We start from the raw sequence: 72,089 nt of genomic DNA, 5'->3' as shown, positions 1-72,089 counted from the left end.
AAAGACACCCCTCAGAATGGGAGAAAATATTTGCAAATGAAGCAATTGACAAAGGATTAATCTCCAAAATTTACAAGCAGCTCATGTCAGAAAAACAAACAAACCCAATTCCAAAAATGGGCAGAAGACCTAAATAGACATTTCTCCAAAGAAGATATACACATTGCCAGCAAACACATGAAAGGACGCTCAACATCACTAATCATTAGAGAAATGCAAATCAAAACTACAATGAGGTATCACCTCACACCAGTCAGAATGGCCATCATCAAAAAAATCTACAAATAAATGCTGGAGACGGTGTGGAGAAAAGGGAACCCTCTTGCACTGTTGGTGGGAATGTAAATTGATATAGCCACTATGGAGAACAGTATGGAGGTTCCTTAAAAAACTAAAAATAGAACTACCATATGACCCAGCAATCCCAGTACTGGGCATATATCCTGAGAAAACCATAATTCAAAAAGAGTCATGTACCACAATGTTCATTGCCACTCTGTTTACAGCAGCCAGCACATGGAAGCAACCTAAGTGTCCATCAACAGATTGAATGGATAAAGAAGATGTGGCACATACATACAGTGAATATTACTCAGCCATAAAAGGAACACAGTATACTTGTTGCGAGGTGGATGGACCTAGAGTCAGTCCTACAGAGTGAAGTAAGTCAGAAAGAGAAAAACAATACTGTATGCGAACACATACATATGGAATCTAAAAAAAAAATGGTTCTGAAGAACCTAGGGGCAGGACAGGAGTAAAGACGCAGACGTAGAGAATGGACTTGAGGACACGGGGAGGGGGAAGGGTTAAGCTGGGACGAAGTGAGAAAGTGGCGTGCACATATATACACTACCAAATGTATAATAGACAGCTAGTGGGAAGCAGCCGCATTAGCACAGGGAGATCAGCTCCATGCTTTGTGACCACCTAGAGGGGTGGGGTAGGGAGGGTAGGAGGGAGACGCAAGAGGGAGGAGATATGGGGATATATGTATAAGTATAGCTGATTCACTTTGTTATAAAGCAGAAAACTAACACACCATTGTAAAGCAATTATACTCCAATAAAGATGTTAAAAAATAAAATAGGACTTCCCTGGTGGCTCAGTGGTTGAGAGTCCGACCTGCCGATGCAGGGGACACGGGTTTGTGCCCCGGTCCGGGAAGATCCCACATGCCGCGGAGCGGCTAGGCCCCGTGAGCCATGGCCGCTGAGCCTGCGCGTCCGGAGCCTGTGCTCCGCGACGGGAAAGGCCACAACAGTGAGAGGCCCGCATACTGCAAAAAAAAAAAAAAAAAAAAAAAAAATTAAAGTAAAAAAATTAAAAATAAAAACTTCCAGCCTGCAGAGAATGGTTATTTGTATGTATAAAGTGTATGGGATGGGATAGCTGATGGCTGGGACCTCACAGACTATGGGAGTAGTTTCTATATTTCACTACCGGAGGACTTCTGTCCTAGGACGGTGTATTTTTTTTCCTTAGGGAGGTTAGAAATATTAGCAGGTGTGACTCCAGACAGGTGTCTTCAACTCCTCATTTTATCTTTTTTCCTTTTTTGAGAAACCTGCTTCCCTACAATATGCTCAATAACTTCTTATCCCTCTACCCTTTATGACACAGATCAGAACCTACTATGGAAAAGATCTTATAATTTTAGTGAGCTCGTTGTGCCTTACACGTCATTCTTAATTGTGGAATGAATTACTCTTTCAAAGGCATTTCAGTCCTTCACCTCGAAGAAAGGAAAATGCTCTTTAATGGAAATTTAGAAATCACAGCATGTAGGCCACTAGCCCTGCAGCTTGGGTGTTCCACTTTGCTCTATAGGGTTTTCCCCTCTAATTTGCTGAGAAGGCTCAGGGTTTTAGCACAGTACTTCACTACCATCAAGCTAGTTATTTTAGACTAACATTTCCATTGATAATTTTTATATGGAGGACTCCATTTGTCTCTAGCATGCCTGAAGCATCATGATATAGTTTGTTGTCAGCTCTCTGGTGTACTAGTCTTAGAGGATGGGATTAACAAGGAGTTCATGAGGAATATTAAACCTGGTGATATAGATCACCACAAAAAATTTACAATACAGTTGGAAAGATAAAACGAACACATGTGAAAACAACAAATCCATGAACCATTACATAAAAAAAAGTATGCTTTAACTCCACAGGAAGGGAAGTCATTATGAGCTGCGATAGAGAAAGAGATAGAGATAGATTTTTCAGTGAAAAGACTGGTTGTCTATGAAGAGAGCCTGAATGGCTGCTGGATTTAGATTGGAGGGAGTGAGGTGGGACATCCCAGATAAGGGGGACAAAGGCATTATGGCAAGAAGGGTACAGAGGAAGCAAATAGATGTAATATTGTGTAGACAGGAATGGGGCAGATTATTGCTGTGTTAGAAACACAAGAATTTAGATTTGATGTGAGAAGGCACAGGGAACCCTAGTAAATTTCATGGTAGAGTGAAAGGATAATGAAATAAAATGGCAAAGGCATATCTTTGTTTGAGCTCGTACTGTGGTGACTTTACTAAGTTACAAGGCTATTTACATCTTCAGTTTCTTCATGTGCAAAATGAAGACATAGGATTATGTGAAGATTTGAGGATCAGTGAGAAATATAGGAAATACTACTACACCACCACCACCACCTACAGTAATAAGGAATGATGTCTGTTTTTAGTATTTTATGGTTGTTGATTTAAGCAAATTGAGATCCCTATAGTTTCTATGACCCCCTCTCTTTCCTTCAAGAGGTGGAAACTACTTCCTCTCTCCTTGAATCTGGGCAGGTTCTGTGATTGCTTTGATCAATAGAATATTGTAGAAATTATGGTGTGCCAAATTACAGATCTAGGCCATCTTCCACTTGTTTCTTGGAGTATATCTTCTTAGTATACTTCTTCTTCACTATGATTTGAAAAGCTTGACCCATGTGGAGAGGCCACCTGTAGATACTGCAGTTCATAGTATCAGCCATACTCCCAACTGACAGCTACCAATAACTGTCAGTCATGTTGAGTGAGCCAGCAAGCCTTCTTGAAGCTTCAGTGTATTTCAGTCCCAGCCCCTGTCCAGCAGTTGGCTCCAGCTGAGGACCAATGAACTCACAGACCATTGATGAAAAATAATACATTTGGTTTAAGATCGGTGTTTAAATGAGTGTTGAGATGGTGTGTTATACAGCAATTGATAACTGGAACATTGATTTCATTTTAAAATCATGATTAATATAAGGGGTATTTGTTTGTTGTGAGTGTTATATATGAAGAACAGGATTCCAGTTATGGCGGAGATGAAGGCCTTGATTAGGGAATCAATGTTGCAAATGAAGTGTATTTCTTTCATTAATCATTCATCCATTCACTCAATAAATATTTATTGAGCAACAGCATCCAGTACACAAGGTTTGTGAAGGCTATTTATTATTTGGCTATGGAATTACAAAAAATAATGATACTGTATTGTAAACTTTAAAACTTCATATTTTTCCTGCTGCCTCAACATCCCCACAATCATGCTGTGAGCACCCTGCTCAGGTGACCAAGTGCACCAGTGTGATAAGTCTGGTCCCTGCCACAAGTTCCCTTTCTTGCTGTCCCCTGCCTGTGACCACCGATGAAAACTCAACAATGAAATCCCTTCCGACCTTTTGCTTGTGTACTCCACGCTGACTTTCAGTAAAGGCACTTGTCTACTGGTTCTCACTCTCCCTTGGCTTTTCCCCTGCTTGCTTGAACCTGTCCCTTGGAGCTCCTCCCATCTGGCACCCTGTGTTGTGTGCTATGCCATTCTCTAGGACCTGAGTATAATAAATCTTATAATTTTATATGCCTCTCCAAATGTAATTTCTGCAGTCATGTTGGAGTGATCCTTAAGGACCCCACAAGGGGACTTATTCCCCCATTTACAACACAGATAACTGTGTTCAAAACATTAAAATCTTTCAGTATTGGCCAGGACGCTAGCTAAAACCAGACTGTTTACCAGACATACAAGAGAGATTGGAAATTCAACACCGTTGTATGTTTACCAGACATACAAGAGAGATTGGAAATTCAACACCCCTAGACGTCCACATCTCCTACAAAAGAAAAAAAAGCAAGCAAGAAGTAAAACACATATACACACATACATGATGGAGTCAGGAGCAAGTGACGTGATAATTTAAATGCATTATTGACTCAGAGTGTCTAAGTTCAATCCAGGTAGCATCAATAGCCAAGTGCAATCTCAAGTAAGTCACTCTTATATAAAATGGAGATAATAAAGCAAATTATAATGTATCGTGTTAATAAGTATTAATATAAGTATTAATGAAGTAAATCTATATAAATAATTGTCACCCCCCCCTTCTTGCATTGGTTGAGTAATTTCCTATCAATTTTATTTTATTTATTTATTTTTTTTAAACATCTTTATTGGGGTATAATTGCTTTACAATGGTGTGTTAGTTTCTGCTTTATAACAAAGTGAATCAGCTATACATATACATATGTTCCCATATGTCTTCCCTCTTGCGTCTCCCTCCCTCCCACTCTCCCCATCCCTACCCCTCCAGGCTGTCACAAAGCACCGAGTTAATATTCCTGTGCCTTGCGGCTGCTTCCCCCCAGCTATCTTACCTTACTACGTTTGTTAGTGTGTATATGTCCATGACTCTCTCTCGCCCTGTCAAAACTCACCCTTCCCCTCCCCATATCCTCAAGTCCGTTCTCCAGTAGGTCTGCGTCTTTATTCCTGTCTTACCCCTAGGTTCTTCATGACATTTTTTTCCCTTAAATTCCATATATATGTGTTAGCATATGGTATTTGTCTTTTTCTTTCTGACTTACTTCACTCTGTATGACAGACTCTAGGTCTATCCATCTCATTACAAATAGCTCAACTTCATTTCTTTTTAAGGCTGAGTAATATTCATTGTGTATATGTGCCACATCTTCTTTATCCATTCATCCGATGATGGGCGCTTAGGTTGTTTCCATGTCCTGGCTATTGTAAATAGAGCTGCAATGAACATTTTTGGTACATGACTCTTTTTGAATTTTGGTTTTCTCAGGGTATATGCCCAGTAGTGGGATTGCTGGGTCATATGGTAATTCTATTTGTAGTTTTTTTAAGGAACCTCCATACTGTTCTCCATAGTGGCTGAACCAATTCACATTCCCACCAGCAGTGCAAGAGTGTCCCCTTTTCTCCACACCCTCTCCAGCATTTATTGTTTCTAGATTTTTTGATGATGGCCATTCTGACTGGTGTGAGATGATATCTCATTGTAGTTTTGATTTGCATTTCTCTAATGATTAATGATGTTGAGCATTCTTTCATGTGTTTGTTGGCATTCTGTATATCTTCTTTGGAGAAATGTCTATTTAGGTCTTCTGCCCATTTTTGGATGGGGTTGTTTGTTTTTTTGTTATTGAGCTGCATGAGCTGCTTGTAAATTTTGGAGATTAATCCTTTGTCAGTTGCTTCATTTGCAAATGTTTTCTCCCATTCTGAGGTTGTCTTTTGGTCTTGGTTATGGTTTCCTTTGCTGTGCAAAAGCTTTGAAGTTTCATTAGGTCCCATTTGTTTATTTTTGTTTTTATTTCCATTACTCTAGGAGGTGGGTCAGAAAGGATCTTGCTGTGATTTATGTCATAGAGTGTTCTTCCTATGTTTTCTTCTAAGAGTTTGATAGTTTCTGGCCTTACATTTAGGTCTTTAATCCATTTTGAGCTTATTTTTGTGTATGGTGTTAGGGAGTGATCTAATCTCATACTTTTACATGTACCTGTCCAGTTTTCCCAGCACCATTTATTGAAGAGGCTGTCCTTTCTCCACTGTACATTCCTGCCTCCTTTATCAAAGATAAGGTGTCCATATGTGCGTGGGTTTATCTCTGGGCTTTCTATCCTGTTCCACTGATCTATCTTTCTGTTTTTGTGCCAGTACCATACTGTCTTGATTACTGTTGCTTTGTAATATAGTCTGAAGTCAGGGAGCCTGATTCCTCCAGCTCCATTTTTCGTTCTCAAGATTGCTTTGGCTATTCGGGGTCTTTTGTGTTTCCATACAAATTGCGAAATTTTTTGTTCTAGTTCTGTGAAAAATGCCAGTGGTAGTTTGATAGGGATTGCATTGAATCTGTAGATTGCTTTGGGTAGTAGAGTCATTTTCACAATGTTGATTCTTCCCATCCAAGAACATGGTATATCTCTCCATCTATTTGTATCATCTTTAATTCTTTCATCAGTGTCTTATAATTTTCTGCATACAGGTCTTTCGTCTCCTTAGGTAGGTTTATTCCTAGATATTTTATTCTTTTTGTTGCAATGGTAAATGGGAGTGTTTTCTTGATTTCACTTTCAGATTTTTCATCATTAGTATATAGGAATGCCAGAGATTTCTGTGCATTAATTTTGTATCCTGCTACTTTACCAAATTCATTGATTAGCTCTAGTAGTTTTCTGGTAGCATCTTTAGGATTCTCTATGTATAGTATCATGTCATCTGCAAAGAGTGACAGCTTTACTTCTTCTTTTCCGATTTGGATTCCTTTTATTTCCTTTTCTTCTCTGATTGCTGTGGCTAAAACTTCCAAAACTATGTTGAATAAGAGTGGTGAGAGTGGGCAACCTTGTCTTGTTCCTGATCTTAGTGGAAATGCTTTCAGTTTTTTCACCATTGAGGATGATGTTTGCTCTGGGCTTGTCATATATGGCCTTTATTATGTTGAGGAGAGTTCCCTCTATGCCTACTTTCTGGAGGGTTTTTATCATAAATGCGTGTTGAATTTTGTCGAAAGCTTTCTCTGCATCTATTGAGATGATCATATGGTTTTTTCTCCTTCAATTTGTTAATATGGTTTATCACATTGATAGATTTGCGTATATTGAAGAATCCTTGCATTCCTGGAATAAACCCCACTTGATCATGGTGTATGATCCTTTTAATGTGCTGTTGGATTCTGTTTGCTAGTATTTTGTTGAGGATTTTTGCATCTATGTTCATCAGTGATATTGGCCTGTAGTTTTCTTTCTTTGTGACATCCTTGTCTGGTTTTGGTATCAAGGTGATGGTGGCCTCGTAGAAGGAATTTGGGAGTGTTCCTCCCTCTGCTATATTTTGGAAGAGTTCGAGAAGGATAGGTGTTTCCTATCAATTTTAAAATGCTATGTTTCAACCCTCAGATTTCCAAGAATGTATCTCATGTTTCAGCATAATGCATTCCGTGACTTTTCTGTTTGGTTGTTGCAATGTTTCCTCTATTGTTTTCATTCTCATAAGGGAACATTTTATAGGAAAACATATTTCTATTAGTAGAGATGTTAATGTAACTGCTTTTGTCCTTTTCTTAGATTTTATTTCTCTTGGCCATGACACTTTTTTTCTTCTTATTTAAGTTTCAGATGTAAAGTATTATAATTCAATATCTGTATACACTACAAAGTGATCACTACCACAAGCCTAGTTACCATCCATCACTGTACAGTTGGCCCCCTTTATTCATTTTGCCAACCCTCCAACTCCCTTCCCCTCTAGTAACCACTGATCTGTTCTCTATATCCATGAGTTTGTTTTTGTTTTATTTTGTTTGTATTTTTTTATATTCCACATATGAAATCATATGGTATTTAGCTTTCTCCATCTGATTTATTTCACTTTGCATAATACCTTCTATGTAGTTGCAAAAGGCAGGATTTCATTTTTTTATGGCTGATTAGTATTCCATTATATACATATATACATCAAATCTTGTTTGTCCATTCATTCATCAATGGAGATTTAGGTTATTTCTGTATCTTGGCTATTGTAAATAGTACTGCGAGGAACATAGGGGTGCATATATCTTTCTGATTTGATGTCTTCATGTTCTTCAAATAAATACCCAGAAGTGGAATAACTGGGTCATATGGTAGCTCTGTTCTTAAGTTTTTGAGGAATCTCCATACTGTTTTTTATAGTGGCTGCCTCATTTTATAGTCCTACTAACAGTGCACAAGGGTTTCCTTTTCTCCACATCCTCATCAACATTTGTTATTTCTTGTCTTTTTGATAATAGCCATTCTCACAAGTGCAAAGTAATATTTAATTGTGTTTCTTTTTTTTTTTTTTTTTTTGCGGTACGCGGGCCTCTCACTGTTGTGGCCTCTTCTGTTGTGGAGCACAGGCTCCGGACGCACAGGCTCAGCGGCCACGGCTCACGGGCCCAGCTGCTCCGCGGCATGTGGGATCTTCCTGGACCGGTGCACGAACCCATGTCCCCTGCATCGGCAGGCGGGACTCTCAACCACTGCGCCACCAGAGAAGCCCCTTCGTTGTGGTTTTTGACTTGCATTTCCCTAATAATTAGTGATGTTAAGCATCTTTTCATGTGCCCGTTGATGATCTCTATGTCTTCTTTGGAAAAATGTCTGTTCAGGGCCTTTGTTCATTTTTTATTATTTTTTAATTGAAGTATAGTTGACTTACAATATTATATTAGTTTCAGGTGTACAACATAGTAATTCAATATTTTTATAGATTACATTCCATACAAAGTTATAAAATATTGACTATTTTCCCTGTGCTGTATATTACATCCTTGTAACTTACTTATTTTGTTCCTAGTAGTTTGTAACTCTTAATCTCCTTCACCTATGTTGCTCCTCCCCCCACTCCCTCCCCTCTGATAACTACAGTAAGTCCCCTACTTACAAACCTTCAAGTTGCGACGTTTCAAAGATTCAAACGTGTTCTTCAGCAACTTAGTGACCCTCAGCAAGAAGCTGGAGCTAGATCTGCAAGAGGACGACTTCATAGAACTCCTTGCTGTGCAACACGAGGAACTTACTAATGAAGACCTGATAGAATTGGAGGCCCAGAGAAAGGACGAAGAGAGACAAGAGGAAGAAGTAACTGAAGAACTGAAGAGATTCATGACTCAGGAAATGGCAAGGGGATTTTCTTTATTTGAGGAGGCAATGTTAGTTTTTGAGGCACAGGACCGAAACGTAGAATGGTACATGAAGGTTGCAGCAGCCGTTCAGAATGCAATCCAGTGCTACTGTGTCATCATCTATGGCAAGAAAAGAAGAGCTGCTACCCAGACATCACTGGATCATTTTTTCAAGAGGGTAGATAGAATTGAATCCAGCAAGGAACCAGAACGTGTGCATCACTGTTAGGCACGAGTGAAACTGCAGCTTGCCCTCTGTCTCCTATTGCTGACGATCCCTCAGCTCCACCATCTCCCACATCCTCTCCCTTCTCCAGTCAGTAACTCTTCTTGCCTGTTCACTTGATGCCAGCCCTTGTATGCCAGCTGTTGTACTGTACTACTGTACTTTTCAAGGCACTGTATTGTAAGATTAAAAAGGTTTTCTTTATTTTCTGTTTGTTTTTTATGTATTATTTGTGTGAAAAGTATTATAAACCTATTATAATACAGTACTATATAGCTGATTGTGGGTACCTAGGCTAACTTTGTTGGACTTACGAACAAATTGGACTTATGAACATGCTGGCAGAATGAAATTTGTTTATATGTGGGAGACTTACCGTACTAGTTTGCTTTCTATATCTGTGAGTCTGTTTCTGTTTTGTTGTGTTTGTTCATTTGTTTTATTTTTTAGATCTCACATATCATGAAAACATACAGTATTTGTCTTTCTCTGTCTGACTTATTTTGCTAAGCATAATACCCTCCAGTTACATCCATGTTGTTGCAAATGGCAAGATTTTATTCTTTTTAATGGGTGAGTAATATTCCATTGTGTGTATATGTGTTCTTTATCCATTCATCTGTTATTTGTTTTGTTTTTGAGTTGTATGATTTCTTTATATATTTTGGATATTAACATCTTACTGTATGTATTATTTGCAAATATCTTCTCCCATTTAGTAGGCTGCCTTTTTGTTTTGGTTATGGTTTTCTTCATTGTACAGAAACTTTTTAGTTTGATGTAGTCCCATTTGTTTATTTTCTCTTTTGTTTCCCTTGCCTTTGATGTCAGATACACAAAAACATCATTAAGACCAATGACAGGTTACCATCTGTTTTCTTTTAAGAATTTTATGGTTTCAGGTTTTAGAGTCAAGTATTTACTCCATTTTGAATTAATTTTTTTGTATGGTATAAGGTAGTGGTCTAGTTTCATCCTTTTGCATGTGGCTGTCCAGTACTCCTAACACCATTTATTGAAGGGACTTCTCCTTTCTCCATTGTATGTTCTTTGCTCCTTTGTCATAAATTAATTGTCCATACATGTGTGGGTTTATTTCTGGGCTCTCAATTCTGTTCCATTGATCTGTGTGTCTGTTTTTGTGCCAGTACCAGCCTGGTTTCATTACTGTCTCCTTGTAGTATAGTTTGAAGTCAGGGAGTATGATACCTCCAGTTTTGTTCTTCTTTCTGAAGATTTTTTTGGTGCTTTGGGATCTTTTGTGGATCCAAACATATTTTAGAATAATTTGTTCTAGTTCTGTGAAATATGCATTTGAAAATTTGGTCAGGATTGCGTTGAATCTAATTTTGGTCATGATTGGATTGAATCTATAGATTCTTGGCCATGACTCTTGGACCTTTTATTAGCTACTATGATTCTTATCACAGTCTTACCACCTTAGTTTTTTCCTCTTTTGTTCTATCACATCTCTTTCTTCTATGTCCAGTTTCCTCATATTTTCCAAAGAGGAAATCCTTGCTTTTAGGTAAAATCTCTCTTTCACAAATAGCTGATTAGACTGGTTTAATATTTAATAGTCATACTTATATTCACTTTTCACTTCTAAAAGAGGTAATAGTAGGAAGTGTTTACATTTTAAAAATATAAACACATGGATGACTTTTAGGAGATTTAATTGATACCCACGAAAGTACTTGAAAATCTTAATGTGTTGTCAGTCCTATACATATCAATTTCCAGCTTTTGGGGGGGATAATTTAGAATATTTTCTTTATTATCTTTTGTTCTGTATTATCAAAGTGCTAAACAGATGGTACTCCTAGAGTCATACCCAACACACTGCCAAATACTTCTCTCTGAAATATTGAGCACCCCTCAATTTAGTTTAATCTGAACCAATATAAAAAATTCAAGAAAACACAGAATTGTGATAGCATAGAGAAAACTCTACTCCAAAAGAAAGCAAATGTAGTACAATAATTAGCTGATTTAAAGCTCATTGTGAGAGCACTGCTATTCAGAACTACAACACTAGGTGGCATGATAAGTACAGATTAATAGAAAATAATAAGGCTGGGAGATTCAAATTGTTTCTTAATGCTTCAGGCAAGATAGGCATTATTAAAACAATAGAATATTGCAGTACTCCATTTTCAAATACCAGTAGTCTATGAACACTTACTTCTCTTTGTCATTATTGCATAAAGAGTATGAGAAGGCAGGATCCAAAGGGTATATACATTTACCTAATAGTCAAAGTTCCAAGATGCTTTTCACTAACCATCAGACCAGAAACAATTATAGTAATAGACCTCACACCTAATACAAGCCCACAAAACGTTATGCTTTGCATTAAAAAGTTCTCATATATGATTTTATCTGATGCTCACAAAAAAATCCATATTACAGAAGAGGGAGGTAACAGAGATATTAAGTGGCTTGCTCATTATCACATAGACAGTAAGGTGATATAAAAATTAAAAGCAAAGTCTTCTGCCTAATGGAGAAATGGCTCACAAAATAAAATGTTCTGTATTCACCATAGGGAAAAGTAATAATGGATCTAGATTTAAATTAAAAAACATGTCAGCGTCAACCCTTTGCTAAGGAGAGTAAATTGAGCCCAAAGCTCTGAATAAAAAAGCTGTAAAAAATAAAGTTTCTTACCTCTTTAAAATATTTTCCCAACCGATTTGTGGCTCTGTCAAGGCAAGGTCATGGATAGTGGTGGAGGGAAACATAGACCTGGAGACTAGACTAACTTGGAAACAAAATTAACAGAAGGTAGTAAAGAGGAGAGAGTCCTGAAGCATTAGGGGAACATTAGCAACAAGTATCAATAGTTAGAAATGGGTGTGGCATCATCAGCGAGATTAGTCTTCAGGAGCAGAGATCCAGTAATCAGTGATCAGGCCCTGAGAGATGATGTAAAAGTAAGAGAAGGAGAAGACCCAACTCTCCAGGGTACCCAGGCAAGAGAAACCAGGTAAATAGTACTTAGAAATAAAGCAATAAAATAGAGGCTCAGCTACTGTAATGGAGTAAAAGCAAGTGCTTGGCTACAGAAATGAGGCAATTACTGACTGCTACAACTGGGAATAATACCTGAAAACTTTTATCAGCAAGGCTGGCTGCAGGCTGAATCCTAGAAGCAGGCCTAGAATTTGTAATACTGTGTTCCACATACCACATGGTGCCTTCTGATATATGAGATGATAATGAGCCCACAGGTAAAACATGAGAGGTTAATTTATCATCCAAATTAGGTCAGCTTTGATAATTAATGGGAAATTGGTTTTATTATACTAATGGACCTATACAATCATTCTATACAAATTGATTTTAAAAAGATAAATTGTAATAAACATTAGATAATCATGTACATTAAAAATAGCATAAGCAGAATAGTTATTATTGGTAATATTTACATACTTCATCTCTAATATTTTTTCATTGGTATTTGAAGAATATTTTTGTTCAATATGATATTGTTAATTTAAAAATCTTCATAAAGTTGCAGTTGAATTTATTTCAATCTTTGGAGTTGAATTTATTTTATGGCTAATAAATTCAATTTTTTATGCCTTCATTGAGTCTCCTCTGTTAAACATACTATTTTTTATGGAGGGGTGAAATATATGGTAAGTTCAGAGCAAATTCTACAAAATAGGAGATAGTATCAATTCTATTTTTAATTAAAACATATAAATACATCAGCTCAAATATTTATTTTACAGTTACTTTTACAAATAAGCTTGTCAAATAATTCTTCTCTATTTATAAATCTTTGGAATGTTTCACCAAGTTTAGATGCCTAAAAACCTTAGGTCTTCTCAATTTCACTCCATTCAACACAAAATATAAATTTCTCCAATTAAAAATAGATACTCCATCAAAAGATCCTTCTAAGTCAAGATATTTGAAAGAACAGTTATAGAATTTAAAAATTAAATCTTCTACACTCTTGAGTTCTCATCATTTAATATTTTCTAATCCTTCACTCACTTCTCCAGGGTTGAATTTTAATGTTTTCTGTGTCTTAAATCTCCATCCCTATGATTGCTACTCAATAAAATCTTGAAAGGATGATAATTTAGGAGGCTACTTTAAAAAACTTCTTTATTAACAATCTTCAACTAAATATGAAGAAAATGAAACCAAAATATAAGAGGGATTGTTTATTTAAATAAAATTGCAGGATACAGAATAATTTACAGAATAGTTCTTCACAAGGTCAAACATTTCTAAAATTCACTTGAAGACAGGCAGCAAAGAGAAAAGGCATGTACAGCCAGATTAAAGATTGTTTTCGGTAATCACCATTGGCTTCATCCCAGCTTTTAGTCTGGTTACTATAGATGTAAATTTCAACAGCTACAGCTTTTATTTTGATTAGTCAAACATGAATTATGTGAGCCTCAATTTTAAGAATGTATTCCATAGATTTCTTAATTGAAACCCAACATTGTTTTTTTACTATAGCACTGTGCTCCATTAAGTCTGTACTCCCCCAAAGAATTCTCTTTTCAATATTAAACTTTAAAATTGAATTTTTAAGAGCATTCATAACAATGTCGGATGTATCATCTCTGACAGACTGAACTTCTAAAGGTTTTACTTTCATTTTATAAATTGGATGACAAAATTGAACCATTATTGGCTTTAACTTTATGTAATTTTTTTGAAGCACCTGAAGATGACCATATAAAACTGGCATCTTTAACTATATGTGAATTTATTTTGCTAATGAAACCAACACTAACAGTGACTTTTTGTATATGTACAAGAAACGTTAAAATTGAAAATTAGTGAAATTAATTTAGATCAGAAATTATTTAATCTAAATAAAACATTATTTTGTGTCTTGTTATTTTCATGTGCTCAGTGATATCATCTGTATGGATACTGAGCGTTGACAAACATTTTGTGCTACTTACCTATACACAAAATCAACTCTCTTTAAAAATGGAAATTCAATAGAAAAACTTGCAATAACTTTTTCTTTTCTTTCCTTTTCTTTTTAGTCACATTACTGTCTAAAGGGCTTATTGCAAAAAAAAATTACCAAATATAAATGAATAGTTGTACATTTATTCCATACAATAAATGACAAAAACCATTATAGTAAAAGCATTCAGACTACTTTTATATGCTCTATAGTAAAATTGCTAAATCTCTAGTTTCTACACATAATTCACATATATTTAACCTATAATTTTCCAAGTTTTCCACTGAAATGTCAAATGACTCCCTGGTAGTCAAGCCATAGCATAAGCCAAAGAATCCAAATGGCAGGCAGGGCAGCAGTGCTAAACAGTCCTCCCACCGCAATTGTAGATGGGAAACAGTTACCTGTTACTACTCAGTATAGTCTGAGTTCTCTTCAGGTTGTCAGCAGGAGCCCTGTGTGCTATCCTTAAATGGGAGGTGTTCATTATGCTGAAACTAAGAAGAGTCAGGGAAAGAGTTTTTATTTTTGGCCATGCAGCGTGACTTGCAGGATCTTAGTTCCCTGACCAGGGATTGAACATGCACCCTCTGCAGTGAGAGCACAGAGTCCTAACCACTGGACTACCAGGGAATTCCCTGAGAATTATGTTCTTGACAGTCTTTTTTTCAGATTTAACCACATGTGGATGTGAGGACTATTTGAACTACACATGTATGTCACATAATACTAGATGAAACTGTGGCAGAAGCCAAAAAAAAAAAAAAAAACAGTAAGAAGTGCTCAAAGAATGTTGGGAACTTTTAAAAAACAACACAAAAGCCAGCCTGAAGGAATTCCTTATGGGGCAAATCAGGGACAGTTTGAGGATCAAAATAAATACAAGAGTAATAAATGATAAGTAGGGCAAATAAAAAACTAGAAGGAATTCTTGTGCAACAGAAGAACACCAGGACCATCCAGGTACGCTGGGATATATGGTCACCTGAATAATGGGTGAAACGACAAACAGTACTGGAAAATTTGGAGAGTGGATAGAGGATAGTTCAAGCAGTCCCTTGTAGGCCATATTGAAAAAAATGGGTTTTTTTCCAAAGTGAAATGGAAAACAAATCATTTTAAGCAGTTGTTTGATTCTTTTTCTAAGATTATTCTAGATGAACAGAGTGAAAGAATTTGGTAAGGTGAGAATAGGGATTCCAGGAGGCAATGACAATAGCCAAGGCAGTAAAAGAAAGTGTTCCCTAAAGGTTAACAAAGAGGGAAAATACCCAGGAAATGTCATCCTTCCCATCTTTACCTAAAATCTGTGTATTCATTTTTCAACACAATCCCAAAACGGTTTCTTGCTAACAAAAATCTTTCTCAAATAGCAGGTTGCCACGTTGTGATGCTGCCTCAATCCCAGAAAATTAGGGAGGAAATTAGAAAATGTAAGCCCTCTAGTCATCCTATTTTGTTGCTTAACTTTTATGTTCGTGGCAAGATGATAAATTCACTGAAGATATATAATAAAAAATGAAATGGTATGCAATGCCAGCATTTCTTTTATTTCCTGAAGGAAATATCATATTAAAAAATGAGCAGTACCATCCAAATCATTCTGCATAAGTGGAATCATATTTTAGTGGGTTAGATATTTATCAGGGCGTATTTTGTATTTTAGCATCAACAGCCATTAAAGGAAGAAAAATTGAATGTCCTGTATAGGAGAAGATGCATATCTTCGAAATCACTTTGACTCTCCACTGGAGACTTCAAAGTTCATATTCATAACAACATTATAAGTGCAAAATAATATGGCTTGGCACTAGGGTAAAAAACTGTTTCCCTCAGCTATACTGATGATGATGCATGTTATCTTTCTTATTTATAGAAAATAATATGAACTTGGCATTATGAGTCACCTTCACACTTCTTTGCTATTCTTTCCTCCTCACATCAGCCCACATCAATAAGATATTGCCTGCAGAATAACATGCCAGTGTGATTTCCAGTTATTTCAGTATTGAACCTCTCTTATTTATGGGAAAGGAGAGATCAGGTAAAATAAGCGTGCATCTACTCAAATGGGGCTGTGTTCCCAAGCTTATTTAGTCTCAATAATCCAATAGTAAATGAAAAATCACTCATTCCTTATGCCCCATTTGAGCTAAACCCAGTGACACATTGCATACTTTTATTCCTATAGAATTTTTCTGCCTCATTTGCCCAGAGGAATCTAACCTATAAATTCCAACAAATAGATAACATATAAATTATATATTCCACAATATTTTATATGCTGATCATTATATTCAATACTGTTAAAGAGTCTGAGAAATACCTGTGTGCTGAGGCTGAGAGAGAGGTAATCCTTTAAAACTGTTATTAACCTGACTAACATTTTCCAAAGTACCATGCCATTGCTTACTATACTATGTTATCATTCTCTATGTGATACCAAAAACAGTGGGGTTGGTGTTTTGAGTGTCTAGGAAGAAGAGCTCAATCTCTCTATGTTAGAATGTCTAACGGTATTAAGATAGTGCAGATCGAAATTGAGCATGATATTGGTCATTGATCAAAACAACAGCAAAACCCATTAAAATTTCAATTTTAGAATTTGAGAAGTGTTATACTGAATTTTCAGGGATGATTTAAATGAGTAAGAAGTAAACTCCTGGGCTTCCCTGGTGGCGCAGTGGTTGAGAGTCTGCCTGCCGATGCAGAGGACGCGGGTTCATGCCCCGGTCCGGGAAGATCCCACATGCTGCGGAGTGGCTGGGCCCGTGAGCCATGGCCACTGAGCCTGCGCGTCCCGAGCCTGTGCTCCGCAACGGGAGAGGCCACAACAGTGAGAGGCCCGCGTACTGCAAAAAATAAATAAACTCATACTGTGTCAGAACCATTAAACATTTTGGATCTTCTTGTTCATAAATTAACCCACCTAACTTATACACTATAGGATCAGTTCTGGAGGAAAGTTATTGATACTTCTGCTATCCAGCTGACTGCTGAATGACCAACTGGGGAATTCATTCTCATGGAGTACTAAGGCTCAAAACAGCTAGTAGGGATGAGTATCTAAGATATGCCTGTATTGTGGTATTCATAGGTTTATAATATTCTGAGGTCTGAAGAAGTATAACCATATGGTAGGTAAAGAAACTCTATGGTAGGAAGCTAACTGTATGGTAGGTAAAGTTCTATGGGAATCCCAAGCTCTTCCCTTGCCTTTTCTTTACTCTCTCCCTAAATCATGCAAGAAATTGTATGGTGGGTTAGGTTTAAAGATACTTATCTGCCACCACTAGTGCATGGTGTTTTCTTTCTCCCTGATTTTGCGGGGAGGGTTTCAAAATTGTGACCCCTTTGGATCACTTTCTTTCCTGTACTCTGTGTTTCCTAGAGCCAGAGGTATCAGCACAAGAGCCACTTCATGAGCTTATTCCATTACATAAACCCTTTTCAGGGTAAATAAAACATGGTTGGAGGCATCATCCTGCTCAGTGGAAAAAAGCTCTCTAAACTTCACAAAGATCACCAAAAGAAAAAAAAAAGGCCAATATTATTTTCAGTATGTTTGGGGAAACCTTAAGGGGGGAAAACTCGCAAATCAAACATTACAATAAATTAAAAAAATGGAAACATGAACCAAAAAGATTTATTTAAAAATGTTAGGATGGTTTAATGTTCTATAAGCACTGAACATAATTCATCACATTAATAGGTCAGTGAAGAAATATGATGTGTTGGCTTTTTATTTACTGAACTTGCGTGGTAACGAACATTTGGTGGGGCAATTAGTCACCTAATGGTGAGACAGGACTCGCTGCTGACCCTGCATAGATTTCTCTGTGTTTGAAAAATTTGTCTGTTGTCATTAGTGTACAAAACAGTCTAGGGACCTCTAGGGTTTGAGATCAAAGGAACCAACAGAATTAGAGCCAGGAGTGAGGAGAGTGGTCAAATGGAGACCACAGGACAAAGCATGAGCATTTGGGCAATTAGCATCCTAAAGAGCATGGTCAGGGGCAGGGGGTCTGGGACTCTGACATAAATACCTTCCGCATAGCACAGGGAGATCAGCTGGTGCTTTGTGACCACCTAGAGGGGTGGGATAGGGAGGGTGGGAGGGAGAGAGACACAAGAGGGAAGAGATATGGGAACATATGTATATGTATAACTGATTCACTTTGTTATAAAGCGGAAACTAACACACCATTGTAAAACAATTATACTCCAATAAAGATGTAAAAAAAAAAAAAGAAAAGAAAAGAAACTGAAATAATTAGCAAAATCCAAGCAGGGATTTAGGCATCAGGAAAAATATAGGTGTAAAGAGCCAGAAAGTATAAAAGATAAGACTTTGATTTAAAGATAAATCAAGAGTCCAAAAAGAGAAGGATACGAGCAGTATAAGATTAATATCATGTATTATCTGGTAAATTGAGCCATTTAATGACTAGCCTAGGATTTTTTGAGTCTAATACTACCATAAATAAGAATAGGAAGGGGATTAAGTGGTATTGAGGTTGGGGTGTTTAATGTTGGATATTAAAGAAAGGTGTCAGATGAAAATCAGGCAAACCGAGACAGGGGGGATAATGCAGAATGAGACTGTATCTACAGTACAAGGGAAAAGGGGAAGCTTGAAGGCACTGTGTGCCTGGGCCCAGTTGTCCTATGTATCAATATATAAAACTGAGTTCTTCTGTTCTTGATTCTTGAAATAATTACTTTTAATGAATGATATTAAATTCAATATGATCCTGTAGGTATAACCAAGCACAAGGCATAGCACTGAGTATTTATTCAGTAAATATTAATCCTGTGGAAATATAAATTGGTACAGCCACTTTGGAAGATAGTTTGGCAGTTTCTTACAAAACTAAACATTGTCTTACCATACAGTCCAGCAATCACACTCCTTGGTATTTATTCAAAGTAGTTCAAAACTTATGTCCACACAAAAACCTGCACATGGATGATTATGGCAGCTTTATTTGTAATTGCCAAAACATGGAAGGAACTAAGATGTCCTTCAGTAGGTAAAAGAATAAATAAACTGTGGTAGATCCAGACAATGAAATATTATTTAGCACTAAAAAGAAGAGCTATCATGCCATGAAAAGATATGGGGGAAACTTGAATGAGTGTTACTAAGTGAAAGAAGTCCATCTGAAAAGGCTACATACTGTATGATTCCAGCTATATGGCATTCTGGAGAAGGTAAAACTATGGAGACAGTAAAAAGATCAGTGGTTGCCAGGGTTTAAGGAAAGGGAGGGATGAATAGGCAGAGCACAGGCTTTATAGGGCAGTTAAACTATTCTGTATGATACTATAATAGTGGGTACATGTCATTATACATTTGTCCAAATTCTTAGAATGTACACCGAGTGAAGCCTAATGTAACCTGTGGACTTTGGATAGTTTTGATGTGTCAAGGTAGGTTCATCAATTGTAGTAAATGTACTACTCTGCTAGTGTGTGTGCAAAGAGGGAACCTACCTCAACATAATAAAGATTAGGTGACCATAGGTGTGTGGGTTTATCTCTGGGATTTCTATCTTGTTCCACTGATGTATATTTCTGTTTTTGTGCCAGTAGCATACTGTCTTGATTACTGTAGCTTTGTAGTATAGTCTGAAGTCAGGGAGCCTGATTTCTTTAGCTCCCTTTTTCTTTCTCAAGATTGCTTTGGCTATTCAGGGTCTTTCATGTTTCCATACAAATTGTGAAATTTTTTGTTCTAGATCCGTGAAAAATGCCATTGATAGTTTGATAGGGATTGCATTGAATCTGTAGATTGCTTTGGGTAATATAGTCATTTTCACAATGTTGATTCTTCCAATCCAAGAACATGGTCTATCTCTCCATCTGTTTGTATCATCTTTAATTTATTTCATCACTATCTTACAGTTTTATGCATACAGGTCTTTTGTCTCTTTAGGTAAGTTTATTCCTAGGTATTTGGAGTCACCATTTTTAAAAATTTGTGTTTAGAAGTATGGTTTCTCTTCATTTTCTAAGCTGTTCATTCATGTCTAAATAGTGAAGCTCTTTTTGCTTAAAAATATTTGCTGAATTTTAAAATTTAAAGAAGATTTTTTTGTTTGGTTTCCAAATTATATGCTGCAACTTAATCTCCTTTACATAGTTATCCATGCCTTCCTGCTGTCTTGGTTGTCCTATTTGGTTTTCCTCTCTTGGGCTTCAGGGTCTCATTTGGGTTTTGTTATTTGCCTTTTTTTCTCTTGGCTCTGTTCGCCTTGGGGGTTATGTCTGATGTCCAGGTACTTTAAGCAGAGACACTCTCTAGAATGGTGAGGAGTTAGCAGTGTCTGTCTGTCTGGGCTGTCAATACCCTAGGTCGCAAGTTGTCAGTTCCCTGTAGAAGCACTGGAAGAATGCCTCTCTGCTGCTTATTCAGTTACAAAGACTGAGACTCTCTAAATTCAGTAACAGTGAGTACTCATACCACTTTCTCCAGTCCTCTGAGACACTTTCCAGTGTTCGTGAAGACCAGTAGCTTCATCAGAAACCCTCACAGAAGCCAGCATCACCATTTCACTTGTATATCTATTGATTCTGATGGCAGCCAAGCGACTGTGGTATCCTGAGTTTCCTCCTAAGGCTTTCTGCTGTCGTTCTCAGATCTTGGTCCCACCCAGACAGGAAAAAGTTCTTTGCCAGCTCTTTCTTAAATCAGACCCCAGCAGAACACGAGGCCAATTCTTCACGTGCTGGTTTCCACCTGTCTGTGGGCTCCAGCAACTATTCTGTACATAAATAATGGTTTGGAGTTGGATTGAAATCAGAAGAAAGGGCCACACAGATGTTTAGGCTTTCATCTTCCCCAGAAAGTCATACAATCCTTTGCATTTTCATTTTTTTACTTCCCTCTCATGAAGCACTTATCAAAATGAACTGCTAATACATGATTACATTTCTAATTGTAAGATAACCAGGGCTTCATCAGGGCAGGGAGTGTGAACATTTAATTCACTATTTGATCCACAGTGTATGACACAGTATATACCAACACATATTAGGTGCTAAATAAAAATTTGAAGAGTGAATGAAGTTATGAATGCATGATAAAGAATTGAAAGAAGGTTAACCAAAATCCATAGAAAATTAGAAATTAGGCAACCTCTCAGAACTTGAGCAGCAAGAAAGTAACTGTCAGGAGACCATGAAAATAAGCTGGGGCCGGAACGGAAAATGTCCTCACAATCAGTCATTGTTCACTGAAGAAATGTGCAGTAAAAGAGTTTGGGAGCATGGTGTCAACAGAAAAAAACTTGTCGGTTTTACATATGAGCTACAGTCTTAATATTGTTAGATGCTGAGTATTTTGTTAATTAAATTGCCTAATATAATTCTGTGCCAACAGTGCTTCAAAATATGGTGCACAGGGAGAAAACTGCATTGTCTTGTTCAGTGTAATTGGTGTTCTCATGTGTAAGGCATACTGTACCAAGAGGGATTCTTATAAAAGGCATAATTATATCCCTAATTATTCATTTATTTTCTTGAAAATATTTTTTCTTATAAGTATATTAGGTTCCATTTTAGACCCTGAAGATTGAATGCTGAACAAATCAGAAATCGTATAAACTCCATGGAGTTAATAGGCCAGTGGGAGTATAGATAAATAAAGAGCATACAATATGTCATGATGGGTTCTGTGTTCTGTGTTTGTTAGGGTAACACTAGCTGTTATAGAAGATAAACCCTCAAATCTCAGTAGCTGAACATGACAGAAGTTTCTTTCCTGCCTGTATACGCCCAAGGGGCAGTGGGCTTAGAGAGGGATTGCTTTGCTCCAGGCAGTGATTTGGGGACCTAGATTGATGAAGCCTCTGATGTATTTAACATGTTCCTTCCAAGGCTGCCTTGAGTGTCTATGTCCAATCAGTGGCTGGGAGAAGATCACTCCTGGATGCCATGTATCTTTCTTTTGTGTATGTTCTGAACTCAATGGCATGGCAATATTCAGCTTAGGAGGTCAGGGAAAGCTTCCATTGAAAAAGTGATTTCAGACCAAAAATCTGAATGATAAGTGATAGCTAGACAAAGAGTGGAGGAAAGAGTTTACTAGGCAGAGAGAAGAGCTAGGGGAAAGGCAAAAGAGAATATGCCATTTTCTAAAATATTGAAGTATTTTATTATGGCAGTGATATGACTATACTACGTAGAACTTAAAATAATGACAGAAATATCTTTCCTTAATGCCATGAGGTATTACAAATATTTTAAATATTTGAAAGTTTGTTATGCAATTTGATTGAAGCAAAAACTTGTGAGTACAGATATTGTCATTATTTTGAATAACGTGTTCTAAGTAAGTGGTTCTTACTACATTTTGTTGAATTTAATCCCTACTATCTTAGAAATGAAGGAACGGGGCAAAGAGAATTTACATGAATTACTCAAAGGCAACTGTCTAATTAGTTAAAAAAAAATTAGAGGGACTTCCCTGGTGATCCAGTGGTTAAGACTCGGCACTTCCATTGCAGGGGGCGCGGGTTCAATCCCTGGTCAGGGAACTAAGATCCCACATGCCCTGCTGTGCAGCCAAAAAAAAAAATCCAGATTATGTGCACTAATATTAAGAAGAATATTTTAGTTGTTTTCAGTGAGTCAGTAGAGAGCCATCAACTGATGTCTCCATCCCTCTAACTAAAAATCTGAAATGATTTTGAACCCAGACTTCATTTTCATTGAAAAAAATTGAATTTATATACACACACACATTTCCATAGTGTATATATACAGTATGATAGATATAGTATGTATAATATTATATGTAATATATAATAACAATATGTATAATATATAATATATATAATTCCATATTATGGTACTGTGTGTGTGCATGTGTATATATGTATATATCCACACACACACCTGAAAGTATTATATATATGTGTATTACTTTATATAACATATATACAATAATATACTATTGTAGTATGTGTACAATAATAACATAAATGTGTATTGCTTTCAGGTATATGCAGGTATATGCATGTATATGCATGTGTATCTGCATATGTATACAAATATATGAAATTATATCTCTATATAACATCTACTATATTATAGATACATTTTATATCTATATGTATATATTCAACTTGTGTGTGTACTCAGATATTACTTTTCTAGTTTTGCCTCTTGAAAGAATGATGGAAACCTCTGACTAGTGCAACTAAAGCAATATTATCTTTTTTTAGGCCAGACTGAAATTTTTTTCTTCTTTGTCCTGTTTCTCTTCTACATCTGTCTCCTCTGCATCATTTCTTTCTTATTTCAGGGGTTTTATTTACAGAGATATTTTAGTCTTTCCCTATACACTTGCTCAAGTTTTTCTTTGATTGTGTTCTTCATCTGTGAAGTTACTAAGGAAGCTTTATGTCCTGCTAACAATTTGCTCCAAACTGCTTCCTGCCTGCTTTTCCTACCAACCCTGTAATGCTTGAATTCTATGCAGCTTGGCCACTCCCTCTGCAAGCACTTCATAACTTTGTCTTATGTTCTGCTCTGGGTTGAGAGGGTCATTTTAATGTCCTGTTCTCAGAAATTATAGTCTCTTCCTGATTTGGGTCCAAGCTGAAACCAGATTCAAGCTGAACCCTTTGAGTAGAAGCAAGGAAACTAAGAAATATCCTTCATGACACCATTAAATATCTTCCCTCTTCAGCCTTTCCCTGGTAGATAGGGATTTTTCAATTTAACTTTTTTATCCCACTACCATATGGGCTATACATGTAGAAAGGTTGGCCCAATTCTATTGAAATCAGTGCAGAATTCAGAGAGACAATTTTTTGATTGTCTGCTAAAATAACCCAAAATCATTGATGTGTCACATTATATAAAGTCTTAATTAAACTACAAAACAGCTATTTAAATTGAGCCCTGATGACCTTTGAATTTCTTCTGGAGTAGGATTTTTAGAGCATATAAATTTATACCATTAATTGTGATCACAGGTCACTGATCAGGCTTTTTAACTGATAAAATAGTCTATCATTCTCTTATCACTACTAACAAATAGGTTCAGTAGTGGTTTGACTATAAAAGAACAGAAAGAAGGCTGAATGGAAGCTTCAGTCTAGATAAAACAAAGTTAGCGCTGAAGAAGAAAATTCCTTTAGGGTGAGAGGTGCATCAGTCATACTTCACATCATGGATTTCATCAATGTAAGGGAATTAGGACCTGGTAAAAATCTTAAAAGTGGGCTTGGAGCCAAAAGGTCATTACACTTTCTGGGGAATTTTGTATTTTCCTATTATGTATCTCATTTTTTGAAAAGGTATGGAGTACATTAAGAGAGAGCTAACAGTGAACAAGAACTGTGGACTGGCTGAAGCCTAGGCTTCTGAATTGGGAAATGACTATTTTATTTCATCAACTTAGAGACAAAAATGTGACATATTCAGAGAGAAAGTTACAAAGTATAATCAAAGCTGTGGGTAGTTGGGGTTATTATTATTTTCTTTGAACACATTCTCCTCTTTCTCCTTTCATTATAAATGTTCACACACACACACACACACACACACACACACACACACACACACACACACACAGAGCCTTATTTCGAAGATACAGATGTACCATGGAGCTAAATACAACAGTTCTGTTAAGGGGATTGAAACATTTTGACAACTTGACACTTTGGGAAAGCCTATTCTTTTCAGATAATGCTCTGATATGAGACAGATGGATAGTGCCAAATTTGACAAAAATATAATAGTCACATCACTCACGCAAGCTGGGATGGCATTTGAAACTTCTCCCAGAGTGCACATTGCTCTGCATCTTCCAGCAGTCTCATAGACTGAATTTGAACTTTTTGTTCTGACCTTCATAGTTATATTCTACTTGGTTGCTGATCCCAACAAATATTTTACCCCTTCAAATTCAGTGACAGAATTTCTTTGACTCTAATAGAAAAAAAAAACTGTGTTTGGAAAACAACAGTGAGTCCAATTACAATCTTATTTTCACTGTTAGCTATTTTGAAGTATTATAATAATAATAATGGTTATGATATATTTAATAATGTTGAGGTACTATAACATGTATACAAATTTTTAGATTATTTAATCCTCAAGTAATAAATCTCTGAAGCAAATATGAATGTCAAATTTTGCATATGAGGTAACTGGGGTATGGAAATTTTAATTGACTTTTGTAAGTCCCCAAACTAGGAAATGAAAAAGTTATGCTTAAAACTCCAAAGCCTGTATGATATTCCTGTCATTCTAAGCTGTCAGGACTCTTTAAAGAGTAGAAACATGTCCAGGACAGAAAGAGTAAAAACCATATCAGACTGAAAAAAAAAAGTTCTGTAGTAAATTAGCCTAGGAGGATAGATGCAGGCAAAGCCAGGTGCAAAGTTCATAGGAATCATGGTTTCTCCCAAGATCACACAGTAGCTGTAAAATGTAGCAGCTCCCTCTTTGAGTGATTCCTTATCCATGATGGCCCAGATTCACTTTGCTATTCCCATCTATTACTGGGAATGCCCCATTGCTCAGGTGTTGCTCCTTTAGGACAGCATCACATCCCTAGTTAATTCCCCCTTCTTCTAGTCCTGCATCCGAAACAGTATCCAGTCCAGAACTGATCCCTTCATAATCCTTTAGCAGGAAGCCAACCCTTAAAAATGTTGCTTCCATCCTCTGGAAGGACATTCCTCTGGATTGTCCTTCCTCACTAAATGAGTCAATAAATCTGATTTTGTCTGACTACAGTCTTATTCCTGTTCTTTGGCTGATCAACTTTTTAATTTAAATGCTAGTGTCAGATATTTGTAGGGTTATTCCTTGAAGTAATAGAAAATCATGCATATAATTTGACTGCATAGCCATTGCTGAAAGGACTTGAGAAGGTGAATTGTTTTTTAAGATGCTGCTCAAAAGTTTGTGTTGATAATATGGATGTTTTAAAGTATTATGTGGCAATGTGGGCCATTTGGGAGTCAAAAATAATGTTTATTAGTTTACGAATTAAGCTTGCACTGACTTTCCACTTTATGTCACATAGTGTGCTAGGGGTTGGGAATACAAAACTCAATATTTACAGAAGAGTCTAGTAAATTCTTTGATGGAGATATACAAAATGTGTTCTGGAAGATTAGAGAGAGAGAATAATCATAGAGGGAACCAGAGTGGGATCTGGGAGAGGGCATCAAAGCAGGATTCCTAGATAAAATATCTTTTGACTAGAAATATGAAGGGTGAATAGGATTTAGATAAGAAAAAGTAAGAAATTTGAAGAAGGAATTTCCCTCCAGACGTAATAGTACCTTTAAAGACATAAAAGGATGAGATGAGAATTTCTGTTAAAGGAAGTGAAGGGACATGATACAAGTGAGGTAAACTAAGCCCGCATCCTGCCATGCATTGTGTACTAATATAAGGAGTTGGGGCATTATCCTGAAAACTACTTGGGACTATTATAAATATTTCCAGGTACCCTACATTAGTTCTATTCCAATATACACTGTACTCACAGTGTGTAAGGATGTGTTTCACACAGCTAGTCTCGTTAACAGAGTTTGGTATCAATTTTTGGATTTTGCCAATCTGTTCAGGCAAAAAATGGTATTATCAGTATTGTTTTCATTTGTACTTGTCAGTTGTCTTTTGGCTTTGCCTACAGTGTTTGTATCATGTTTATTTTTTAAAATAATTTTTGCTTCAATTATCAATCTTTCCTTTAAAACAGATAACATTCCTTTAAAGCATTTCCTTTAAAGAATGGTCATAGTTAGGAAAGCCTTCCCTATTCCAAGGCTCTACAGAGATGCTCCAGTGTTTATTATAGTACTATTATAGCTTTATTATTTATATTTAGGCTTTTGATCCATTTGAAAATAATTCTTATACATGATATGAAATATGAACTTTCTTTTCATGTATGGATCTAGTTGCATAGTCTCCATTTACTTAATAGTCAATAATTTTCTCAGTGATCAAAAATTCAAACTTGGGCTTCCCTGGTGGCGCAGTGGTTGAGAGTCCGCCTGCCAGTGCAGGGGACGCGGGTTCGTGCCCCGGTCCGGGAGGATCCCGCATGCCGCGGAGTGGCTGGGCCCTTGAGCCATGGCCGCTGAGCCTGCACGTCCAGATCCTGTGCTCCGCGGTGGGGGAGGCCACGGCAGTGAGAGGCCCACGTACCGCAAAAAAAAAAAAAAAAAAAATTCAAACTTTATCATATATTAAATGAAATTATCTGGGCCTGTACCACACCACTGTCATTATTTAGTTGTTTTAATTTATCTCCTCATTGCCTTTATTTTTCATCTTTTCCTGGCTATGTAAAAATGTATTTTAATGAATTAACTTAGAGATCAAGTTTTCAACAAAAACATTTTAATATGTTTAATTTGGATAGTGGGAAAGTTTTAACTTACCTAGAGAAAAATTGATACATTTTTATGTATATTTTTCTTATCTAAGAACACAGGATTTCTTTTGTTCAGGGCTTATTTTGTCCTTCAGTAGTGTTTTATATTTCTCTTTATGTCTTACATTGTACTTAAATTTAGTTTTGATTTTTGTTGTCATTGTATGTGGGGTTTATTCTTCCACTGTATCTCCTGTTTATTGTCAGTGTATGGAAAATCTGTTGGTGTCTTCCTGTAAATATATTATTCACCCACATTAATGAATTCATTTTTTTTTTTGCAGTATTTTTGAGTTGATTGTTTTGTATATTCTAAATACACAATCATACCATCTGCATGCAGTAATGATTTCATATGAGGGAAATATCAAAGAATTCCATGAAGACAGTAGCAGTAGCAAAAAGATGTTAGATATAGAGAAAAGAGACAAAGATGACTCCAGTTTCATTTAGCTGAGTAGCTATTGATGCTATTCGCTAAGATAATTAAGACAAACAGAAGTGAGAGAGTGGCATAGACATATATACACTACCAAATGTAAAATAGATAGCTAGTGGGAAGCAGCCGCATAGCACAGGGAGATCAGCTCCGTGCTTTGTGACCACCTAGAGGGGTGGGATAGGGAGGGTGGGAGGGAGGGAGACGCAAGAGGGAGGAGATATGGGGTTATATGTATATGTATAGCTGATTCACTTTTTTATAAAGCAGAAGCTAACACACCATTGTAAAGCAATTATACTCCAATAAAGATGTTTTAAAAATTACAGAGAAGGCTTGCGGGAGGAGAAAAAGTCAAAAATGATGGATTTGTTTGTGGATACATTTGGTCTGAAGTATCCATGGGATTTCCAATAGGCAATTGACTTTTTAGTGTGATGTTGGCTGTAAAAAGTGAAGGTCAAAACAAAGTCTTAGGGAACAGGAGACAGCTGAAGAAGTGGACACTCTGGTAAACGATCTTTAAAGTGGCTCCTATCATCCCTGTCTCCTGGTATTCATGTCCTTGTGTGTCCATGTCCATACTCTCCTCTTGAGTATGGGCGGGCAGGACCTGTGGCTGGCTTCTGACCAAAAGTGACTGAATTTATGTGATTACATTACATGAGATTGTTACGTAGAATGGGAATGCCTCATTAGCTAAGAGACTCTCTCCCTGCCTGGTTTTGAAGGAGTGTTTGTGTTAGGGAGGACCATGTGGCCAAAAGTTGAGGGCAGCCTCCAGCCAGCAAAAAATAGGCCATCGATTCCTCACACTGTAAGGAACTGAATTCTGCCAACAACAACATGAGCTTGGAGCAAATTTTTCTCAGTCAAGTCTCAGATGAGACAACAGACCCAGAACCCCCTTGATTCCAGCATTTTGATACCCTGAAGCAGAGGACCCAGCTAAGCTGTTCTCAGACTCATGACCCACAGACACAGTGAGATAATAACTGTGTGTTATTTTAACTCGCTAAGTTTGTGATAATATTATTATGCAGCAATAGATAACTCATAGAGCAACAATAAAGAAGAATGAAAAGGAGTGGTCTAAGGTAGAAGGAAAATAAGTGTGTTATTCAGATGTCAAGAGAGGGGAGGATTTCAAGGATGGGAAAACTACTGCACAGTTTCAAAAATCACAGACTGAGTTCAAGCATCATAAGCCTATATACTATGAAGAAGGGATAAGAAGTACCAATAAGAAATATGAACATTAGCAAGAAAAAATATCATTAGTGTGCTTTGGGACCAAGACTCATGAGAGTATGCTGGAAGTCAAAAAGTATAAATAGGTATAAAGACCAAGTCAAATGATGATTTTTATAAAGCTTCTTTCAGCACGTGGACTTATTTACAGCTAAAATTGCTGGTGATTAATTTCAGTCTGATTGCATTCAAATAATGTAGTTCCAGCTAATTTTAGGTCATTATTCAAAACCATTTCAAAAGTTATATTTTTATTACATCCAAATATTATACAGTTTTAAAGGATTATTCATGTGAGATAAATGAGGTAATAGTGATAATTACAGCAAAATATTATCAAATTGATCATGTATCAAAATAAAATCTCTAGTTGTGTTTACATATATCTAAAGCAACTAGATAAAAGTGAACATATCAGCACAACTAATTATACAGCATCATGTAAGAAGAGAGATAAGTCATTTTATTGAATTAAACAAATGATATTGACCACATCAATTAGTTGAGAGTTGCATTATACAAAGAACGTTTCTGTGCTAGGAGCACCATGTGAATCACAATTCCAGCTGCTTATCTAACTAGTTTGATTATTTCATTGCAATCAATGGTATGATTCACTTAAATAACTTTGGAGTCAGAAAAATGTAATTGTATAGGGTATAATGAGATAAAATCATAAAATCACAAAATTTCCAATGTATATTGGTTCAGAATTGATAGAGTCTCAATGGGACTAAATGTAATATAGTACGTTTATGAGGTAGTAACATGAACAACTGGTTGTGAGAGAAGTCTAAAAATTATTTGCCATTTGAAAGGTATTAATGATTTTGATTAAATGTATATCAGATATTTGGACATCTGTATTTCATAATAGCACACTTATGTTTTCAGTGAGGTATTGGTTAACAGTTGAAGGTATCTGGACTTATTATAAACGTTAGTTGTTCTATTTATATTATCAAAAGCAAGAAAAACAAGAAAGAAAAACCTTGGTATTTCAATGGTTCTTTCTGAATATATTTGACTTATTTCATCTAGAAAACTATCCCTTTATACTAAAATTCATTGCAGACACAAAAAGATTTAAGATTAATGAATCCAGAGAGATGGAGAGAAATAAGAATTTTCAAACAAGCATCTTCTAAAAAGTTGAATGACCTTTTGACATGGTATTTGCCAGCAATTTTTCCACTGTAATATGGGAAGCTGAGAAATAGCAGTAGCTTTTGAAAACTTTCATCCTGCTTTTTAAAGCCTGCTCTGATGTTCAAGCAAATTAAATTTCTCTTTGGTGGTTTCACTGCTGTCATTTTTCTTCATTGATAAAATATGTAAGAACTGTGCACTGGACATTAAACGGCATCCATTTATACAGTGATGTTCCCATTATTCTTTGAGATTTGGGGGCATGCATTAAGGGGAGGGGGCTTTTTATTTCTTGCACTAAAACTAGACTGTTACTTTTGTATACTTCCATCTGGTGTTATATAGTAACTTGTCTGATGCCTCTGACAGGTAGTATGTTAAGCTAGACCTGTATCTCAGCCAGTTATACCATCACAGAATATGGGATTTCAAGGAGAAATATGTATCATGTGATTGCTTTGAAGGTCAGACCACAATAAGAAGAAAAACAGATAAGGGTGGAAACAACTATATGGTATAAAGACAATTTCCTACAAATTGAGCTGGGGTAAACAAGAATCACCTATATAGTTTGCTCCACAGTGCCTGGTTAGGTGGGCCTGATTGAAAGGCACCAAGTATGATGGTCAGTCCCTTGAGGTCTCCAGGTTAGAGTCAAGACTGGCTTGGTGCAAGAATCTTGTTTGGATAGCCACAGACAAGGCCAGGATTAACTGGAGTTGTTTTGAAGTTGTTTATGCTTCAGAGTAATACATGTAAGTGGAGCTAGTGGCTTCCTCACATGGTATCCAAATTGATAGTCCAAGGGAGGAGACTAATCAGAATTGGTAGAAGTTATCTAGGTTTATACATGTCTATGAACTTCAAGGGCTGTAGGTAACAGGCCTATTTACTTCTCAGTTTCTGAAGCATGTAGTTAAGATGAAAGACCAAGTAGCATGCAGGTGAGCGTCACTTGCTAAATTCCAGATACCATCTGAAGGCCCTGGGCGTCATGAATCTTAAAGCTTAAGATCCACCACCATTAACATTTTTTTAATATTAGGGTTGGTTTCTTCTTAGATCACGCCATGTACTTCATTAAAATACCAACCAGGAATATGACCAACTTACCAAAGTCACTAAGGCCGGGGCTTTTAGGTTTTTGTTTGCATGGAGGTAAGGCACATTTGGGAGACATAGATACTTGTATGAGTTTTATAAGTAGTACCTTGATTCTGGGAGCCAGCCCAATAACTTATTTAAAATCGTGAATTTGAAATTAGAAGCTTTTCAAGCCTTTCGTCTTTGCCCCTTTTATGGAAACAGCAGAGATTAATAGTTAAGAAAAGTAAGGATGGTGTTCCCCATTTGGTCAAAATCAATGATATACAGAGTTTACCTAGGATTGGCTTGAATAATTGGAAGAAGTACTACTTCTTAATATATACTAATTTAATCCAAACAGTAGGAAAGTTTGGCTGTAATGTTCTTCCTCACTTCGTGTTCTCTTTCCATCACACATGCCTGGAATCATTCGTGGAAACATGCTCTCTCTCTCTCTCTCTCTCTCACACACACACACACACACACACACACACACACACACATCCTAGAATTATTCTCAATTTAGTATATAACCTACTCTGTGTAAAATCCACTCAACTTTACAAATACTTTAAGGTTTGTATGGTGTTCCGTTTGCTTAAAGAACTGGAAAGAATATCAGTGTTTCAGATTGAAAAAAGCTGAATTTAGTGAATATTTTCAGTGAGTTATGTCATCTCCATCCTAGTATGAAAAAAGCGAAGAAGAATGAAATATAGAAAATCAAAAGTTGTTGGCATACTTTAAAAACTTCATGGACCATACAATAAAGGGAAGGAAAATATGTGTACTTATATGACCAGGATCTTAAAACTGCACAAAAAACCTGCAAAGAATCTTAAGCAGCTATATAAATAGCTTTGATTTCTATCTTCTGATTAAAAACAAAACAAAACAAAACCCAAAAATACTTTTATCCCCACAGGAAAGTTGATTTCAAAAGTTTTTTTCTGGCATTTGGCTGCTATTTTGATATTTAGTGCAGATACATATATAAATGATGGAAATGATAGTCATGTAATCATCATTACATATTACCCACTGTGCTCCCTGTGATTGGCAGGCTTCTCTGTGGTCCCTACTCTATGCTACATAACTTGGACAGAGATGTATAATCAGAATAATTAGTCATAGGTAATTGAACAGGCCTAATGAGTACTGTGGATATTTATATAAGGCCGAGAATATTGGATGCAAATGAAAAAAAAAAGGATGAAAAAATAAAACAATGAAATAAAAGAATGAATGAAGGAAAGAAAAAAGGCAGAAAGAAAGAAAGAAAGAAAGGAAGGAAGGAAGAAAGAAAAGAAAGAAAGAAAGGAAGGAGGGAGGAAAAGAGGAAGGAAGAAAGAAGGGCAGTAGAAGAAGAAGCCAAATTGAATATAAATTCAATCCAACAGAAAGGAATGTGAAGACCAGAGAAAATAAGGAGGAGAAGAAAAAATAGATTCAGAACCATATTTTTGAAGCCCAGGATATTAAGAGCTTTATTGGCTGTTTACGAGTAGGAAAAGCTCAATGGAATAAGATAAATTCACTTCATAAAAAGAAACTCAGAAAGTCATTTGGAAGGCAGAAGATGCTTTAAGAAAGAATTTGGACAAACGTGTGCAAAGGATATAGCACACCATTGCTTAGAATAAGAGAAGATGTGTCTAAACAACACAGTAGTCCGCTGTAGTCATCGTTGATATTTGGTGCCAGAAAGATAAGGTGTCATGATTGTTGTCTTGATTTTATGCTAGTATTTTGGTATTCAGTGGAGACAGCTAATGCCCAAACTTCAAGAAGTACCATGGAAGGTCTTCCCTGGTGGTGCAGTGGTTGAGAGTCCGCCTGCCGATGCAGGGGACGCGGGTTCATGCCCTGGTCTGGGAGGATCCCACATGCCGGGGAGCTATGGCCGCTGGGCCTGCGTGTCCGGAGGCTGTGCTCCAGAGAGGCCCGCGTACAGCCAAAAAAAAGAAGAAGAAGTACCATGAAGATAGTTATATTTACCATTGTCTTAGTTTGGGTTCCCCCAATGTGGAATCTTTGGTAAGGATTTCTGTGCATGTGGTTTATTTGGGATGTGATCTCAGGAAACAGAGTGATGGAATAGGAAAGTAAAACCAAAAGGGGAGGAAGGGCTCTAAAGGATACATTCATGAGGAGGTTACAGCTGTGGGAGAATAAACCTTGGAATTTTTCTACTGAGGGATATTCACCAACTCCCATCCCTCATTGGTTGAAGATCTGGGGACATTCACTCCCCTCCATGGCATTTTTGGATTCTACCACCCATAGAATAGACACAGGAGTCTATAGACATGCATGGGAACTTGAGAAGACCACAACAGCTTCTGCTACAACCATGTAATATTCTTCCTTTTCACATATAATATAACAAAGATTTACACTTTAGAGTTCATCTATGCCTTGTGGACTTACTTCAAATCATGAAAAATTTCCAAAATCACTCTTATACATTTCCAGCAGGTAGAACGATTACATTACACTCTTGAAGAATATGGTTTCAATGAAGCCAGAAATTTTTGTTTTGTTTTTCACTACTCGTATCACCCAACACTTAGAATATTTCCTAGCTCATAGTAATTTCTCAATAAACATTTGTGAATAAATGAATTAATGGAGCTGCATCAAACAACAAAAGTCCAGGGCTTCCCTGGTGGCACAGTGGTTAAGAATCCGCCTGCCAATGCAGGGGACACGGGTTCGAGCCCTGGTCTGGGAAGATCCCACATGCCACGGAGCAACTAAGCCCGTGTGCCACAACTACTGAGCCTGCAAGCCACAACTCCTGAGCCCATGTGCTACAATTACTGAAGCCTGTGCACCTAGAGCCCGTGCTCCGCAATAAGAGAAGCCACCGCAATGAGATGCCTGTGCACAGAAAACCCATGCACAGCAACGAAGACCCAACGCAGCCAAAAATAAATAAATAAATAAAAGAAAAAACAACAACAAAAGTCCAAGCCAGTCTATTTTAAACATAATTAAATGTGTCACCTCATAACACATTAGCGGTTTTTAGAGTTATCTATCAGTTGTAATACCTTTCTCAGAGATTCTCCTGGCTCTGTTTTCTACCAACGAATGGTTGGTACATTTACATATTAGGAGCAAGATGGCTTACTCAAACCCAGGCCTCATATCTCAAAACGACCAGAGAACAAGACAAGGGAGAGCTGCTTCTGAAAAAAAGTTCAAAAGATTATAGAAGAGCTTTCCCAGAACTCCGCAGCAAAACTCTCCTTTGTATCTCAATGTTCTAAATCACATTAAATGCCCATTTCTGAAACTAACACTGGCCAAGAAGATGGGATAACTCTTTAACCAATCATCCTGGGAGTGTGGCCAGCTTTTCCTGTGGCATATAAGATACATGCTACCCACTTGATGCCTAAACAGAATTGGAGCTTTCTTAGGAATTGGGAGGGAAATGGCTCATACACTGCATAGGCATCTATTTATTGGTTAATAGCAATAACATTTACTTCTACATATTCTTTTTTTTAACATCTTTATTGGAGTATAATTGCTTTACAATGTTGTGTTAGTTTCTGCTGTATAACAAAGTGAATCGGCTATATGTATACATATATCCCCACATCCCCTCCCTCTTGTGTCTCCCTCCCACACTCTAGGTGGTCACAAAGCACGGAGCTGATCTCCCTGTGCGATGCAGCTGCTTCCCACTAGCTATCTATTTTACATTTGGTAGTGTATATATGTTAATGCTACTTTCTCACTTCGTCCCAGCTTACCCTGCTCCCTCCCTGTGTTCTCAAGTCCATTCTCTATGTCTGCATCTTTATTCCTGTCCTGCCCCTAGGTTCATCAGAACCATTTATTTTTTTTAGATTCCATATATATGTGTTAGCATTATGGTATTTGTTTTCTTCTTTCTGACTTACTTCACTCTGTGTGACAGACTCTAGGTCCACCCATCTCACTACAAATAACTCAATTTGGTTTCTTTTTATGGCTGAGTAATATTCCATTAAATATATGTACCACATCTTCTTTATCCATTCATCTGTCAGTGGACACTTAGGTTGCTTCCATGTCCTGGTTATTTTAAATAGTTCTGCAACGAACATTGTGGTCCATGTCTCTTTTTGAATTATGGTTTTCTCGGGGTGTATGCCCAGTAGTGGGATTGCTGGGTCATATGGTAGTTCTATTTTTAGTTTTTTAAGGAACCTCCATACTGTTCTCCGTAGTAGCTGTATCAATTTACATTCCCACCAACAGTGCAAGAGGATTCCCTTTTCTCCACACCCTCTCCAGCATACTTCTACATATTCTTGTTACCAAATACCAACATGATGAAAATCCATACAAAAGAAAAGAAAACTGTGATGCTTCTTATTTATTTATAGTCCTCATTCTAAGTTCCAGGGTGTAAGTTTGGGTAATTTACCATCATTTTGTGACGTAGCACATGTATGTGTAAGTGTACGCTGGAGAAAGGCTTTTCCTTTTTGGCCATATGGAAAAGTGAAAATGGACTGAAAAATTACTATCTTTCCCTTGACAGGTTAATTAAGTCTCATAATCAGTCACAGTCATTTGAACAGCATGGTTGCTGGAATGAGAATTAGTAGTAGGATACCTCAATGGACAAATGGGACACATTTTGTAGAAAGAAATCCCTTTGATGAATACACAAATGTTGTGAAAATATAATGAAAGGAAAACCATGTTTTAAAAGAGAAAAGACAATTTAGTTATTAGTCAGACAATGGGGCAGATGTTAAGGAAATTTATTCAAAAATCCAAGAATGGAATTGTGCTCCTTAAACATTAATCTTATTTCACTCAACATATTATGTTAAACTATTTTATACCTATTTTTCCCCACTTGATTATATATTTCTTGAGTATAAATACAATGTTTTATCTTCCCCTCTTGTTCTGAGCACATTGTCTTTTATACAGATGTTTGTTGCATTAAATTAAATGAAATAATTTACTTTTATAAACCACACTAAATCACATTATAGATTCCACATTGTTTTCAATTTTTCCTCAAAAAGTTTAACTACTAGTAATGGCTAACAGTGATATTTTCCTAATAATTCTCGCTATTTACCTTTAAAAGATTGACACCCCGAAATGTTTTCTGGGTAGTGAAATTGTGGAAGATAGAAAATTTGGTATTTTCCCAACTAAGATCTTGTTATATATGTATATTTGAATATAACTTCACTTGTAATATATGTTTACTTCATATGTTAATATTATAATATTATTGGTAGCAATGATCAATTTTATAGCTATTTGCAGACATTCCAGAAACCAAAACTAAATAAATTGTTAGCAAAGTATATGATTCCTTTTATTGTTATCTATACAAATATAAATTTTACTGGGTTGCAATATCTTTAATAAACAGCAGTTTTTTGTTTTATGAACTAAACGTTTTATTCCAGAAATGTCAATATTGTTACATAGCTTTATAACAGTCATTTTCAGTGCTTGCCTAAAGTGTAATGGGATTCCTGTACTATAATTTAAATAGCCATTCTGCTGTTGTACATTGAAGGTCCCCCCCCATTTTTTGTTACCATACCAACATTCCAATTAACATGTTTCACTTATCATTTTCTCCAGTATAAATTTCTTGATATGGATTCATTGTGTGGGAACACATTTTTTTTTTTTTAGAATAACCTTATTTTTCCTGATTAGGGGTCTGAGGAGTGTCTAAACTTCTCAGACACATGATCTTGGGCAAAAAAATCACTCATAATGTCTCTTGGTCTTAGCTTCCTCATGTATTGGAAAGAGAGAATGATAGAATTTGAGCTTTCTTATGATAGAATTATTTGGTTAAAAAAAAAAAAGAAAAGAAAATCACTTGTGTTAAAGTGAAGCGAAAATAAAAAAGGGAATTTAAAGAAAACCAAAGCAGCAAAAAAGCCTCATCTGCAACTCAAACAAGAATGTGAGAAGTCTTCTGTGACCAAGGTTCCTCCATCTCACCATTGCCTGTGTACTTTCTTTATGGCTTTTTTTTTTTTTTTTCCTGCTCCACATTTATTGGGGCCAGAGAGACTAAAACAGCTGTTTTCCTCTCAAATACTTGGAAAAATATAATACTACAGCAATTTCTTAAATACATAACAAAACTTTCTGGATGATGAATCAACATGAGATGTAACAGCCTATAGATATCAACCGTAACAGCTTTATAAAATGTCATTCATCAAAGGCATTCTGAAACTATCTTGAAAGCTACACATATACACATATTCTATATACATAAAGGCATCTGTTCATGAACAGAAAGTCTTTTAGAAGTACTGCATAGGGAAGGCTAAAGTAATACATATCTAGATTCTGTATAATTTTTTTTATTTTTTGCGGTACGCGGGCCTCTCACTGTTGTGGCCTCTCCTGTTGCGGAGCACAGGCTCTGGACACGCAGGCTCAGTGGCCATGGCTCACGGTCCCAGCCGCTCCGCGGCATGTGGGATCTTCCCGGATCGGGGCACGAACCCGTGCCCCCTGCATCGGCAGGCGGACTCTCAACCACTGCGCCACCAGGGAAGCCCTAGATTCTCTATAATTTTTAAGAGACAGTTGGGGTTCTAAGAAACGGTGATTTACATTCAAATAAACTTGTAGATTCTCAAACCTGAATAGGTGAGATTTTTGTGATGCCAGCGACAAGAAAATTCACACTGTGAATTGTTGGTTTTTCAAAGGCCTCTTTCAAACTTGGGATTTCAAATGGGGAGCAAACATCCATGGCATGAACAAATAGGATGCCTAAGATTTTAAAACTTGGTTCCTTGTGGTTTTCCTCTTCACCTTCCTGCCTAATAACAATGGAAAAAATCCCTAGAAGGGGCAACAGCTAAACGTTATGGAATTACATCCAATAGCTTTTCTGGATGGTGAGTTATCCCATCCAGATTACAATGTGGCGAAGGATTTGTTTAATTTCTATTTCAAATGGACTACACTACTTCAAACAAAACGATCTTCTGCCACAACATCCAAAGATAATTAGATAGACCCATATTTCTTCCTAGGACGGACAGAGAATCACTAGGGAAGGACAGAGCTGACAAACAGAGGAAGGCTACAAGGGTAAACCCTTTCTCTGGCCAGTTATACAAAATGAAAACATCAGTCTCTGTTATCAAAGTTGCCAGCTTTCCCCATTATAAACACAATTTCTAGACTGGCTTGCATCTCACCCTTTGATGCACTGGAGATATAAGTGGGTTTTAACCAACCAACCTGTTCCTGTTGATTCCAACAATCTCACACAGGCCAAATAGTTGAGCGCTTTAAGGAAGAAATCACCAGTTTTCAGGCACTTTTCAACATTTAAAAACTTAAATCCAGTTATTTTAAGCTATTCTCTACTTCAGTTCTTTTTTTAAATTATTTTATGTTATATATATTTTTTGGCTGTACTGCATGGCTTGCGGGATCTTAGTTCCCTGACTGGGGATCGAACCCATGTTCCCTGCAGTGGAAACACGGAGTCTTAACCACTGGACCACCAGGGAAGTCCCTCTAAATCCAGTTATTTTAAATCTATTTGACAAATACTTCCCACTCCCCACAAAAAAAAGTAAGCTAATTCTTTTATAGCATCTCTGTGAGAAGACATAGTCCTTCAGTTTGTCAAGAAAATAATAGCATAGATGCTTTCTTCCACTTTTACTCCAAATTCAGGAGCTCTGCCTCAGATAACATAGAATTTTAGGTTACTTGAAATCAGCCCCTGTTTAAAGATTCCTTGTGGAACCCAGCTTGAAGACTGTATTAATATGGTGGAGTACATTGCCATGACTGACATTCTTGGTACAAAAATTCAATTTCAGTTGAGCTCCTGTGATCCCCTGAGCAGTTATAAATGCCCTGTACTATAATAAGGCAGTGTAAGAAAAAGCAAATTACTCAAATATATATCCATTTATATTTGTACTGATATGAAATACAGTGCTAGAAGAAGAGATTGATTTTTTTTTCCTGAAGTGTTTAGAGTTTCAAAGGAAAATAAAGACACTTAATATTGAGAAATTCCTAATGAATAATTTAAAATATTTAGGGGTGGTGGCCATTCAAAAGTTTTCCCAGAGTTATCTATGTTCTATACAAACAGTAAATAAAAATGTACACAACCAATAGATGTACTATACATATATCAGATATCAATATGTACATGTGAATTAAAGTTTCTTAAATATACACATCCCCACTTAGAATACAATCCATTACATAGGCAAAGCATCATTCTTTAGTAACAGGTCCAGAATAGCAGCAATTTAATGGTCTAGTTACCCAGTTACCTCAGAAAATAGGTCCTCATAGGTCTTGATGTGGTACCCCTAGCTTCAAGGAGAGCCGTCCACTAACATTTAACATGGTTCTCACGAAGCATCAGGTTACTTTGCTAATGGCAACTACAGTAAAAGTTACTGTCTTTTCAAAACTCATTTATTCAAAATCTGACTAATAGAATAATGGGAAAAATAAGCCACAATGAGGTGATACGAACCCGAACTATTTAAGATACATAAAGCATTTACATTTTGTTTCTCAGATATTTTTTGTTGTTTTATCAGTGCCCTGTACATACAAAAAGTACTCTGATTGCCCTAACAGATGCTGAAAGAGCAAAACTTTGCTGCTGGGAAGACAGCTCCTCTGAATTGTGTCTGAAAATACTTTTTTTTTTCTTTTTGTGTTTGTTTTGTTTCTCTCTTTTTGAACCCTGCCTTCCTTTTCTTCTCTTGCTCACAGTCCATCATGGTGAAATGCAAATGAGGTCACATTCAGCCCCTGAGGTTGCATGACCTTCTATGCCTCATGCTCACACATAACTTATAAGCGATTCTTTCTGCAAATTACCAGAGAACAGAAACTATATGTGCCAGCTTGGATCAGATGTCTGTTTGGCCACAACCAGAGGAAAAGTTACATGATATTTAAGGATTTCAGTTTCCTATTCCTTTTAGTGTGCTAAAACTGGAAGTGATCTGAATAAGCTACCCAGGTTTGCAGCATCCCAAAATGTATTTATTCATATCTCTAGAAACAGTTCATATCTGGTAAAGTGATAAGTAAATTTTTTATTCATCAGCATTATTCATCGATAATATTATCAATTTTATGCATCAGTAATCTTTGACTAGCTCTCATTTGCTGGGCATAGTGCTATATATTATGAAAACAAGGAATGCTAAGACACAGCCGCCTACATCTTCATCTGTTTAAATTGACACCCTGTTAGGAATGTAGTATCTACTGAAAAAGAATCTACATTTTGTCAGGTTCCCCAGTATGTGCTGTAAGTACTATGCCTACATTATGCATCATTGGACTGAAAGGCAGGACACATGAAGTATTTAATTTCTGAATCTGTTTCTAACCCAATTCATTCGGTTCTGTTTCTTTGTCAATACCAAACTGGTTGCTCTAAGTATTGCTAGACCATGGAACAATTTTCTCCTGTGTAATTGCTCAGTGCTTAAAGTATAGGCTTCTGTCTTGATTACATAAAATTCTTCAATTGTATTTTGCATATGTCTTCCTATTGAAATTTCTCATTCTTAATTGCTCTGGTAAAAGTCTATGCAGTACAACAATGTCTAGAAATCTGGTTCATCTGTGCAACTCCTTTTAGTAACTCTCTTCTATAAGAAGTGTTATAAAAATTCCATGTTTTTAGGTGGAGGGAAAGTATATTTCAAACTGTTTCCTAGAAATCTTTTTCCCATAATTCAACTATTGGTTTCTTCATGGCATTTTCATGATTTTCACTGTAAGTGAAACATATATATCTATGTTTCCCTATCTGCTTGCTACACTTAGAAATTTGTTGTTTAACTCTTCCCTAGCTACTACATGTACATTGCACATATATAACTTAATGTGGATTTTAAAGAAAAAATGGGACATTTCTAGAACTTGATATTCATTATGTTTAAATTTTTTTATTCTTGAATTTGTTTGTTTCACTCATGGTTACTTGACGTAACCAAATATCTTTCTTCAGATTTTCTGTGTAATAAAGGGGTTGGACTAAATAATATATTGAGTTACTTTCAACTCTGACATTCATTTATTTATTTATTCCTTTTTTCAACAAAATTTATTGCACACCACTGGTAGGATATAATGCTGTTGGTTCTGGGAATGCAGAAGGTATGCGTAGCCTGGAAGCAACTGTAGCTGACAAGGCAAAATGGTTATGCTGGAATGACACTGACAGGAATAGCAAGCGAACAGTGAGAAGAACATCCCTTCTTCCCTCCTCCCATCTTCCATCCTTCTCTGGTACCCTTGCTGGCAAAAGGTAAATGCCTTTTGCCCAGTCCTATCTGCAGCATTATGTCGAACATTATTAAAGGGTTGATTTGTATTGGGATATGCTATATATGACTGGCACAGTCTTCCCCTTTTGCTATGGAGCATTTATTTACAAGCCACACTACATATTTGAATTTCCGCACAACAACAATATTAACTTCTTCAAGGATTGGCTAACAAGATGCCAGTCCTTTATACAGTGACATTCACATCCTCTTTCCTAAAGGAGGGGTTACTAAGTCCCAACAGATAATGTACTAGGCAATGTTAAATCCTTTGCCAGTTCAGTCACAATCTCATTTCAATGCTTTGTAACTTAAAAGACTAAAATTTAAGGTTAACTACCACCATATCCTCTATAAAGTAGTAATTTAAAAGGAGAAGGAATTAAAAATAAATATTACTTATCTACATACATCTAACAATCAAGAAAGAAAATATGCATGTCTGAGATAGTTGTCGTTTTTGTAAGTGATCATAACACAAGAGTTGATAATTATAATTTCCTTCTTTTACACCACTAAATATTATCTTTGTCCTCAACAAGCATTTTAATTAATCTGCATTCTTTACCTGGCAGGATGACCCCAAATTTCATAACCAAAAGATCTGGATCCTCATTTGTTCTGCAGCTTTTTTGGTTGTTGTTGTTTCTATGATCTTCTCTTAGCATTTACTATTGTGCAAGAAAGTAATAGAGAACCCTAAAGAATCCTCTGGGTTTCAGACATAGCCTATCCTTCCGCATCATGTAGTAGCAACCCCACTTTTTCTGGGAACAACCGTCTCAGCCAATGGAGTAACCCCCTTATTTGTTCTTTGGCTCAGAGGCATGTCACAAATGTCCAGGTACTGTACCATAAAGTATCTTGCTAATTTCTGTTCATCAGGTTCAGTCTGCCTGATGTTATCAATTTCTGAGGCATAGCGTTATGAACAGCTCTGTCAGCCTCCCTACGGCAGAGACTAGGCATATTGACATAGCCTTGAGACAATGCAGTGAAAATAAACTTCTGCTGCTGCTCCTTGCAAATTGGTGTAGAGATAAAAGTATTTGCCAGATCAATAGTTATGTACCCTTGCCAGGGATGTGCTGATTTGTTCCAGTAAAGATACCACAGCTGTAATAGCAGCTGTAATTAAATAACCATCTGATTAAGTTTACAGTAATTCACAGTCAATCTCCAAGATATGCCAGGCCAAACAATAAAGTTGAATGTGCATTTTTCAAGTCTTTTATGGTAAGACTCCTCTCAGTAGTTTCCTCTAGGAATCAGTATTACTTTTGGTTTATTTTCCCAGTAGGGAAAGGAAGACAGGAGGCCTACATTTAGCCCTTCCTAGTCTGTCACCCATGATTCAAGAAGACAATTACACATTCAAGAACAGGAAAAAATAACTACAGGGTGAGCTTTTGCTCCACTGATCCTATGGGAAACCGATTTGGGCCTTTTCTACTTTAATCACTTGACTGCCATGTTGCCTTTTGACTGATAGACCAGAGTGACACTTTTTTGTCTCCAGAAATTATTGTCAGTTCAGATCATTATCTAGTAATTCATGAAACATATGGATATTTCCCTTTTTCCAGTATAAAATAACCTTTGTAAATGGCTATAGATCACTTTGGGGAAGGTTTGAAGAAAAATTCACAAACTTGCAGGACTCTTCCTCAAGGAAGCCTGGCTCTCCATCAGTCAAAGGGGCCTTAGGGATGTGAACTGGTTTAAGTCTAGAAACTGAGTGACTTTCCATTTTGGCAGTTTGAGTCAGGCTTCTAGCTACATGACCTAGATATTTTTCTGCTATAGAGATATTTTCATAGACTAACCATCTATAAAATTTCTTTGATTAATTAGCTATTGCTTCAAATCCCATAGGTCAAAATATTGTGATTATGATTTTGTTTCCTGCTGCCTGTTTGTCAAATGCACACACCTTGTCTCTGATGGTTAAACACTCCGTCTTTGTCACTCTGGAATACATTCATCCCCACTGAAATAGGGAAACTCATTCACTGGTGGCATCTTTTACTCTCTGCACTGTTACACAGAAGAAAGCTACTATAGAGCATTTCTAGGAAGTCAGTGTTCCAATCTGAAGGTATTTCACAATGTCTTAGGGAAGGGCATGTCTTCTCTGCCTTCTCAAAGGTTATAGTGTTTGGGGTGGATATGCAGGATGCACGTAAGAACACTACAACATCCCTGTCTCCCTAAACTTTTGTTATTTCTTCTTCTACAGGGTGCCATGGAAGTTCTAGTATCTCAGCTTCTTTGAATGTAAGCCATTGCAAGTTCAAGTTTCAATTAACCAATCAAATAATGTCTGAAAGCCACTTACAGTTCATCTTACCATATTTAACCCCAAAACTTTTGTAGATGTATCCGTATCAATAAATTCAGTTTGGTTCAATAATTTATAATATCCTACTTGGCTTAGACCAAAGATTCCCTTAGAATCTATTCTTGCATGTATTTTTCCCACATTTCTGAAATACTTTTGGAGTGCAAATTATTTCTTCCTGGATCTGATTTAGCACTTGTCCCTCAGAATAGGCCAGTGTCTAACTCTGTTTATAGTTCTAGAATTAATAAGGGGTGGTTGTGATGGAGCTTGAGCAGAATATGCATCTGCTTGTGAGACAATTGCCTCAGTTGATGATATTTTACTACCATAACATAAGTGAAGCCTAGTCTCTTCAGACACAGAAGTAGGGTCTGCTTCCTACAAAAAGGGAACATCAGAGAGTCTTGGAAGTTTGTTTCATATCTTTTTCCTTTTATTTCTCCAGAGATCGGCATTCCAGTTCTTAGAGTCCCACTCCTTTTCAACTGAAGCTATAAGTTTCACATTAGACACTTGACAATCTGTGAATTAAACTCTCATTGTGATCCTACAAATAATGCAGTTAATTTTGGGTCTTATTTTCAGGGACATTTGATATTATTAGAAGTAAGAGATTGTTTACAAGGCTGCCAAATAAGCTTTCTGTTCATCTGACTGTGACCTGAAGTGTGTTTAAAGCCCTGAATTTTCATTGTCGTTTTATAAGCTCTCTAGTGGAATCAGAAGTAGATATTCCACTCCTCAACCCTTGTGATCATTAATGCTAACATAATGGTCAAGTTCATCTGTGCTATTCAGTGGTAGCCTCTACTCACATGTCTATTTAAATGTAAATTTAATTTTAATGGAATGAAAATAAAAGTTAAAATTAATCTCCCAGTTTCACTAGCCATATTTAAAATGCTCAGTAACCACAAGTGGCTACTCTATTGGACAGTACAGATAGAACAGTTCAATCAATGCAGAGAGTTATACTAGACAGTGATGCCCTAGAGACCTAAGTGGGTATCTATAATAGATACACATACTCAGAATATTCATAATATTGAATTTAATAGCCCAAAACTGGAAACATCCTAAACACTCTTTGGCAGTAGAATGGACAAACACATTGGATAAACACAATGAAATTGTAGTATGTTAGTCAGTGAAAATGAATGAACTATAGATACACACCACTTGATGAATCTTAGCAACAAGTTATTGACAGAAAAAGACACAAAACACATACATTATATTTTATTACCATAGAAATAAAATATTATTTAGTGATGTACAATGGGTTACAAAATGGTAATGATAATAAGGAAATTATTACTAAAATATCAAGATAAGTTGAGGAAGTTGTTCACATCAGGAAGGGATAAATGGGGACTTTCTGGCTGGTTGGTGATATTATTTTGACTTGACAATGGGTGTTTGCTTAATAACTACTTGTTAACCTATCTGATGAAATATGTATGTTGTATTTTAAAATAATATGTGCTGAAATAAAACCAAAGAAAGAAAACCAATTCAAGTACAGATAAGGAATTAAAGGCCCTATTACATTCCTGAAAGAAAAATGCTTTTCTCTTCAACTGCTCTGCACTTAGAATCTCAGTACTTGAAGACCTACGTGTTTCTCATTATGGAGGAACAGAAGAGGATAAAAGTACACAGAATCTTAACTGATATTCTTATTATCTGACTTGCTTTAATGTTAAAGGGTGGAGGAGACTTGTACCATATTACTGACAATATGTGTATCTCATACTAAAATAACTTTAAGAACTCTATTAACTTAAAACACCCAGGAAAACCGATTAGGACCAGAACTACTCAATGCCTGCTAATGTTGGAATTTCTGTATGGTTCTGTCAAATATTCATTACAGATAAAATGATGAGAGAACATAGAATGTATTTGTGCACATTTTTAATCTTAATAAGGAATTTGACACTCATGATCATATTTAAAATCATCATTGGATCTTGCAACTCAACACACAGTGTATTGCAGGTGTGGATTTCATATAATCATTATTAGAAATGTTTAATTCTTTAAATGTGCACGTGGTTTATATGTATGTGTTGAAGATATTTTTAAATTTTAAGTTTACAATTTGAGTATTTCATAAAACCTTTATAAACTAGTTAAGACTAAAATTTCAGTCCACACATTTGTGGATTTATGAAACACAAACTTATATGTTAATCTATATTGGATCTGTCCTGAGAACTACATCTAGATTGCATATTTTTATTTATATTTCATATCAGTTGTAATACGATACATAGAAAACATACCAGATTAAAAAGAAACATTCACATTGCTCAATGTCTAGCTCGGTACTCAAGAGCATACTCACAGAGATCTTTCCTGTGGAAAAAATTGAAATATGGCTTCTATTTCTTTCTGTGCTGTGCATTCTTCCCTAGGTTATGTTATGTCAGTTCAGATATAATGAAGAGCCAAAAATGAACAATGATTCTAAGAGATCAAGATCACTGGGGGAAGGAATTTAGATTTGGATAGAGGTTGACCTAAAAAAAATTCAGAAGGGAGAAAGTTTGTTGGAATCATTCTTGTCAGAAGATTGATACAGGAAGGGGTTTTTATGGCTTAAAGAAACCAGAAATAGAGCTGGAAACTTCACTTCCTTAAACTCTTTCAGTCTAGTCAGAGTGGCACAGGTAGTTCACCCACTGAACACCTTGACCAGACTGTTAATCTATACTTTCTCCATTGTTCCACATGTTGAACTGGTTGTGAATTCAGAGATATTACTTCCTATTTATATGTGATGGCTTCTTGTCCTTTATCATTTATTGTGTTGGGTTGTTGGTGCTGAACGCTGAGGTATAAGATGGAAGGTAGGTGGAGTTCTATGGATAGGAGTAGTTGGAAGAAATTAAAGAAACTATGTGATATACCTGATTACTTTTATGAACTTGAATGATCCAATAAATTATTGTTCAGCCCTTGGAAGGGATGGATGGTGTAAATATCTAATGGGCCAGGGATTTCTCCATGTGACTGGGCTATATTAGAACAGTATTTGTATTGGTCCTTTGTATATTAAAAGATATCTTACAGAAATTAATAGATGTCCTGCAGCTCCTCCAGTTTCTGATTGGTTTAGAGAGAGAGTCCAGATTTTGATGTTGTACAAAATAGCAAGAATAAAAGCTATAAATCATAAGAAATTGTGGATTTTGGGTGGAGACAAGTAGCAATTTTTTAGTAAATTAATTCCACAGGGATAATATGATATGGATGAGTCATATTGTCTTCAACAGAGATCTTTATGTAGTATGGTCACTGGTATGACATAATGTAAGGAGGTGTCTTGATGGATCTAGATACCATGAGATTGGTAAATGTATTTTCTAAAATCAGGATATGAAGTTCCTGTGGACTATAGCATGTAAGGGGAGAATTACTTGAGAAATGTTTCAGCTCTAAATCTTAAAGATTACCCTTAGTGTGACTCTGTTTTTCTACTTAGACACTGTTATGTAAAAGCAACTGCTTGATGTAAATGCTTAATTAACATGGTGAGTTCTAATTGCTGGTTAATGGCTGTAAAGTTTGTGTCTAGGGGAAATCCTCATAATGACGTATTCTACTTTCCTTTGGTGTTTTGACAAACATGATATGGCAGGTAGTCAGCAGTTTTTGTTGCATGGAACACACTGCATGTGAAAATTATTTATTTCCAAAAATTCATAACTTCAGTCTGTCATAGCTGGGTTTTATTACAACAATACCTGGAGCACATTAAAATTAGAGTCTTCACATCTACAAAGTTGGCTTTGTTTACCAGTAGTCCCTTTTCAAAAATAGGATCAGAAGCAGCTTCCTTGTAAAGTAAGCATAAAAAGGAAATCAACTGCATGGAACCTTTATGTCTTTAACTAGCACGCCCCCAAGAGTAGTATTTGAGACATCTATTTGAAATTGGGGAGATTTGTTTGGAGTTGAACCCATTTTTTAGTTCCTGGAATGCTGTTGCAGTTCTGGAATGCATACAAATGAAGACTTCCAATTCTAAAAGTGATTGTTTATTAGAGAATGAGGATGAAAAAGTTCAAGATTGAGAACCTTGGACATCCATAAGAGATTAGAGCACAGGATGACAGAAACTTTGGGCTTTGTCATGAGGATGTTCTGACAAAACTGAATCTGATCCAATAATTGTTCCCAAAGGTCTTTTTCTCCTCTCTTTGTAATTATAAATCTAATTAAAAGTTTTATTTAATATACTTTGAATATATAATGCATTTTATATGATACATAAAGTATAGAATAAAGACTCATTTTCACAACTGGCCCCCTTTCCCCATTCTCCATCCCCTCTACCACACTATAGGTGATTATATTTATTGGCCTATGAGCTTATTTATTCATCTGGTATTTCTTTTGTTAAGTACGTGCAAAACACACAAACACACAGGTAGGGATTTTTACACTCGCTCTTACTCACATAAATATAGCATACTGTATGTACTCTCTACACCTTCCTTTGTTAGCTTGAAAATATATCCTGGAGATTCTCAGTGACAATATGCAGATAATTTCCATCATTCTTTTTTTTGTGGCTGTGCAGTACTGAATTGCATATGCAGTAGTTAATTTAACAAGTTCCTACTGGTGAACAGTTGGGCTGTTCCAATACTTTGTTATTGCAAATGATCCTGAAATAGATATGCTTACGGATTTTTAATTTTAAAAGTGTGCATGTATATCTGTTGGACAGGTGCCTGGAAATAGGACTGCTGGGTCAAAAGGTAAATACTCTTTTGTGTCACATACTCATTTGCCCCCTCCACAGAGCTTGTACCATGATACATTTCCACCAGAACCGTGAGAATGTTTCCCCACAGCCTCACCAATAGATAGTGTTGCCAACATTTTGGATTTTTGCTTATTTGACTTACAAGAAATTATACCTCTGAGTAGTTTTAATTTAAATTTATATTACTATAAGGAATGTTATACATCTTTTCATTTGGTTAAGGAGCATTTGGATTTCTATTTATGTAAAATTTCAGTTTATATTTTCTACATTTTTAATGAAGTTTGGGTCTTTTTTGTCTCAATTTCTAGGATCTACTTATCTTCTGTATATATATTTTCCTGTGCTTTCAAAAAAATTAAAACTTGCCTAAAAATGTTTTATGCCAAGTAGAAATTCTGGCATTTGTGTAGTCAAATCTTTCACTTTTTCTTTTTTTTGGTTTGTAGATAGTGGGTCATAGTTAAAAACATTTTCCCCATTCTAATTTAATAAATCACTTATGTTTCTTCTAATATTTATATGATTTTATTTTTTACATTTAGATCTTTCATACATTTGAAATTTATCCTGTTTATTGTATGAAATACTGGTCCAACTTTATCTCTTTTTTTCCAAATGGCTACTTAGTTTCCTAATTTCATTTATGAAAATACTATATCTATCTATCTATCTATCTATCCCCCTTATTGAACCCTTTTTATGCACCTTAATTATAATATGAATTGCAAGTGTATATAGGTCAGTTTTGGCACTCTCTATAAAACCTAATTTGCCTGTCTAAAGCTAGTATACTCAATAGTTGTGGTAGGCAGAATAATAGCCTCCCAAAGTTGTCCATAGCTTAATCACTGGAAACTGTGAGTGTGTTACATGGAAAATGGAAATTAATTTTGCATATGGAATTAAAGATGCTAATCAGCAGACCTTAAATTAGGTATATTGTCTTGGATTTATCTGGGAGGGCCCAGTGTAATCATAAGTGTTCTTAAATATGGAAGAGGGAGGCAGAAGAGTGTGTTTGTGTCAGAGTGATACAGTGTTAAAATGCTTGACTGATGATTTCTGACTTAGAAGATGGAAGTAATGTGGTGGCCTCTAAAACCTGTGAAAGATAAGGAAACAAATGCTCCCCTAGAGCCTCCATAAAGAAATGCAGCCCTGCTAAAACCTTAAGTTTAACCCAATGATAGCCTTATTGGACTTCTGATCTCCAGAAATATAAGGCAATAAACTTGTGTTATTTTAAGTCACTAAGTTTGGGTACATTGTTATAGCAACAATAGGAAACCAATACAGATTTTGATATCTGGAAGTAGGGTGTTGATGTAAAAATTACCTAAAGATGTTGATGTGGCTTTGCAATTGGGCAGTGGACAGAGGACGGAAAATTTTGAGAAGTATGGTAGAAAATGCCTATATTGTCTTGAACAGATTGTTAGTAGAAGTAGAGATGTTAACACCTTTGCTAGTGAGGACTTAGAAGGAAGTGAGGAATTTGGTAGAGAAAATATTAGAGAATATTTAAGTAATCACAAACAGATTGTTGATAGAAATATGGGCATTAAAGTTCTGCTGTTGAAGGCATTGAAAGGAATGAGAAACATGTTATTGAAAAATGGAGGAAAGGGAATCTTTATTAAATAGTGGAGAAAATTAAGCAGAATTGTGCCCTTCAGTTTTGTGGAAAGCAGATTTTTAAGTGCTGAACTTGGCTGCTTAGCTGAGATTTCCTAGCAAAATTTTGAAGGCACAGTCTAGTATCTTCCTGTTGCATACAGTAAAATGTGAGAAGAAAGATATAAATTGTTGTGTCAAAAGGAACCAGGACTTTATGATTTGGGAAATTCTCAGCTTATCCAGATTGTAAAAGATGTTAAAATTAAGAGATTCATTCTCATAAAAGAGTGCTCTAGTGAAAAAACAGGGTGTGGCTGGATAGCTTATGCTAATCAAAATGTCAGAGTATTCAGTTCTCTTTTAAGAGATTAAGTTTGTGACTCATACAGTCCTTTGACCATCTTAGTCAAAAATAGAGATGAAAATATTTAGGAAAACTCTATGGAGGAGTCTTTTGTCAAATAGAATGAATTCCTGTAACATATATGGGAAACCCATAAGGTTGACAATTTTATATTAGCAGAAGCACTACTACCTAGTATTAAAACTGTGAGAGAGAGCCAGAAGAAAAGATGGTGGTTGTACTCACAAAATTCTACAGGTGATAAACAGGCTGATAAAACTACTCACCTGCAAACACAGCTACCTTTTATGAAAAAAGAAGAATGACTTAGAGTGAGGAGACTTGAGGCCAGATTGCAGAACCAAAAATCACACAGGGTTATTCCCAGGTCTTGAAATCAAATGGACTTTGCCCTCTTGGATCTTCAATTTGTTGAGACTGTTGACTTCCTTATGCCTTCCATTTTCTCCCTTTTTGAATGGGAATATCTATAACTACTATTCTATGCCTGTCCCAACAGGGTATTTTGTAAGCAGGTAACTTGTTTTTGAGTTTCACAGGTTCATATATGGAGAAGAATTGTACCTCAAGATGGATTATACTCATAGTCTTATCCATACCTGATTTAGATGGTTTATATTATTAGATTTGGGACTTTTAAGCTGAGAAGATGTAGATGAGATTTTGGACTTTGCATTGATGCTGCAATGTATTGATATTTAGGGGGATGATCAGATAAGGTGAATATATTTTGCATGTGGGACAGGCATGAATCTTTTTTTTTTTTGGTGCGGTACGCGGGCCCCTCACTGCTGTGGCCTCTCCCGCTGCAGAGCACCGGCTCCGGACGCGCAGGCTCAGTGGCCATGGCTCACAGGCCCAGCCGCTCCGTGGCACGTGGGATCTTCCTGGACCAGGGCACGAACCCGTGTACCCTGCACCGGCAGGCGGACTCTCAACCACTGCACCACCAGGGAAGTCCCAGGCATGAATTTTTGAGGGCCAGAGCACTGACTATGGTAGGCAGAATAATGGCCTCCCAAAGATGCCTACACCCTAATTGCCAGAACCTGTTATATTACATGACAAAGAAGAATTAAGTTTCCAGATGGAATTAAGGTTGCTAATCAGCTGACCTTCAAATAGGAAGATATCCTAGAACATCTCCATGGGCCCCATGTAATCCTAGGGTCTTTATATGTGGAGGAGGAAGGCAGAAAAGTCTGTGCCAGAGATATGTGATGTGAGAAACACTTGACTTGCCATTGCTGGCTTTGAAGGTGGAGGAGGGCATAAACCAAGGGATGACAGGAAACTCTAGAATCTAGAAAAGAAAAAAAATTGATTTTCACCTAGAGCTTCCTGAAAGGAATGCAGCTCTGCAGCATCTTTATTTAAGCCTAATGAGAACCATTTGAGAATTCTGACCTCCAGGATGTTAAGGTAATAAATTTCTGTTGTTTTAAGCCACTAAATTTGTAGTGTTTTGTTAGAACATACAGTGGGGAAATACTGAATGTTTTCCTCCTGAAGTTAGCAACAAATCAAGGATATGCTCCACTCTCACCACTTGTATTAACATTGCAGGGGATTTAGGTAAGAAAAAAAAAGGCACCTAGATTAGAAAGAATTGAAACTATTTCTAATTGCAGATGACTTGATCTTGTGTATAGAAAATCCTAAGGAATCCCCTTAAAAACTACTGGAACTAATACACTAAATTGCTAAGATTGCAGAATACAGGATGAATATATAAAAGCCAATTGTATTTTTAAACACTAGCAATGAACAATTAAAAACAAAATTAAGAAAACAATTCCATTTAAAATAGCATTAAAAATAAAATAGTAAAAAGCTTAACAAAGAAAGTGCAAAATTTACCCTCTAAAAACTACAAATAATTTTGAAAGATATAAAAAAGACCCCAATATATAGAAAGATATTCCATGTTAATTAATCAGAAGACTTAAGATTGTTAAAATGACAATACTCCCTCAAATTGATCTGTAGATTCAACACAATCCCAGTTGAGATCCCAGAGGCTTCTTTGCAGAAATGGACAATCTTATCATAAAACTCATACGAAAATTCAAGGGACTCAGAGTATCCAAAGAAGATCAAAGTTGGAAGACTCACACTTTTGTATCTCAAATTTAAGTACAAAGCTACAGTTATCAAGACAGTGTGGTACTGTCATAAAGATGGACATATAGATCCAGGGAATTGCATTGAGATTGCAGAATAAACCTTCATATTTATAGTCAGTTGGTTTTTTAAAAAATTAGTTAATTAATTTATTTATTTTTGGTTGTGCTGGGTCTTCGTTTCTACGTGAGGGCTTTCTCTAGTTGTGGCAAGCGGGGGCCACTCTTCATCGCATTGTGCGGGCCTCTCAGTATCGCGGCCTCTCTTGTTGCGGAGCACAGGCTCCAGATGCGCAGGTTCAGTAGTTGTGGCTCACGGGCCTAGTTGCTCCACGGCATGTGGGATCTTCCCAGACCAGGGCTCGAACCTATGTCCCCTGCATTAGCAGGCAGATTCTCAACCACTGCACCACCAGGGAAGCCCAGTCAGTTGGTTTTTAACAAGAGTGCCAAGACAATTCAATGGAACAAAGAATAGTCTTTTGAACAAATTGTGCTAGGACAATTGGATATACACATGTCAAAGAATGAATTTGGATTGCTCCCTCACACTATACACAAAAATTAACTCAAAATGGATTATAGATCTATATGCAAGAGTTAAAGCTGTATAGTTCTTAGAAGAAATTAGAGAAGTAAATATTTTTGGCCTTGGCTTGGGTTAGGCAAAACCTTCTTAGATATGACACCAAAAACACAAGTGATGAAAGAAGATGGAAAAATTTGACTTTATGAAAGTTAAAGACTTTTCTGGTTCAAAAGATACCATCAGCAAAGTGAAAAGGCAGCCCCACAAAATGGGAAAAATATTTACAAATCATATGTCTGATAATGGGCTTGTATCTAGAATATATGCAGAATTCCTATGACTCAATAATAAAAAAGACAGCCCACTTTTGAAAAAGTAGTTAAGGACTTGAATAGACATTTCTACAGAGAAGATACACAAATGTCCAATAAGGACATAAAAAGATGATGAATATCATTAGCCATCAGGGAAATGCAACTCAAAATTCACAAGGAGATACCACCTAATATCCACTAGGACAGATGTAATCTAAAAGACAAGTAAGTGTTGGCAAGGATGTGGAGAAATTGGAACTCTTATACACTGCGGATAGGAAAGTAAAATGGTGCAGCCACTTTGGAAAACAGACGGGCAATACCTTAAAAGGTTAAACATAAAGTTACTGTATGACCCAGCAGTTCCATTCTTAGGTATATACTCAAGAGAATTAAAAACATAGGTCCACACAAAAACTTGTACACGAATGTTCATAGCAGCACTACTTTCAGTATCCAAAAAGTGCAAACAACCCAAATGCATATCAACTGATGAATGGATAAATAAATGATATTATATCCATACAATGGAATCTTATTTGGCAATACAATTAGTGAAGTACGGACACATGCTGCAACATGGATGAACCTCAAAAACATTTTGCTAAGTCAAACAAGGCAGTCACAGAAGACTATATATTGTATAATAACATTTACAGTCATCCCTCAATATCCATGGGGTTTGGTTCCAGGACACCCCATGGATACCAAAGTGTGTGGATGCTCAAGTCTCTTATGCACAATGGTGTAGCCCTCTGAGTCTTCTGGTTCCATATTCGTAGATATGGAAGGCCAACTGAATATGAAATGTCCAGAATAGATAAACCTATAGAGACATAAAGTGGATTACGGGTTTCCTAGGACTGTGGATGTTAGAAGAAAATGCGGAGTCACTGCTGATGGGTGTGGGATTTCGTTTTGAGGTGATGAGAAATGTTCTAAAATTGATTGTGGTGATGGTCACACCAGCTCTGTGAATATACTTAAAATCATAGAATTGTACACTTTCAGTAGATGAAATGTATGTGAATTGTATCTCAATGACTTTTATATTAAAAAATACATATGCCTGTTTGTCTATATGTACCCTATACTGCTTGCTTGCTTTAAAGAGGTAAGATAGAACCCCTACCCATTCAAAGTTGGTGGATATGAAGACTGATGATACCACGTAGGCCCCAAAAGATATGAAAAAGGTTATTGCTTGCATATTGAAGCCTTCTGAAAGGGAGCAGTGAGTGGGCCAATGTTTTTTTTTTTTAATGATTAGGGGGAAATGCCCGGGTGAGGATTTCTGAGGTGTACATGCTTTGAACTTGTTGCAGGATGGGAGCAGGTGGACTGTTTAAAAAATCAGCTCAAATGTGCAGCAAATGGTGAAAGCGGCGGGGTTGGGGCCTGAAAGCTATTATTACTCAAATATAAAACATGGAATTGATTCTGTAGTGCATACACCAAATTCTTATTGATGTAATGATGAGGTGTTATGGTTTGTTTGGTGGTCTGGTAAGTTTAGTCCTCTCCCCCTCATTATAGTATTCTTTCAGAATTTTTTTTATTCTGAATTCTTCAGTTTTCTGTACATATTTTCACAGAAACCTGTTTAGTTACATAAAAATGTTATTTTTGTTGGAATTGGGAATAATTTATAACTTAGGGCATTTTGGTGACTATATTATGCTAAATATTTCTGTCCAAGAATGTTTCAGTTTGTTCCAATCTAAATTATTTGTCGTTCAAGAGTGTTTTAAAGATTTCTTCATATAATTTTAATATAATCCATGTTAATTCCAAAGAATTTTATTACTCGTTTCATCTCTTGTTCTCAAATTATATTCCATTACCATTATAATTTATAACTGGCTGTTTGATTATATCGGTATTCCAAACTCTACTGATTTTTGTTGTTTGTAGTGGTTTTCATTCTGTTTTGTGTTTTCACGTATCTGATAATATGTGCAAATAAAGATCATTTCACCTGTTTCTTTCTAATTCTTATAATTTTAATTTGTTTTTCTTATTTAACTGCATTAGATAATGCCTCCATTTCTTCCAAATAGTAAGGTGATGGTGGAATTTTGTAAAACGCCTTTTAACAATCCTTTGGTAAGGGATTAATGTGTTTAATTAAGAAAATTAATTACTTAATCTTTGTCCATCCTTGCACACCTGAAATAAATGCATTTATTCCTGATACATTAGCATTTTAATTTCCTTTTTATTCTATTGGTTATTTTTACATTGTTATGCAGAAATAGGTTGGCAAACACTTTTTGTATAATATTTATATTTTTATCAGCTTTATATTTACTTTATTAAAAGCAATGGAAAGTTTTCCTATTCAGTTCTCTTGAAGAGTTTTAATAACGTTGATACTTTGTTTCTTTAACGGTGTGGTAGAATTATTTTGTGCAATTCTCTGTACTTGTCATGGAGGGAGAGTGTAGGTCTTCAATAGCTTTTGCTTTTATTCTGTAGAAATTGGATTCTTTCTAGCTTTATATCTCTTCTGGTGTCTGCTTTGGCAAATTTCTTTTTATTTTTCAGAGTTATTTATTTCATCTATGTTCTTGGGTGGATTTGTTTAGAGTTATGCAAATTAGTCTGTACTGATCTTGATAATTCCTTCTGTTTTTATGTTTATTTCCTCCTGTCATTTTTTAATTTGTACATTAATGTTCCCCCATTTTTTCTGAGTAGCTTAGATAGTGATATCTATTTTGCCTTTTCAAATTACTAGATTTAAAAATTATTGCTAGCAGTCCCAGTAGCAACAAGTACACCTAACACCCAGATTTTGTTTTCTAATACCATTTTCCATTCTAAGGAACCAGGGCTCCATGGAGAAATGTCTGACTCTAGGAATTGGGGAAGGAAATATATAAGATGAGCCTGGAGCATTCTTTAGTATCAGAAACTAAGGGCTTCGGTTGGAGCGCAGGGAGAGGACTGGGGTTGGCGGCGTGAACACAGCCTGCAGGGGGTTAGTGCACCATGGCTAGCCAGGAGGGAGTCTGGGAAAAAGTCTGAAACTGCCTAAGAGGCAAGAGACCATTGTTTCTGCGTGCACGAAGAGAGGGGGCTCAGAGCACCGCCTAAACAAGCTCCAGAGATGGATGCGAGCCACGGCTATCAGCTTGGACCCCAGAGACAGGCATGAAATGCTAATGCTGCTGCTGCAGCCACCAAGAATCCTGTGTGCAAGCACAGGGCACTATCCACATCTCCCCTCATGGGAGCCTGTGCAGCCTGCCACGGCCAGGGTCCCGTGATCCAGGGACAACTTCCCTGGGAGAAAACATAGTGTGCCCCAGGTTGTTGCAACATCATGCTGGCCTCTGCCCCTGCAGGCTCAACCCTCATTCAAATTATAACTACTGTACCCCTCCCTCCTCCCGACCTGAATGAGCAAGAGCCCCCTAATCAGCTGCAGCTTTAACCCTTTCCTGTCTGGGTGGGAAACAGATGCCTGAGGGCAACCTACATGCAGAGGTGGGGCCAAAACCAAAGCTGAACTCCAGGAGCTGTGCAAACAAAGAGAAAGGGAAATCCCTCCCAGCAGCCTCAGGACCAGTGGATTAAATCCGCACAATCAACTTGATGTACCCTACATCTGTGGAATACATGAATAGACAATGAATCGTCCCAAAATTGTGGTTGTGGACTTTTGGAGCAACTGTAGACTTGGAGTTTGCTGTCTGTGACTGATGTGTTTCTGATTTTTATGTTAATCTTAGTTTAGTGTTTAGCACTTATTATCATTGGTTGATGTGTTTATTGGTTTGGTTGCTCTCTTCTTTTATTATTATTATTATTTTTTTTATTTCTTTATTTCTCCTTTTCTTCTGAGCTGTGTGGCTGACAGGGTCTTGGTGCTCTGGCCTGGTGTCAGGACTGAGCCTGAAGTGGGAGAGCTGAGATCAGGACATTTACCACCAGAGAACTCCCGACCCAACATAATATCAATTGGCGAGAGCTCTTCCAGAGATCTCTGTCTCAACGCTAAGACACAGCTCCACCCAACTCCAGTGCTGTATGCCCCATGAAAAAACTAGCAAGACAGGAACACAATCCCACCCATTAGCAGAGAGGCTACCTAAAATCATACTAAGTTCACAGACACCCCAAAACATACCACCAGACGGGCCGTGCCCACCAGAAAGACAAGATCCAGTGCCACACACGAGAACCCAGGCAACAGTGCCCTCCACCAGGAAGCCTTCCCAAGCCACTGAACCAACCTTAGCCACGTGGGACAGACACAAAAAACAACGGGAAATACAAACCTGCCGCCTGAGAGAAGGAGAACCCAAACACAATAAGTTAAACAAAATGAGAAGACAGAGAAATATGCAGCAGATGAAGGAGCAAGGAAAAAAACCCACCAGACCAAACAATGAAGAGGAAATCGGCAGTCTACCTGAAAAAGAATTCAGATTAATGATAATAAAGATGATCCAAAATCTTGGAAAGAAAATGGAGAAAATACAAGAAACGTTTAACAAGGACCTAGAATAACTAAAGAGCAAACAAACAGTGATGAACAACAAAATAAGTGAAATTTAAAATTCTGTAGAAGGAATCAGTAGCAGAATAACTGAGGCCGAAGAGCAGATAAGTGACCTGGAAGATAAAATAGTGGAAATAAATACAGCAGAGCAGATTAAAGAAAAAAGAATAAAAAGAATTGAGGACAGTCTCAGAGACCTCTGGGACAATATTAAATGCACCAACATTCAAATTATAGGGTTCTCAGAAGAAGAAGAGAAAAAGAAGGGGACTGAGAAAATATTTAGTGATTATAGTTGAAAACTTCCCTAACATGGGAAAGGAAATAGTCAGTCAAGTCCAGGAAGCACAGAGAATCCCATACAGGATAAATCCAAGGAGAAACTCCAAGATACATATGAATCAAACTATTAAACATTAAATACAAAGAAAAAATATTAAAAGCAGCAAGGGAAAAGCAACAAATAACATAAAAGGGAATCCCCATAAGGTTTACAGAAGATTTTTCAGCAGAAACTCTGCAAGCCAGAAGGGAGTGGCAGGACATATTTACAGTGCTGAAAGGAAAAAACCTACAACCAAGATTACTCTACCCAGCAAGTATCTCATTCAGATTTGACAGAGAAATTAAAACCTTTACAGACCAGCAAAACTTAAGAGAATTCAGCGCCACAAAACTAGCTTTACAACAAATACTAAAGGAACTTCTCTAGGCAGGGAACACAAGAGAAGGAAATGACCTACAATAACAAACCCAAAACAGTTAAGAAAATGGTAGGAAAATACATATCAATAATTACCTTTAATGTAAATGGATTAAATGCTCCCACCAAAAGACGTAGACTGGCTGAGTGGATGCAAAAACAAGACCCATATATATGCTGTCTACAGGAGACACACGTCAGACCTAGGGACCCATACAGACTGAAAGTGAGGGGATGGAAAAAGATATTCCATGCAAATGTAAATCAAAAGAGTTGGAGTGCCAATTCTCATATCAGACAAAATAGACTTTAAAATAAAGACTATTACAAGAGACAAAGAAGGACACTACATAATGATCAATGGATCGATCCAAGAAGAAGATATAACAATTATAAATATTTATGCACCCAACATAGGAGCACCTCAGTACACAGGCAAATGCTAACAGCCATAAAAGGGGAGATCAACAGTAACACAATCATAGTAGGGGACTTTAACACCTCTCTTTCACCAATGAACGGATCATCCAAAATGAAAATAAATAAGGAAGCACAAGCTTTAAATGATACATTAAACAAGATGGACTTAATTGATATTTATAGGACATTCCATCCCAAAACAACAGAATACACTTTCTTCTCAAGTGCTCATGGAACATTCTGCAGGATAGATCATATCTTGGGTCACAAATCAAGCCCTGGTAAATTTAAGAAAATTGAAATCGTATCAAGTATCTTTTCCAACCACAACATTATGAGACTAGATAGCAATTACAGGAAAAAAACTGTAAAAAATACAGACGCACAGAGACTAAACAATACAGTACTAAATAACTAAGAGATCACTGAAGAAATCAAACAGGAAATCAAAAAATACCTAGAAACAAATGACAGTGAAAACACGACAACCCAAAACCTATGGGATGCAGCAAAAGGAGTTCTAAGAGGGAAGTTTATAGCAATACAATCCTACCTCAGAAACAAGAAACATCTCAAATAAACAACCTAACCTTACATCTAAAGTAATTAGAGAAAGAAGAACAAAAAAACCCTAAAGTTAGCAGGATGAACAAAATCATAAAATCAGATCTGAAATAAATGAAAAAGAAATGAAGAAAACAATAGCAAAGATCAATAAAACTAAAAGCTGGTTCTTTGAGAAGAGACACAAAATTGATAAACCATTAGCCAGACTCATCAAGAAAAAAAAGGAGAAGACTCAAATCAAGAGAATTAGAAACGAAAACGGAGAAGTAACAACTGACACTGCAGAAATACAAAGGACCATGAGAGATTACTACAAGCAACTATGTGCCAATAAGATGGACAACCTGGAAGAAATGGACAGATTCTTAGAAAAGCACAACCTTCCAAGACTGAACAAGGAAGAAATAGAAAATATAAACAGACCAATCACAAGCACTGAAATTCAGACAGTGATTAAAAATCTTCCAACAAACAAAAGCCCAGGACCAGATGGCTTCACAGGCGAATTCTATCAAACATTTAGTGAAGAGCTGACACCTATCCTTCTCAAACTCTTCCAAAATATAGCAGAGGGAGGAACACTCCCAAACTCATTCTACGAGGCCACCATCACCCTGATACCAAAACCAGACAAAGATGTCACAAAAAAAGAAAACTACAGGCCAATATCACTGATGAACATTGATGCAAAAATCCTCAACAAAATAGTAGCAAACAGAATCCAACAGCACATTAAAAGGATCATACACCATGATCAAGTGGGGTTCATCCCAGGAATGCAAGGATTCTTCAATATGTGCAAATCAATCAATGTGATAAACCATATTAAAAAACTGAAGGAGAAAAAACATATGATCATCTCAATAGATGCAGAAAAATCTTTCAACAAAATTCAACACCCATTTATGATAAAAACTCTCCAGAAAGTAGGCATAGAGGGAACCTGCCTTAACATAATGAAGGCCATATATGACCAACCCACAACCCACAACCAACATCGTTGTCAGTGGTGAAAAACTGAAAGCATTTCCACTAAGATCAGGAACAAGACAAGGTTGCCCACTCTCACCAGTATTATTCATCATAGTTTTGGAAGTTTTAGTAACAGCAGTCAGTGAAGAAAAAGAAATAAAAGAAATCCAAATCAGAAAAGAAGAAGTAAAATTGTCACTGTTTGCAGATGACATGATACTATGCATAGAGAATCCTAAAGTTGCTACCAGAAATCTGCTAGAACTAATCAGTGAATTTGGTAAATAGCAGGATACAAAATTAATGCACAGAAATCTCTTGCATTCCTATACATTAATGGTGAAAAATCTGAAAGAGAAATTAAAGAAACACTCCCATTTACCACTGCAACAAAAAGAATAAAATACCTAGGAATACACCTAAGGAGACAAAAGACCTGTATGCAGAAAAGTATAAGACACTGATGAAAGAAATTAAGGATGATAAAAACAGAGGGAGAGATATACCATGTTCTTGGATTGGAAGAATCAACATTGTGAAAATGACTACACTACCCAAAGCAATTTACAGATTCAATGCAATCCCTATCAAACTACCAATGGCATTTTTCACAGAACTAGAACAAAAAAATTTCACAATTTGTATGGAAACACAAAAGACCCTGAATAGCCAAAGCAATCTTGAGAATGAAAAATGGAGCTGGAGGAATCAGGCTCCCGAACTTCAGACTATACTACAAAGCTACAGTAATAAAGACAATATGGTTCTGGTACACAAAAAAATATAGATCAGTGGAACAGATTGGAAGCCCAGAGATAAACCGATGAACATATGGTCACCTTATCTTTGATAAAGGAGGCAAGAATATACAATGGAGAAAAGACAGCCTCTTCAATAATTGGTGCTGGGAAAACTGGACAGCTACATGTAAAAGAATGAAATTAGAACCATACCATAAGGTGTATCCTTAACACCATACACATAAATAAACTCAAAATGGATTAAAGACTTAAATGTAAGGCCAGACACCATCAAACTCTTAGAGGAAAACATAGGCAGAACACTCTATGACATAAATCACAGCAAGGTCGTTTTTGACCCACCTCCTAGAGAAATGGAAATATAACCAAAAATAAAGAAATGGGACCTAATGAAACTTCAAAGCTTTTGCATAGCAAAAGAAACCACAAACTAGATGAAAAGACAACCCTCAGAATGGGAGAAAATATTTGCAAATGAAGCAACTGACAAAGGATTAATCTCCAAAATTTACAACTCATGCAGCTCAATATCAAAAAAAACAAACAACCCAATCCAAAAATGGGCAGAAGACCTAAATAACCCTTCTCCAAAGAAGATATATAGATTGCCAAGGAACACGTGAAGGAATGTCCAACATCAGTAATCATTAGAGAAATACAAATCAAAAGTACAACGAGGTATTACCTCACACCAGTCAAAATGGCCATCATGAAAAAATCTAGAAACAATAAATGCTGGAGAGGGTGTGGAGAAAAGGGAACCCTCTTGCACTGTTGGTGGGAATGTAAATTGATACAGCCACTTTGGAGAACAGTATGGAGCTTTCTTAAAAAACTACAAATAGAACTACCATATGACCCAGCAATCCCACTACTGGGCATATACCCTGAGAAAACCATAATTCAAAAAGAGTCATGTACCACAATGTTTTTTGCAGCACTATTTACAATAGCCAGGACATGGAAGCATCCTAAGTGTCCATCAACAGATGAATGGATAAAGAAGATGTGGCACATATATACAATGGAATATTAGCTATAAAAAAAGGAAATTGAGTTATTTGTAGTGAGGTGGGGGGACCTAGAGTCTCTCCTACAGAGTGAAGTAAGTCAGAAAGAGACAAACAAATACTGTATGCTAACACATATATATATATATATAGAATCTTAAAAAAAAATGGTTCTGAAGAACCTAGGGGCAGGACAGGAATAAAGATGCAGACGTAGAGAATGGACTTGAGGACACAGGGAGGGGGAAGGGTAAGCTGGGACGAATATTGTTTGCGTATGTTGAACCATTCTTGTATTCCCCACTTGGTCATGACATATTACCGTTTTTTTAAAACCATTTTTAAAAATTGAAGTATAGTTAATTTACAACGTTGTGTTAGCTTCAGGTGTGCAGCCAAGTGATTCAGTTATACATATATATATGATTTTTTTTCAGATTCTTTTCCATTATATTGGTTTGGCCAAAATGTTCATTCAAATGTTTCCATAATATCTTACGGAAAAACCCAAATGAATTTTTTGGCAACCCAGTAGGTTATTACAAGACATTGAATGTAGTTTTCCTATGTTATGCAGTATGTCCTTGTTGATCATCTGTTTTATACATAGTAGTGTGCACATGTTAATCCCAAACTCTTAATTTATCTCCCTCACCCCCCACCCCCACCCCCCCCTCGTAACCATAAGTTTGTTTTCTATTTCTGTAGGTCTATTTTTGTTTTGTAAGTAAGTTCATTTATATCATTTGTTAAGATTCTACATATAAGTGATATCATATGATATTTGTCTTTCTCTGTCTGACTTCCTTCACTTAGTATGATAATCTCTATGTCCATCCATGTTGCTGCAAATGACATTATTTCATTCTTTTTTATGGCTGAGTAATATTCCATTGTATATATGTACCACATCTTCTCTATTCATTCATCTGTTGATGGGCATTTAGGTTGCTTCCATGTCTCAGCTATTGTTAACAATGCTGCAATGAACATTGGGGTCCATGTGTCTTTTTGAATTATGGTTTTCTCTGGGTCTATGCCCAGTAGTGGGATTGCAGGGTCTTATGGTAGCTCTTTTTTTAGTTTTTTTTTTTTTTTTTTTTTTGGCAGAACGCGGGCCTCTCACTGTTGCGGCCTCTCCCGTTGCGGAGCACAGGCTCCGGACACGCAGGCTCAGCGGCCATGGCTTACGGGCCCAGCCGCTCTGCAGCATGTGGGATCCTCCCGGACCGGGGCACAAACCCGCGTCCCCTGCATCGGCAGGTGGACTCTCAACCACTGCGCCACCAGGGAAGCCCTTTTTTTAAGTTTTTTAAGGAAGCCCCAAGCTCTTTTTCATAATGGCTGTACCAATTTACATTCTACTAAGTAATGCCCTTGTGATCTGTACCTACGGTGGGGGTGGGGTGGTAGGAAGTGGGAGAGGGCAGGAGGAGAAGTTGAGTTGTGGTGCATGCCTGGGCTTCTCATAATTGCTATAGGGGGGCTGAGAATTTGAGGGACTTTGGTAGTAATCGTATAGCTGGAAACTGAAGGCAAAGAACTGTCAGACGGAAAGTCTCTGTAGATATATTCTTTATGAAATCTCGGAGCCCTGCTCTTTAAAAAATTTGATTGGTATACTCATTTCAGTGGGGATCCTGCAAGTGGGAAATTGGGTCTTTTGTGCATTATCACATTTGGTGGGCAGACTCTCTTATCTCCTAATGTGAGATCACGATCAAGTTGTAAGTTTTCTTCCTTTGGAATTCAGGGAATAAACAGATGAAGCAGATAAATGGAGAACCTGTGGGCAAAGCTTGTATTAGAATTCTAAATTTCTCAAGAAGATGGTATCTTTACAGTTCTCTGATTGGGGAGACTGTGGACAATGTTATATGATCTCCCCATGTGTAACTTGATGGAATGTTTCCATTTATCAGTAGGGTGTTGCCATCAGATATGTTCACCTGTGTGCATGTTTTATGCAGGAGGAATTATTTCAGAGTAGTTAAGGGCATAGCTTCTAGTGTCCATACACCTAGATTCAAATTCCAGCCCTGTCTTTTTATAGTGTTATGACCTTGGGAAAATTACTCTGTTGCTTCATCTGTTATTTTAAAAAAATAACTATTTATATATATATCATAGTTGTATTTGGGGAGATTGGATAATTTAAAAATTGCTTCGAATCCTGCATAGTTCAAAAACTGTGAAGTGCTATTTTTATGTAGCTGGGCTTGATCATGCAAGGCATCCAGGGAATGTCAGCAGTGCCCTATGTGTAAGGTGAAGTAACACTGCTGTGCTGTAGATGAAAGTGCATCTGTGATTTAGCTTCTTCTAAATAAAAGGATGAATGAAAAGCTGTTCATTGAGGATACTCCATAGCTCCCTAAACTCTTTCCATTCAGGTTTGAATTCTTCACCCCGATCCATGATGCGACACACTTTTCTCCTGGAATACTATGTTACTCATGCCCAGGGAATAAGTAGCTGATGGCTTTATGCTTGATGCTCAGGTGGTGGTCAGGAGCTTTTGGAAACATTAGATGAAGGCCTGATTGCCACACACTGTCTATATCTCTGCTGTAATAAGTCTGTCAGCTATTCAGCATTGCAATATTAGGTGGCTTAACACAGCAAAATTTTATTTTTCATGGCAAGGTTGGATGCAGGCAGGATAATGATCCCCCCAAATAGTGATTCAGTGATGTTACTGGAAAAGAATTATTCTACAGTAGTAGTATAATATGCTACCCTTTTTATCCATAAATGTTAACATCCAGGATATGTCATGTCTACCTAACAGAGGAAATTCAGACCGGGGTTAATGTGGGAGCATATAAAACATCTTTTAATTAATTAGTGGAGACGTTTGGGGAATATTAAATCTACCCTGTTCCGCTTTCTCTCATTCAAGCTCAATATTGACTCTATGCAACCTAAAAATCTCTTCTTTCTTGTTTTTCCTCTGGTGGTTAATGCTGGCGTTGACCTATGGAAAATATTTGAGAATTATGAGAAGGATGAACTGGTAAAGTAGGATTTAGCTTTACAACTGAAGTTGTAAAGGGCAAAAATCAAACTCTGAACTGAATAATTAAATGAATGTATTTCCTTTACAAACCCCATACATGCAAGTCTTCTATTTCTTTGGATAACTTGGGATTTTGCTTTTGCTACATTTGGTAACTTTCAGTGCTTTTTTTAAATATTATTTTTTATTTTTTTAACATCTTTATTAGAGTATAATTGCTTTACAATGGTGTGTCAGTTTCTGCTTTATAACAAAGTGAATCATTTATACATATACATCTGTCCCCATGTCTCTTCCCTCTTGCATCTCCCTCACTCCCACCCTCCCTATCCCACCCCTCTAGGTGGTCAGAAAGCACTGAGCTGATCTCCCTATGCTGTGCTGCTGCTTCCCACTAGCTATCTATTTTACGCTCGGTAGTGTATATATGTCCATGCCACTCTCTCACTTTGTCCTAGCTTACCCTTCCCCCTCCCCGTATCCTCAAGTCCATTCTCTAGTAGGTCTGCATCTTTATTCCCATCTTGCCCCTAGGTTCTTCTGACCATTTTCTTTCCATTTTTTTGGTTTTTTTAGATTCCGTATATATGTGTTAGCATGCGGCATTTGTTTTTCTCTTTCTGACTTATTTCACTCTGTCTGAGAGTCTCTATGTCCATCCACCTCACTATAAATAACTCAGTTTCGTACCTTTTTAATGGCTGAGTAATATTCCATTGTATATATGTGCCACATCTTCTTTATCCATTCATCTGTTGATGGACACTTAGGTTGCTTCCATGTCCTGGCTATTTTAAATAGAGGTGCAGTGAACATTTTGGTACATGAGTCTTTTTGAGTTATGGTTTTCTCAGGGTATATGCCCAGTAGTGGGATTGCTGGGTCATATGGTAGTTCTATTTGTAGTTTTTTAAGGAACCTCCATACTGTTCTCCACAGTGGCTGTATCAATTTACATTCCCACCAACAGTGCAAGAGGGTTCCCTTTTCTCCACACCCTCTCCAGCACTTATTGTTTGTAGATTTTTTGATGATGGCCATTCTGACTGGTGTGAGATGATATCTCATTGTAGTTTTGATTTGCATTTCTCTAATGATTAATGATGTTGAGCATTCTTTCATGTGTTTGTTGGCAATCTGTATACCTTCTTTGGAGAAATGTCTGTTAAGGTTTTGTGCCCATTTTTGTATTGGGTTGTTTGTTTGTTTGTTTGTTTTTGCGGTACGTGGGCCTCTCACTGTTGTGGCCTCTCCCATTGAGGAACACAGGCTCCGGACCCACAGGCTCAGCGGCCATGGCTCATGGGCCCAGCCACTCTGCGGCATGTGGGATCTTCCCGGACCAGGGCACGAACTCGTGTCCCCTGCATCAGCAGGCGGACTCTCAACCACTGCGCCACCAGGGAAGCCCCAGGATTGTTTGGTTTTTTGATATTGAGCTGCATGAGTTGCTTGTATGTTTTGGAGATTAATCATTTGTCGGTTGCTTCATTTGCAAATATTTTCTCCCATTCTGAGGGTTGTCTTTTCGTCTTGTTTATGGTTTCCTTTGCTGTGCAAAAGCTTTGAAGTTTCATTAGGTCCCATTTGTTTATTTTTGTTTTTATTTCCATTTCTCTAGGAGGTGGGTCAAAAAGGATCTTGCTGTGATTTATGTCATAGAGTGTTCTGCCTATGTTTTCCTCTAAGAGTTTGATGGTGTCTGGCCTTACATTTAAGTCTTTAATCCATTTTGAGTTTATTTATGTGTATGGTGTTAAGGGTACACCTTATGGTATGGTTCTAATTTCATTCTTTTACATGTAGCTGTCCAGTTTTCCCAGCACCACTTATTGAAGAGGCTGTCTTTTCTCCATTGTATATTTTTGCCTCCTTTATCAAAGATAAGGTGACCATATGTACGTGGGTTTATCTCTGGGCTTTCTATCCTGCTCCATTGATCTGTATTTCTGTTTTTGTGTCAGTACCATACTTTCTTTATTACTGTAGCTTTGTAGTATAGTCTGACTTTCAGTGCTTTTGATGACAAGTTTTGCATTTGCCCCGATCGGTATAGCATTCTGCTTGTAACCTGCATTAAACTATATTATATCATTTTCTGGTCTTTTTCTATTAAATAACATGTGTAGTCCAAATTGTAGTGTTTCAGACTTATTGGTTAACCGTATTCATTAAAAATATTAATTCTAGAACCAACACTTCACTGCTATATTTATTGTGAATTTTCATGGCAACTTCATAAATTCATTCAATCAAGTGGACTGGGTTGCTTCTCTATGTGAATATTAACTGACCTCTGACTGATAATGTGTTATTTCAGTTGGCATAAAGAGGAAGTAGACTTTATCAAGAGTTTCAAAGATGTGTAAGGTTTGTTTATTTACAGAGGGAAAGAGTCATTTCAGGAGGAAGGTGAAAATGAACAATGGTATCTTTTTGGGATTTCTTAGGAGAGAAGTTAATAGGCAGCAAACGTCTTGGAAGATTATGATGGGAGATGAAGCTGGAATGCTAGATTAAGGCCAAAGGAGGGCTTTTGAACATAAGGTTAAGGATTGTCAGCTACGTTTTGTAGGTGTTTCAGTAGGATTATTTTTTAATCAATGTGCAAGATGAAATGGCTGGTAGGAGGCTGGAGGCAGGGAAACCAACTGGGAGGTTTTATTAACTTTGGCTAAAATGTTATGTACCCATATTTGAGTAGAGGCAGAGAAAATGGAACAAAAAGAATAAATTTAAGACATACTAAAAGGAAAAAACTAACAAGGCCAAGGCCAGTTTGTACTCTATCTATGTAAGATGTATTATATTCATTGGGTTTCAAATTTACAAAGCACTTTCACATATAAGGGAAGACAAAGAAGGATTTTGAGTGTCAATCCCAAGTAAACAGAGTAGTGATGGAGTCAATAATAGAAAGAATCTATATCTATCTATCTATCAATCAGTCATTTGCTGGAGCAAAAGTTTGTTTTTGTTAATGGCTAGATTTTAGGTAATTTGAATTCTAGTGATAGTAAGACAATCAAGCTGGGCAATTTTAGCCTCAGTTAGAGGCATGTGGGACTGCAGGAAAGGGAAGCCAGAGATGGAATTATAACTTTGTGAATAACAAGTAATAAGGTGGGAGTTGATTACAGTGATATCTACTTCAACCAGACAATATACAAGTAGTTTTGGTGGATCCTTTGTTTCTATGATTTCCACATTTATATAGCTATCTGTATACTATAGCTCAGTTGATTATTTTCACTTGAGAGAATTTGGATGATGGAAAAATTACCTACTACTACTGAGACTACATATGTATTTAACTACAGAGTACAGATTCCTAAGCTCACAAGATAACCACTATTCTTGCCCAAATCTTAAAACTAAAATGAAACTACATTTATTTAAGGAAGAAGAGTCCATTATGAAAACTTCATTATATTTCAAGTTTTACCATTAATTTTTTCCAAACACTGTAAAGTTTATCATTGTCTGAGCTACCTTTTGGTTCTTCAGGATATGATGGTAAGCTTAAATAATGAACCAGTAAGATTTCTGGTTCTTTTCTGTAAGTATTTTGATTGTCTCATGCCTTCCTATTACTGATTTCTCAGGATTTTTAGTGCAGCAAGGGCACTGCTTTTATAAGAATCCACCAGTTTGCCATTCCTCTTTCTAGTATAAAGTCTAGTTTAAATTACAATTGATTCTTTAGCATTTACATAATACAGCATGCGTTTCAGTCATGTTGATGCATGTCTCACAATTATTTCCCTAGTTATGACATTCATATTATTCCTATTGCCCTGTTTAATACAGAGGTATGGAATATATGTGTGTATATTTATCATGCAAATATGAGACAGTTGAAAAATTGCAATGAAGCCCAAAAGTCCCTTCATTTAATTTGAGAACTATGACTGTCTCCAAAATGCTGTCTAATGTCGATTCTTTGAACAGAATTGTTTATATTATCTCAAATAAGATTAACAAATAATTTCCTTTTTCATATGTTAAGGCAAAGTAGTTTTATACAAAGACATGTTACAGTACCCATCTAGAGTCTTTGTTTTTATTTGTTCCAATTTATATCTAATACTTAATGAATCAGTGCTGTCCTTCCCCTTTCAGAAACCTCTTTAATTTCATTCACCATTACAGTGATTCATTATCCTTGTTCTCTTGTCTCTTCTGATCTGATGCTTTATTGCATATTCCTATAATAGTTTTCTTCAAGCAACACTTCTAATTTCTGGCCATTAATGACTATCTCAATTTCACATTTCAAAATCTGCCTTTCCTCATCAATTCTATGAGTTTCTAGTTACCTTCCATTGCTAAGTTGAAGTTGATGACTTTGTATATTCCCCTTTACACTTGCCTTCTCATTGTGGATCAACAGTTAAAAACAATTGATAGGGAGGACCTACTAAACACTAAGGTAATCCATAGAAAAAGAAATTTAGACTCCAGAGGCAATATATAGCAGGGATTTTTAACCTCAGAACTATTGATATTTTGGACTGGCTAATTTTTTGTTATAGGGGTGGGCTGTTCTGTACATTGTAGAAAGTTTAGCAGCATTCCTGGCCTCTACCCACTAAATGTCAGTAGCAGCCACCCCACCCCATCTGAATGGTGGCAACCAAAAATGTTTTCAGACAATGCCAATATACCATGGGGGTCAAAATCACTCACTGTTGGGAACTATGGATTTATAGGGCCACTTGAGAGGTCCATTTGCTTTGAATCTAGAACATTTTTTTGAGCTCACAACTACATTTTTAAGTCTTTAAATATTTAATGCTGCCATTGGCACATTATCCTTCTACTGGATGTAGCTCATGATGGCTTTTCAATACCCTTTTACCTCTAGTTCCTTAAGTAACTGTTGTCCTATTCAAGCCTTTCAACTGAGATTCAGTGCAAAACAAGGTTTAGCCTGTATATGATGTTTAGGAAACTCTAAGATATCAAGGACACTTGAAATTCAATATGATTAAATATGCTGCTGTATTATGGGAGCAATATTGGAAGAGGAATTTGGGATTTTATAGGAACCTAGAAAGCCAAGGGTGAACATGGACAAAAGGAACTGATCATTAACAACAATCCCAGGGTGGTTGACCTTAAGGACTATGAAGGTTTATCCTGAACCAAAGTAAAATAAAGATATCTGTACCTGGCATTCTGTTATTATTCTGGTGAAGGTATAACTTTATGTCACATTTCTGGAAAGAAACTAAATTACTATACATTGAATGACTCTAAGAATATTGATAATTTCTTAATAAATAATTACCTTTTCAGTCATCTATATATAACTAACCACTCATTTCTCCTTATTAGACCTTTCTTTTGAGCTCTAGTCACATACATCCAACTGCATACTTCATATCTCCACTCAAGTATTTTAAGACATTAAGTATTTAAAACAATTGCAAAACAAAATCTAAATTCCAATACTCTCCCTACTACCTGCTTTTCTGCCTACCTGAGTTCATCTTAAACCACTTTCCCCCTTGCTCACTGTGGTGGTTTAAAAAATGGGACAAATTTCTTTGACACTCTTTTCACTGAAAGAGGGATCTGGGTTCAGTTCCCTTGAATTTGGGCATGCTTGTGCTTTCTTCAATCAATAAGGTACAGCGGAAGTAATGTTATGTGACCTTGAGGGCTAGAATAGAAAAGGTTGTGAAGCTTGGAATATTTGTTCGCTCTGGAGGCTTTCTCAGGACTTACCCTCTCAGAAGTCATTTGCCATGCTTTTTACAAAACTCAAGCCACGTGGAGACACCACATGTCGATGCTTTGGTTGACACTTCCAGATGAGTACAGCCTTCAGCTTATTCAGCCCAGTCATCAGATGTGTAAGTAAAGAAGGCTACAGAAAATTCCAGTCCCCAGTCCAAGCTCATTTGCTTCTTTCCAGCTAAGGCCCCAGATAAATCATCTCTGCTGTGCTCAGTCTGAATCCTTACCCATAGAATCCACAAGAATGAGAATACAATGGTGGTTGTTTTACACCACTAAATTTGGCCTGGTTTGTTATGCAACAATAGTAGCTACAACACTCTACTAGCATTATTTTAGTACCAGAAGGGCCCTGAGCTCTCTCTTACCTTAGAGCCTATAGTAGATGTGGTTGCTGGGCATCCATTCCTCAGCTGCTGTGAGTGTAGGCTCACAGCTGCCTCCAGTTTTTGGAAAATCAACCTTGGCTGACAGGAGCTGTCTTGCCTGGAATGTTACATTTCTCCCACACCTGCAAT

General features: G+C 36.7%; 1 long non-coding RNA gene across 1 annotated transcript; it reads right to left on the bottom strand.

Annotated features, from left to right (window-relative positions):
- Window positions 1–39,530: 39,530 nt before the first annotated feature.
- LOC116747824 lies at window positions 39,531–57,466 on the bottom strand. Its single transcript, XR_004348118.1, has 3 exons — window positions 57,455–57,466; window positions 50,933–50,935; window positions 39,531–40,140 (listed from the first exon to the last, which is right to left on the bottom strand). It is a non-coding gene; the product is annotated as an uncharacterized LOC116747824 (long non-coding RNA).
- Between the last annotated feature and the right edge of the window lie 14,623 nt (window positions 57,467–72,089).

This window comes from Phocoena sinus, chromosome X, assembly GCF_008692025.1.
Source record: "Phocoena sinus isolate mPhoSin1 chromosome X, mPhoSin1.pri, whole genome shotgun sequence".
NCBI lineage: Eukaryota > Metazoa > Chordata > Mammalia > Artiodactyla > Phocoenidae > Phocoena > Phocoena sinus.
The sequence above is the reverse complement of the archived record's forward strand: the minus strand, read 5'-3'. Positions and strand labels throughout refer to the sequence as shown.